The sequence below is a fragment of the Phodopus roborovskii genome, unplaced genomic scaffold, assembly GCF_943737965.1.
Source record: "Phodopus roborovskii unplaced genomic scaffold, PHOROB, whole genome shotgun sequence".
Classification (NCBI taxonomy): Eukaryota; Metazoa; Chordata; class Mammalia; order Rodentia; family Cricetidae; genus Phodopus; species Phodopus roborovskii.
In genome coordinates this window covers 49,701,855-49,773,516 of record NW_026126511.1, presented here as the reverse complement: position 1 = coordinate 49,773,516, position 71,662 = coordinate 49,701,855, and the positions used below count along the sequence as shown (strand labels likewise).

Below are 71,662 nucleotides of genomic sequence, written 5' to 3'. Positions count from 1 at the left end.
TCCAGCCCCAGCCCCGGGTGCCCTCATCTGTCTCCTTCAAGTATTAGGGGGAAGAATTCTTAGGGGGAAGAATTCTTCATCGAACTTTAAGAAAGCAGACATGGAGGGCCTCCTAAATTTGTTCCTGGAGAAAGAAAGATGCTTTCCAGGTTAGGAACTTACCTTGATTTTATTTATTTATTTTCTTTTATTGAGAGAAAATACACTCAGGATCAAAGTTACCATCTTAATGGTTTTAAAGTGGACAGCCCAGTGCCAAGAGCAAGCACGTGTGCACTGAGTCTAGCCATCACCACTATCTACTCCTTGACCTCTTTCACCTCCCAGGCTGAAGCTTGGCACCTCGCAGATACTCACCCTGCATTTACCACTCCTCCGGCTGCAGCCCCTCTATTCTACTTTCGGTGTCTATGCCCTTGGAACAGTGGGCCAGAACCTGGGAAGAGGGTAGGGTGGAGTGCAGGCAGAGAAAGAAGGTCTGGCAGCTGTTAGTGAGTTATGCTTCTCCACAACACACTCTCCCTCATCACTGGTCTGCGATGACCCTGGGCTGGGTCCCTTGCATTCAATGAGTCCAGTGAGTCTGATTCCAGGCTAACCTGGGGAATACTGACTTATTGGCGGCCTTTGCTACCAATAAAAACAGCAACTACCACTCCCCCACTCCCCCAAACCCTCCAAAACAGAACAGACTCAGGAGTTTGCAGGCATTTTGTGATCCTTCAGCTACTGCAGAGGATGTAGTGCAATCACCACCATGCTCAGAGCAGGACACAGAGGCTCAGGGCCGTGAGTTCCTGCCTCAGGCCTTTATGACTAATATGTGGCCATCACCAGATGTGGGCCTCATCCACAAGTCTCATTACAATGGACAGAATGTCTATTGACCCTCCATTTGTGTTGAATTAATGTGGGGTCTTTGGGAAGCAATTAGTCCTTGAGTGTGGAGCCCTATGGAATAGGGTTAATGTCATTAAATAGGGGTCTGGAAAGCACTCTAGTCCTCTTTCCAACAGGTGAGGAAACAGAATGTGCCCAGAAGAGGGCCCTGAGCAGAACCCAGCATGCTGGCACCCCGATGTCTACTGTTTGGTGTGATAAACTTCAGTTGTATGGAAGCCAGTTGGTGGGACTTTGTTATAACGGCCCTAAGGGACAAGGTGCCAATGGACCGTTTCCAGTTGTCAACATGTAAGTGTGAGGACTATAGTTCAGATTCCCAGAAACCAAAGTTATGTTAGGTGGGTATGGCAGCCCCCTGCAATGCCAGCCTCAGAAGCAGAACAGGATCCCAAAGCTTTTTGGCTAGCAAACGTAGCTGCATCAGGGAGCTCTGGGATTAATTGAGAGTTCCCACCTTATGAACAGAGTAGAAAGCAATCCAGGATGGCTCCTGAGGTCAACCTTGGGTCTCCACACACACGTATACAAGTGTATGCATGCACGTGCACACACACACACACACACACACACACACACAGTTGAGGGGATGCACAACAAGGTGTAAGAATGAATGGGACTGGGCTAGCCTCGCTCTGAAATGGCCTTTCATCTTTCATAGTCTCTTCCCCAGCTGATGTCCTACAGGCTGCCTTTCTGGTCCATCCCTTATCATCTTGGAAAAGGGCATATGGATAGGCAGAATCCAGAGTGTTCTCCATTCCAATGCCCTATGATTTGCTAGGCAGGAAGGAGGTATTATTATCTGCTGGCAGAATAAGAAACTAAATGCTCACAGTGGTCCTGTGGAATCCATGGGGGAGGGAATATGGGAAATGCCATGAGTAAGTAGAAAAGCTTCGAGAGAAGAAGCATTAGACAATGTCTCTAATGCACCACACACACACACAGGTCCCTCATAGGGGAGCTGGTTCCTGAGGCAGTGCCTCCATGCTGGGATGCTGCAGACAGGCCCCGGACTCCCAGCTGAGTGCTTCTGGGTCCATGCAAATAGCTGTGGATGCGTAGTGTTTACACAGTCTCCTGTGAGATGAGAGACCTGAGCCTCAAACACCACCCCTCCCAGCTGCAGGGAGAGTGGACAGCTGCCAGCCCCAGTTGACCTATGTGACCCAGAGCTATCACAGGGAGACAGTCTTGCAGTGACCTAGGACCACCCATGGTGCAGACAGCTCAGGGTGGCCAGAGAGCAAAGAAGGAAATTTCATGAATCTTCCTCAAGCCTTGGGCCAGTGCTGGCTCCACAGTAGGTGCAAAACATACACCTGATGCTCTAATGGAGCCTAACTCACATCTCCTGAACCCTTCCACACACCATTCCATTCCCCTGGAGGAGGCACTATTAGGGTCCACACTGGAAAGCTAAAGAAACTGAGGCACAGTTCAGTCGGGTTGAGGAACCTGTCTGAAGTCACTAACTCCCAGGAAGTGGCAGAAGCAGGATTTCCAGGAGCCCACACCTCCCTCCACTGGTTCCTGACAAAGCCCATAGGAATTTCTGCTAGGGCTTTATACCCAAGCCTTCAGCCAAGAACCCATGCTAACACAGGAACTGCCAGAGAGAAGTGGGGAGGCTGAGCATCTTTGGGGTTGGTGGACCGAATACCCATCACCTGCTTCTTCACACACCCATTCTCTAGACGAAGGAACACAGCTGACATGTGAGCACTCATCCAGCCTCCGGTGGGTGATAGTAGCTATAGGCACACCATTATTTCAGGAAGGTTGGTCTCAGCTGCAATGAAACTCCAGGAAGAAAGTCACAGCAACATTAAGGTGACCAAGGTTGTCCCCTGCAGGCCTTGTCGAAGTGCAGATGTCTGGCATTTGTGCTGATGATGTCTCAGACTGCAGAGAAGAGTCCACCACGGGTTTCCTGGCTCTTTATCTCAATCAAATTAGATGAAATCATTTGATGTTGATGTATTCAGTTGTTAGCACTGTCAAAGCTCGGGATCAAGCTCAGGACCACAAACACACAAAACCAATGATCTGCCACTGAGCCTTCTTTCTACCAGTGCCCAGGGAAGTTCCATATGGTCTAGCCCAATATTTGAAAGCATCACATGAATCTAAGAGAATTTGCTGTAACATCTCAACTGGAACCCTCATATCACACTGACCTCAGTCCCTGCCGACTCAGCTCTTGGCAGAATAATCTCCCCAATAGTGGTATTGGGGGAGCAAGGCCTGCAGTCTCTCCACCCACCTTACCAACTGAGCTGGAGAGGAAGAGATACAAAACCAGAAACCAAAAGCCATGTCAGCCTGGTAGTTAATATAACTACTCCCGGCCTCAGTTCCTCTTCTGAGCCCTCTCAAGGGGTGTAGGTCAGAATGACACATGTAAGGTCTCCAGCTTCAGACAGGCCCTCAGTTCATGGGTAAGGTGGAAATGGATTGTGTTCAGCCTAGACTAAGCTGCTGGGAAGATCCACGGCTGGAATATGAAAATTCATTCTAGCCTTTCTCCCCAATCCCACTGCCAGAGGAGATCCAGCAGGCACCCACAACCACTGATGCCCAGAGCTGTGTGAACTGTGGCCTCTCTCCATCCATTTTCTTGGTCTGTTCCATCCTTTCTACCAGCCTGCCTGGAGTTTATGACTATAGACTTCATAAACATGGTCAGATTAGTTGATGGAGAACCTGGGTTAAGATCCTGCTCTAAGATAGATCTGTGTCACCCTCAATTCCTCTTTTAGACCTGCTCCTTTTTCCATAAACATCCTGACTCCTCCATGACTTATTTTCCTGTCCCACTACACACCCAGCCTTCCACTTTCATGGCCTCCAAATAAATCCATCCCTTCATGGCACCTCACTCCCCATAACACATCCATCCATGCCTGTGACACATCCCCTCCCCAGTAGCATGTGTACATTATTTGAGCACTGGATAGGGGTCACTGCATATTCAGCTGCTCTGCAACTGATCCAAGCAAGATACAGCCGTCATTACTGGCATCTGGGAGAATGAAGACAGTAGTGGGATTTTTCCAAATCAGCCTTTCCAGGTCTCTATCATTGTCCCCCACAGCTGGGTAACATAGAGTAAGGGCTTTCTAAGAGGTAGTCCCTCCCTCAGGAGGTGGGAGGAGTAATAAAGTCTCTAAACTAAAAACCAGGGTGCAAAAGTATTAGAATGACAGCTAGATAGCCCAGAGTTTGAATGTCTACAGAAGTGACCTGTGGCATGGAGGACCTAAGGGCCTATGATGAGGTCTGGGACACCATCTTCCCCTCAGAAATGGCAGCAGAAACCAGAGGGAAATATGATTTCAAAACCAAGCATGGACAAAGCTAAATCTCCAAGACTCAGGCGACATCTGCAGACAGGGAATCATGTTGTTTGAACTCCTCAGGTTCTCACCCAGGATTTTTTCCCAAATCCTAGACCCCCGCTCAATTCCCCAAGAGGCCGCCCCACAGGTCCTCCCAGAAGCCATAGTAGCCCTTGGGGTTGTGGGTGGGTAGAACTTGAACTCACACTCTAGCCTCTGTGCTGTCTAACTGAAGATGTTTGTTTTCCAGGAGAGAAAGTGCCTGGTGAAGGGCTAGCAGCTTCACTAGGGCGGGCTTTCAAAGAGTGGGAGCTCCCGAATGAAGGAAGAACACCTTTGACCGGTCTCTGGAAGCTTTGTAAATTTTCACCCCAGGGTGATAACTTTCTCTGACTGACTCTTTTACACCAGCTTGGCAAAACCTATTTCCCCTAGAACAGTAAATATCTAAGAAACTCTGCCTGGGTTTGTCAGAGAGAGAGATGATGCGATCCTTTTAATTTTAAGCCGAGGAAGCAGAGGTGCAGAGATTAGCTGATGACAAGAAGATGATGATTAATGTTGGTGATGATGATGAAAGTGATAATGATGACCGTAGCAGAGATAATGGTGATGGTAGTGATGGTGATGATGAGGGGTTAGAGGTGCTCAATCCCCAACATTATGAGCTCAGTTCGAGATACGGCAACTCCCGGGTTCCTATGAGCTAGCTAGAACGACCTGAAATTTTCCTTATCCCCGCAGGGACTTTTGCTTAGCTTGTCTTGCTGTTGGGACAGTGAGACTGGTAAGTGGCTGGCTTCGTTCAGATAAACCTGGGTACCATGAGGCCCTTCCAGAGCATTGCCCCCATAATGCGCTGCTCTCTCTGCTCTCTCTGCCTCAGAACTCAGGAGGCTCACATTAGCACTTGATGGACTTGTTAATGACATTTTTGTGAGTCCCACTTCTTCTTGAGACCAACTTCACTTCTAAGGAACAGGAAACAGAGTGAGTCACCGGTGGGGTGAGAGGCACAAGAGGAAACCCAGGGCCGGCATTGCTGGGGTCCCCTGGGACCTTGACATCTTGAGGAGAAGTACACAGCCACAGCACCCTGGGGCCCGACGCTGCCACATGTTTTCTGATCATTCAGTCCCTCACTATCTATAAGCAGGTCTTTGTCTGGGAAAGGGGAACTCTGGGATTTACCTGACAGGAATGTATCAAGGTGTTTCTGCTCGTGGTTGGTGTACAGCAGGACACATTTAATGGCTGGTGCGTGGGAAAGACGAGGGACAAAAAGACAGGTAGGTCTGGTGGGTGCCTTCAAACAGGCCCCTCCACACACAAGGACCTCAGCCACCACACCCCTTTGCCTGGGGCTGGTGGTGGGGCTTCCTGGGCCTCCCACCTGATTTCCCTTTCCTGGAGGAATGAAAGAGCAGAATGCTGATAACACAGAGAGGGCGAATGCAGCAGCGGAAATGGGCTGGTGTGGGGCGGAGTCTGGTTGCTGCACAAGGCCTGGTATTGAGCTCCAGGGTGGAACCAACTCCGGTGGGGGTCACATCATCCATTCTCTGCCACCAGGCAAGATTGCAGAGGTCCATCCATCATTGCCTGCAGGCCTGGCCTTTCCCTTCTCCAAACCCATTAGAGTATCCATCCACATGGTAAAAGACCCTGGGAGGCCGGAGGGAGTGAGCTGAAGGTACCCTCTTGGGAAGGGGTGGCCAATGCAACCCCTTCCCAAAGGTCAGGAAATTCTCTTGGGTGGTTATCCTGTGGATAACAAAGACACAATTTATGTGTATAATCAGAGCTGGTGTGATTTCTGCCTCCCGTTCTGCGGCTCACATCTTCCTACCTCTACATGCAGAAGAGCCCATCCATAAGAAAGCAGCTGTCTAACATCCCTGTTGCCTTTCCATGTCTGAACATTAGAGCGCTGCAGGCAAGTCCCGCTTGTTTCTCTTTGAAGAAATGTTTTGCTAAGGGGTAGCTGCTTTCCAGACGTGCAACAACCCCACAAGTGTGTGTGTGTGCATGTGCGTGTGCATTTGTGCGCGTGTGTGTACATGGGTGCGCACATGTGCACAGGCTTCTGAGCCTGATCACAGGGCACTCCCATTACCCTTATGACAATGACGGTCTCCTGCATTCTCTGCAGTGTGTAATGGTGGCACAGATGCCACCTTGCGTCTCCTGGCAGAACGTGATGCACCTGTGTTTAGTTTGCTTTTCCCTTGTGCTGCTGTGCCGGGCACCTTTTCCGTTTCCAGGCTGTTAGGGGCCCTCCCAGGAACTTCTCCACTCTTATCACTTCTTGTCTCCAGGGTGTTTAGGAACAGGAAGCCTCCCCCCAGCCCCCACCCTTGGGTTTTCTTTGCAGTAATCCTTTGTTATACAGGCACTGCAAACATTTTCTTCCCCGATGACATGTTCTTTAACTTTGATCAGAGGTCACTCAGAGTCTCCAGCAGGATTCATGGTCAAGGCATCTGCTTCAGGCTGTTTAATTCATAGTCCTGTGCCCCCCGCCCCCCACCCCACCCCAACCCAACCCCCACCCCCCGGGAAAACTCAGCCTGGAAAATCCTCACAGCCACCTTACAGGGCTGCATGCTGTGGTCCTGAGGACCACAGAGGCCCTTCATACCCAGGCCCCATGGCCTCTACTTAGAGAATGCATTTGCCAGAGGGATGCTAGGGACTGCCTTGTGGAAGTCCACATGGCAAGCAGGCTGGGGCCTGGACTAGTGTCTCCCAGAGTTGGGGGCCGTGCGATTCTTCTTTGTCTCAGCTCTTCATGCACTCTAGCCTGGCCTGAACCCTGCTCCACTGGGCCGTTCAGACTCGATGTGTCTCTGTCTATGAGCTGTGGAAAAGAACAGACTATTAGCTTCCCCACCATTCAGCTGCACAGCACAAACACCATGGAACCCTTCCTATGCCATGGGTTGGGACATAGTGGGAAACAGACACTGCCTAGCTCATGCCAATGACTTCTACTGCGCCTGGCTTGCTTGTTCACACACATCCAAGTGCTGCATGGTATGTGGGGGTGGGGGGGTGGGGGTGGTGTTACAGTGCAAGACCAGGTCAGCAATCCACTGAGGGACATCATCAGCTGTCACGGGGAACCTGGGAGGTGAGTGAGAAACAGCGTAATGAGGGAACGATGCCAATAAGCTAAGAGGGTTCCGTAGTCACTCCCTGTCTGGGTCTCTGGGTTGTTGGTGGATGGTTGTGTGTAGAGCATGCAGCCTGTGCACACACCTGCACATGCCTGTGCCTTGCTGTCACCACCTCCAGAACAGTCTTGTATGTAGTCTCCTGCTCTCTGGAGAGCACAGGGCACAGAGCCCAGCTGGATCTCTGAGAGCCCAGGCCCTAGAGGTTCATGGGAAAAGGCCATTCACAGTCCAGGGCAATGACCAGGAGGCTAATTTTAACCACGAGAGCAGACTGACCTTGGTCCTGGCAAGGGCTTCAACAGAGATGGCCCTAGATGGTACCCTGGCCCTTCTAGAAGGCAGCAGCCTGAGATAGTGTACTCCCCTCACTCTCCTACCTCCCCCATCCCTGTCAGCTGCTGAGAAGCATTCCCTCCACCTCATCAGTCCTCAGGAATAGTCCTTCAAGCCCGAGACTGGCTCCTGTCAGCCTCCATCAGCCTATGCTGCCCACACACGCAGACCTGGTGGTCCAGGGGCCAAGGTGCAAGGTGGACATAAGGGAGAACAGGTTGGGAGTTTGGGGGGAGCTAGAATCTAGCAGGCAAGGTCCCCAAGTGACTCCAGGGAAGATGGTGTATGACCTGGTTTTCCCTTTCAATGTGTCCAAGGGAAGGGAATGTTGCATATATTGATGGTGTGCAGCTGTATGCAGAACCCTGGGCCTGGAGTTTTCCCAACATCACACAAATTCCCCACAAGATGGAGAAGAGAAATACATGTCCAGGGTTCCTGAGCCCCGCTGAGGGAGAGGCAAGGGGTGGCTCCTCCCTAGCTGGTTCTTCCTTGGCTTGTCCACACACAGCAGGGGAGGGAACCACAGTAGGATGAGGGCTGAGTTCAGGAGAATTCTGAGGTGGTCACTGCCCAGGCTCTATCTGGTCCCACTTCTCCCAGGACACTGGGAGCTGAGGAGGCTCTGCCGAGTCAGGGAGAGGCTCGCCCACCTGTCGGGGTCCCAGCAAGGGAGACTGGCAGGAACTTCACCTTCAGAGCCTTGAGGGGAGAAATGCAGCCTACAGCCCTGAGCTGAGAAGTGGCTTGAGAAGAGGATGTGGGAAGCCTAGACACTCTGCCGTTAGTCTGGGGATGTTGTCCTAGTATCCTCATTTGGGAGCACAGTGTCCTTGCTTCATGGAGGGGTGAAGACAGAGGCTCTCCTTGGGAGGGAGTTTTTCTTTAGGGTTAAGTATGACCTCAGAAAGTCGCCGCCTTCTATGACAACTTGATATATGCCTTGTGCACCCATAAGTTTAACTCAACACTGTCCTGGACACTCTCTAGTGATGCTGGGCAGAGTTGTGACTCTGTGAATCATGGGATGGTGACCTCATGAAGAGGGACTTTTTAGGACAGGACAACTGGGACTCCATCCAGCAGCAGAGTCCGCCAGCCAGAGGCCTGCATCTTTCTTCCTTGCTTCCTGTCATTTTCCATGACCCCTCAGTTCCCTTGCTGACCTGGAGTTTGCTTAACCTCTGTAACAATATTTCCTGGGACCTCATTATTCCTGGGGAATATCCCCTGATCCCCATTTGTCACACAAATGTTATCCTTGGTGTCTATGGCTGAGTCCTATAGTGCTAGGCCCTCAGGGGTGCTGGAAGCCGTAGTCTAGGTATCTCTTTTTATATGTTGTCTAGATAAGTGATGATATCTAAGTCCAGACACAGCACGGGAAGGCCCTATAGACTGAGCAGAGCAGTGTTGTCCCAAATGCAGCTCATTTGCAGGAGTAATTGCTCTATCCTGTGCTGGAAAGGAAGTACCTAGTGTGCTCACTACGGAGCAGGACTTCTCAGGGAGCAGCCAGTCTGGTTGGGGAGTTCTATTTCATCACATATTTCCACTCTCTGAAGAACCCAGAGCAAGCCACCTCTGTTACCAAATGGCTGAAGTAACTGGCCAAGCAGATCTCACAATGCCACCCCAGGGCCTCAGGAAAACCCCTCATTCGGCCTCAGTTTCCCAACTGTGAGAGGCTCAAGCTCAATCTGGAATAGATGAGAGGTTCCCAGATAGTGTTTTGGACTGTGTTCTGGTATCTTTTAAAAGGCAACAGTAGAAGACACACAAGCCAGCAAGGACCATATAAAATTGGAGGAAGCTCACTTCACCCCCTCTTGATCCAGCTTCCTAACCCATCACCCTCTCTCTGCAAAGATGGTTGCCTCTTTCTAGCTGCATGGTGAGTCAACAGCCTCTCTGTGCCTCTCTGTGCTCACCTGTAGCATGAGGACCTCCCGGGGTTGTATAAACTGGCAGTTAGTAGTCAATACTGACTGTCTATAGAGCCCCCATTTTCATGGTATGAAGATTCTGAACCGTGTGGGGAGCCAACCTTTCTTAGTGATGCCCCAGACTAGCCAGGTTGTGGGATCTGCCCATGAACTATGTCTGTGGGAGGTCCGGGTGTCCCTCTGGTTTCCTGCTCTGCTTTCTGCACTGTGTCTCTCTCTTTATCACTCCGAGACAAAGCCCTAGACTGAGACACATGTCTTGACTGATAGTGACGATTCTGAGAGGGGATGTGAGCATGTGTGCAGCAGGTCCACCTGAGGACATCTGTGAAAGTCCCTAGGAGGAGGTTCATTAGTGGACCCCAGGACAACGTGGGACCAGCCTATCAAGCAGGCAGGGTCTGAAGAGGTCTAGTTAGGACCTGCACAGTTGGGCCTCCCAGCCAGGCCCACACCACTGCCATGCCTAGTGTCCAGTGGGACAGCAAAGTTCAGAGGCCCCGGGCATCGGAAGACTACCGGGAGCATGTGATACACCCTCCAACATCTGGCGTCCAGGTACCAAAAGCAAGACAACTTGGATTATTACAAGTGATGTATGGCCACGCCCTCGGTACAAGTACTCTGAAAATAAAACAAAGCAGACGGACATAAAACAAGTGCCATGAACCTCAGACACAGGGGATGAAGAGAAATGGTGCGACCTCTGTAACAGCTTATTGGTTCCTCAGAATCAAGCCTCAAATGGCCATTTACTCCAGCCATGGGTCCAGGAGGCACACATTTCATAGCTGGGTTATCACAAAATATGTACCAACAGACAAGGGAGCCAAGATGAAGCGTCATGTCTAAGTGGCACAGTACTGAGCCCCATGAAGGAGTGGGATTCCGACACGTTCTGACCTTGGATTTGCAGTTGGCAGGACAGTGAGAAATGAATGTCTGGGTGCAGCCACTGAGCTTCAGGAGTCCCAGTGAGCCCCACTGAACCTTAGAGTGTTCTCCAGTGCTTCAAACAGCTTTTCAACAGAGTTATGTCCCTACCATTGACACACAAGGCGCTCGGAGGAGGAAGGAACAGAGTCATTTCCTCAGAGTCACACCCCTGGAAAGTGCTGTCCACGCTCCCAGACCCTGGATTTATGTGAAAGGAACCCGGCAAAGTCAAGTAGCAAAGTGTGAAGCCCCAAAGGGAGTTGCATGCCCAAAACAGGGACCTTAGAAAGTGACAGCATGTAGTCACCCAGGGCCTGCAGATCAGAGCCCCCAGGCTGCTCTGTGGCTATAACCCTAATAGAGCAGGCATTCCTGAAACTTCCTCTAACACAGGCTCTGAAATTAGCGCCATGCACAGGTGAACTGTCCTCGAAATCTCACAGCACACATGGTGTGTGTGTGTGTGTGTGTGTGTGTGTGTGTGTGTGTGTGTATGTATGCCCATTTCACAGATGGGGAAACCGAGACTCAGAGGTGTGATGCACTGCACCACATAATCCTGTGACAGGAAGTGCTTGGACTTGAACTCAGGGTTCACCTCATCCCAGCGACCCAGGTCATTTTGTAGGCTGATGTGCCCTGGCTCTCAGAAAACAGATGCCTGTCTCAGGTAATAATGGTCCTTGGGCTCCTAGGCTCAGTGTGTATCCTTCACCAGAGCTCTGGGCATGGGGGCAACCATCATATGACCAGAAGTCTCAGGCACAGGTCCCTTGCCAGTGTCTTACATGGCCACCACCATGGTGGGAGAACAGAGCACTGTACAGCCACCTCCCCTGCCATTAGCACGATGAGTCCTCCCCGGAGCTGATGTTTCCCCCTATTCTTACCTTCTCTGCTTCACCCTGTCTCTTTACATACCCTTCCCGCACTCTCCTGTGTCACCTTATGGTTGGAGTGTGGAAGGCTCTTTGTCCTGGGAAGCTTCATTCAATGTGGGGAAAGGGTGCCTCCTTGTGGAGAAAACTCTTCCTGGATGAAGGACCAAAGCCTCTGCTTTGCCAGAGTGAGCCAGCCTTTGATGCCACCTTTCCACCAGAACCGGGAAGAACCACAGGGCATTCACATGGAGCCTGAATTCCTGGGAAATAATATGTCCCAGCAGTCCGCTCCACTCAGCTGCCCAGATCTGGATCCTGGGCAGTTATTAATGCCCGCTGGAAATATTTAAATATGTACTCACAGGCTGTAGAACAGGCTTATTGAGAATGCTGGCTCTGCATACTTGAGTTTGAATCCCCAGTGACCATGTAAAATGCCAAACATCATTGTGGGTGCCTGTAACCTGGGCATGCAGGGAGGCTTAGGGCAGAGATTCCGGGACATTCCTAGGTTAGGAAGACTATTCTGTATAGTTTGGGCTTGATGGATTGGGGCCCTTGAGCTTCTGCAGAACACAGAGTGCAGCATGTGAACCCTGGTGTAAAGTGTGTCAGTATCAATAAGTGTGCTCACTATTGCAAGATGTTAGTAACTAAAAGGGCCGAGGGTTTATGGTTTATGGAGAATAGACTTTCTGCTTATTTTTCTATAAACTTAAATTCTCTTCCATCCCCATTCTATATAAACAAAACAGGATGTGTGGGACACAGAAAGATAGGTAAGAGAGCTGTCACATTTGGGGGGATTCCCAACCCTATCTCATGGTTTTCTATTGCTGTTCTTCCATGGAGCCCAGGAGTTCTATGGAGCCCAGGAGCCCAGGAGCCCATAGAGCCCATGGAGCCCAGGAGTTCCAGACACAGGGTTTGTATGGTGAGATCGCCATCTGCTGGCAAGGAGAGGCATAGCTGGCTGTGTCCAGTGTCCTTTGTTGGGAGTTAGAGGGTGGCATTCAGAGTGCTCCCACATCCTATATATACCTTGTGTGTCACATCTGATTGCATCACCAGTAAAGACCTGGAAGAAGGTAAAACTCCCATGGGTTTATTATAGAAAAGTCCCAAAGTGCAGGGGCACAGCCAGGCCAGGGCGACCTGGAGGATTGGTGCTGTGGGTCTGGAGCAGCAGATAGGGAGGTGCTTGCTGTTGAGGCTCTGAAGGTCAAAATAGTAGATCTGATGGCCTGCCACCAGCCACCCTCTGTGTTGTGACAGCCTTATACATTGTCCATCACTAACAGTTCAGACTCAGTTCTCAGCACCCTCCCAGGCTTGAGCACAATCTAATGCAATCCTTTTTTTGTTTGTTTGTTTTGTTTTACATGCAAGGAATAGTAGATACAGAGTGGCAAGGTATCTTTCCCAAAGGCACACAGCCAGCGAAGAGTGGATTAAGGCTCTGTCTTGAAAGTCCATTCCCTACCGTGACCTTTGTCTCCTGGTTCCCTCATCTGAAAAGTAGGCATGCCATCTCATCCTAACTTTGCAGCCTGTCTGGTCTGGAAGAAGAGCCAGGTATTAACACATTAACCAGAAGTAAGCATCCAGCAGGAGGCTCAGGCAGGGAGCCCTGCAGAGCCATGGGTGGCTAAGGCTGCAGCTCATACTGGCCCTCTGTGGCTGTGTAGAAGTCCTCCAGCACGGACTGCAAAAACTCAAAGGTGGGTCTCTCCTCGGGACGGCCTCGCCAGCACTCAGTGATGATGTCATGGTACAACTCCGGTGGACATGTCTCCGGGCATGGCATGCGATAGCCATGCTCTAGGCTGCGGATGACCTCAGGGTTGCTCATTCCTGCAGAAGGGTGGACAGGGTGCTTCAGGACAGATGGTACTCCAGGGGTGCAGTCATTGGCCCGGGGGAGGGGCAGTAGACCAGTATATGGGAGGAAGCAGGCTCTGACACACTATGGCCAGTCTAACTCTGGAAGGTCACATAAATGTTTTGTTTTTTAGACAGGGTTTTCTCATATGGCCCAGGTTAACCTTGAACTCAATAGCTATCTGTCTCAGCCTCCCAAGTGCTAGGATCACAAGCTTGGGCCATTACATTCATTCTTGGGGCCATCTAATTATTTTTCCCCTAATCTCTCTCTCTCTCTCTCTCTCTCTCTCTCTCTCTCTCTCTCTCTCTCTCTCTGTGTGTGTGTGTGTGTGTGTGTGTGTGTGTGTGTGTGTGAGTGAGTGAGTGAGAACAGAACAATGGGCAGAGGGCAGAGGATAGCTTCCAATGTCTATCATCGCTTTCATTCTTGTTTGACACAGGGTCTCTTCATGTTAGTTGCCACCGCACACTGCAGGCGAAGTGGCCTTTGAGCTTCTGGGACCTCTCCTATCTCCCCGGCATCTCACTGTAGGGGTGCCAGGATTGCAGACCTGCTCTGCAGTATCCAGTGTTACCCTTGGGTTCTGGGAAGCCAGGATCAGGTCCTCTCTGCTTGCCTATCAAGAGCTTCACACACACACACACACACACACACACACACACACACACACTGGAGCCATCTCTTCAGCCTTGGTGGCTGGAGAGACATGGTGACATATTTAAGGCTGTCTTTTGCTTTACACTGTTTGGGGAAGAGCTGGGAAGGAGCTGTGGGATTTCCAGGGATCATCGGCAGTTTCTCCTGGATGTGACCTAGGTAAGTGTTCACTGGAGGGGGATGCTGTGGAAAACACCCACCCACAGTTGCTGCCTGGACTCTCCTGATATGGGCCTGAGTCCAGGCAGGTTCTCACTTCAGGACAGGACTTTGGAGATCCCACCCTGAGGAGTGAGGTGAAGCTGAGAATCTTGTCCTCAGCCTACAACCTGTCCCCTAGCATTCACCATGCTTGCTCTTGGGGATCCATATGAGCTCTGTGGGAGACAAGGATGAAGCCCCATGGCCCTGAGCAATGCCAGAAAGGAGACAGAAACCCACACCAAAATGCAAGTCTGGGCCTTGGTCCCTGTGACATGACCCTGCCCTGACCAGTACATGGTACCTACAGGTACTAAGCCTGTGGCTTCGCCATCAGAATGTTCCAGGAGGATGGTGAGAAGTCCAGGTACAAAACCTACCTGGGTAGGGAACACGGCCATATGTGATAATCTCCATCAGCAGGACTCCAAAGGACCAGACATCAGCCTTGATGGTGAACACCCCGAAGTGGATGGCCTCTGGGGCAGTCCACTTGATGGGGAACTTGGCTCCTGCCAGGAAAGCATTAGTTCCAGAGACTGCCAACTCTCCACCCTCACCTCACAGCAGCCCCAGCTGTTGTGGGATATTTGTACACTGTGTGAAAATGTGTTGTTGTGATTGGTGCAGTAAAGAGCTAAATGGCCAATAGTTAGGCAGAAGGTATAGGCGGGACTCCCAGGAAGAGAGAGGGAGTAGGGGGAAATGATCAAGGTGAAGAGGAGACTCCAACAAGAGTTGGACATATAGAATGAAAGGAAGGTAAAAAGCTACATGGTAAAATGTGCATTAATTAAAGCAGGTCAGTTTAAGTTATAAGAGATAGTGGGACAAGCCTAAGCTAGGGCTGAGCTTTCATAGTTAATACATCTCTGTGTCATCATTTGTGAGCTGGCATCCCGAAGAAAAATTTGATCACACCCAGCCCCTTCCTATTTTTCCCCCTGGGAGTCTTGCAGGATATGAATACACAAGGACATAGTAAAACATAGTTGCTTGCCACTATCCTAGCAATCCGTAAAAACAGTGTTAACCCTTTGGGTTACCAACACATGCTTCCATCTAGTTTTTTGTTTGGGTTTTGGAGATAGGGTCTTGTGCAGTTCAGGCTGGGTTGAAACTTGATAGTAGCCAAGGATAACCTCGAACTCCTGATCCTCCTTCTGAGAGCGCCGCCATGCCCTGTTTATGCTATGCTGGACACAATACCAAGGGCTTTGTACTATGACTCCAGTCCTGTGCATTTCCATCTGGGAGGGAAGGGTCCTTTCCTATCTCACATGGCCTTGTTTAGTGGTGGGGACCATGGCATGGGTGAGCCATTTTAACTGGTCTATGCTTCTGTCAGTGCTTTCCTGGAAAGGAAAACCTGACATGCAGATGCACCTCTGAGGGTCACTGGGGTCTCCAGGCTGGGAGGGATAGTTCTGCATCCCAAGGTCATTGTGAGTGAAGAGTCCCAAGGTGCTCCTCTGTCTGAGGTGCTTCTCTGCCCGCCCCCTTCCAGCCAGAGAAAGAAGTGCTAAACTAGCTGGGAAAGCGCCAGCATCGAGGCAAACACAAGGTGGTGGGTCTCCCTGCTCATATCCAGCACCTAGGAGTCATTCAAGGGGCCCCAGGGCATTGAGAAGGTCAAAGCCTTCCCGTGGGTCGGGGGGAAAGTCTGCTCACCCTCTTGGGCAGTGTATTCACTGTCGATGATCCTGGCCAAGCCGAAGTCAGCGATTTTGCAGCACAAGGTCTCAGACACCAGGATGTTGGCTGCCCGCAGGTCACGGTGGATGGAATTCATGCGCTCTATGTAAGCCATGCCTTCTGCGATCTGAGGGGGACAGGCCACACAGTGAAGGGCAGAAAGAATGGAGCCCGCCAGCCTCACATCCCCCAGGTGATGAGGAACAAGGCTGGGTGGGGAGCAGGGAGAGAGAGCACCCATCCCTCCCCAGGAGATCAGCCCAGAGCCAGGGCGGCAGAGAAGATGTCATCAAACAGGCAGGCCGACATCCCCACCCCTGTCCTCCCTTTCCAGGCACTGTCCCCAAGGTCCTGCAGGCCAGGAATAGCAGAAGCAGCCTGGGGCTGTGAGAGAGGGAGAAGAAGGATGAACAGTGTGTACAGGGATAGCAGAGGAGGACAGGTCTGCTCCCTTAGCCCATGCCTCTCTCAGAGGAGCCAACCATGCCTTGGAATCACTAATGTCCAACAGGCTCTGCCACGTCTTTGTGGGAGGGTTAGGGAACTTGACAATTCATCTCTTGGACACAAAGTTAGGGTTAATGTTGAGTGAGCTGATTGTGGCCAAGGTCCTGAACCTGCACCTACCCCAGGTGAGCGCTTGGGGGGCCTGTGAGAGTAGAACCCAGGGGAATGGAGGTTCTCATAGAGGAGGAGGAGCCAGGTCTGTCCCAAGCATCTGCGCCGGCCCATTAAGGCTTTAGTCCCTCACTGATGAAGGACCAAGTAACCTCAGCTCTCATCTCTGCAGGCTGTCAGCCTCTGAACAGATCCTACTTGCCCAGGAGCTCAGGCGCATACACTCACAACCTCTCTCCTACTGAGTCACACCCCAGCCCCTGGTCCCTCGTCTTCCTTTTCCACACGCCCTGCTTCATGCGGGAGTCCCTCGTGAACTCATTTACTCCCTCATGAAGCCACTGAGTCAGTATGCATTGGCTAGTGTGAGGCTGTGTGGACTGGGAAGCCAGAGACTAAACAGCTTCTATCTAGCCAGCACTGGCGGTGCTCACATTGTTAACTAACACTGACTGATTGGCTTGAAAAGAAGACTCCATGAACATAGAAGACAGCAGTCCAATCTGCCTCTGTGGAAGAGATGCTACAGGAGAGGGGAGCCAGGGCTCTCTGGTAGCTCTCTTCTCTGGTGTTGAACCCAAGGACACCATAAGGCTCATTCATCCATTGATGAGTAACAAACAGCCCAAGAGCAGAGTCAGTAACTCCTCTTGTTCAGGAAACCCTTGGCAGACATGACCTCTGCCAAGGGCAAGTCCTAGGCATGGAATAGGAATGAATCTCAGACACGAAGAGTCCAGGGCAGTCTGCACAGAGTAGGTGGGGATGACAGGGCGCTGAGCAGGCACTGTCCTTTTGGCTGCAGAGCCACATGGGGAGGGCCCAGGTTTTCCTTGGGGACAGTGGGGTTAAAGAGAATGGACAAGGAGAGACAAGGAAAAGGAATGGCAGGCTACCAACCATCAAGTGCCTGCCTCAAAGCCGGTGGCCAGGGCTCACTCTCTGCACCATCCTGCCATTGCCTCGGTAGGTCTCTGCTACCCCAGTGGAAAAAAGACACCGTGACCCCAGTTCCTGAGTTTGATACCAGCTGCAGATAACATGGGACAGCGTAGGAAGTTAAAGTGGGCAAGCGGCAAGCGGGTTAAAGTGTGGGCACGAAGGATCCCCCTCATAGCTCTGTATATGTTGACAGTGTGTCTCATAGGCTGACCACAGACCACAGCCTTCTTGCTGAGAGTTCCAGTTTTAACAGCTGTACTCAGAGACGCCAGATGTGTTTTCCTGCCCGTTAGGCCCCTCAGCTAGAATCCCCAAGGGAGGGAGATACCAACAGCCCCCATTTTGATTCTGCCCTCGCCTCATGGAAGCTGAAGAGTTCTATTCAAGGACTCAGAAAGAACCAAAGACCAGTCCAGGACAGCTGAGGTCTGGAATTCCCTGTTCTGGGACAGGATGGAAGAACACAGTCACAGCAAAGTATACATGCCTACCTACTAAGCAGAATTCTTGCCTATCTCCTGGCTTTTCAACACCAGTTGTCATCTCTACCTTCCTAATATCCCATCATGGCTGCCCAGAATTGGAACTACATTTCCCAGACTCCCTTGTAGCCAAGTGGGTCATTGAAGCAAGTGGAGTAGGGAGAACATGCAAGAGCAAATGTAATGGGAATATCCCTAGAGGGAAGAAGGTGGGATTTTATCCCCATCTCCTTCTTGCTGGCTAAGAAGAGGTGGGGCTGGGTGGTAAAGCCAGCAGCCACCTGGCGTAGAAGACACCCGTGGGCAGAGCCTCCCATCTGTCCACCTCTAGGTGCTTATACATTTAGTACTTTAGGCTTTCTGACCTTCACAGACCAGCCCACATGTGACCAACATGGCTTCTCACCAGGGAATTCAGTATAGTCAGAAATCTCAGACGGGGTATCATCCCTCCAGGCTGCCTCTGCTTCATAGCTCACCCACCTGGGCTGACATGTCAATCAGCCTTGGAAGGGACAATCTGCTGCCTTCATCTGTCTTCAGAAAATCCAGCAAACATCCTAGGAAAAGAGAGACAGTAACTGCACAGTGGCTGGACCTGCTGTCCACGGAGGGTCTGCCTATGGCTGAGGAGCCTCATACTTCATGGAAACAACCACCCCTAGACTTCCAAAAGTTAGTTCTCAGTCAACTTCAGGGCCTGTCTGGGGTCTCTTGGGTCAGCAGAGCTGGAGGTGGATACCAGCTCTGGGCCGAAGGTCCTTTCCAAGCATGATGCTTCTATGTGTGTTCTTCCTTGATGGAGACTTTCCCTGAGGGAAGCATTATCAAGAAGACACCAGAAGGGGGAGCTGGGGCAGGTAAAGAATGTGGCTCCTCCCCTGCCTGGTAGGTGGTCTTGAAAACTCAGCCAGGAGTCAGGCACCCAGCATAGTCTGTGATGCCAGCTCCCTTGGAGACAATTATTATAATTAGCATGGTCACACTGAGGATCCACAGGAAGCAAGGTGATATCAGGGCCATAGGTGGGTGGAGATCCCTTAAGTAGAAGTTAGAGACAGGTTTGATCCCTGGCCAACTGTCCCCTGGGGAGATAGAGCAGAAGCTGTGGTGTTGGGGTGCATACAGAGGCTGCCAGGGCCCCATTTTCCTGTCACCCCTACAGTGAAATGCCCACAGGCTTGCCAAAGTTCCTGTAGCTGGGGACAGGTGAGACTGGGTTATTAGATCCACCTTTGGTTGCCCAGCTGACAGCTCTTCCTACTTTGCAAGGCTCTGGCCATCATAGTGGGGGTTAAAGTATGATGTGTGTGCTGCAGAAACAAAAACCAGGTTCTAGAAGCAGGGTGTGCTCTGGGTGTGGAGAACACACTCCAGAAGCAAAATCCATGCTCTCGGCTGAGCTTCCCCTCAGCTGAGAACACAGCTCTGTGAAAATGATTCTACCTTGTTTCTCAGCCTCCCCTCTCATAAGATAAAGCTTACAGATCCCCCCTAGAAACCCCCCAGAGCAGACAAATCCATTGCCATGTTCCACTCTTGTTTCTGCCCTCTAAGCCCTGTCCTGCAGAGAGAGGGAGGCCCCACCTCTGGCCATGTACTCAGTGACAATGTAGATGGGCTCTCTGGTGACCACAGCGTAGAGACGGACCAGCCTCTCATGCTGCAGGGTTTTCATCAAGTTGGCCTCGCCCAGGAAAGCTTCTGGAGACATAGTTCCCTCCTTCAGAGTCTTGATGGCCACCTTCACGTTGTTTTTATAATAACCTGATGGGACAGGGGAGTGAAGGAGCCATTCAGACGTTGAAGAAAGCCCTTCACCACAGGTTCAAGCCCTACTCCATGTGGGCCCAAGGTCCAAGCTCGGACACGCAGTCCCTGAGGGAGATGATGGGAGTGCATGTCTCGTGTAAGATGCCAGCCTGTTTTTCAAACCCCATGATGGATTCTCTGGCTGGGGTAGGATTCATGTAGTCTGAGGACTGGGACAACACCCAGTAAATGGTATAAAGGCAATGGCTGGGGCTTGTTCTTCCCAGGGTACTGAGCCTTGTGAGGGCCAGGTCTGCAGCTCCAGCTTGAGACATCTCAGTTCTGGGTGTGAAACTCTGGGAGGCGTCAGAACGGGGCTTTGAAGTTGTGCCCCAGAGACATGGACCAGAGAAGAATATGACAAAGCCTTGTGGTATGCTGGGAGACTGCTGTTAGTAGCTGTGGGCAGCAGCTATGATGGAATGGTGTGGGCACTGGAACCTGAGCTCCCACACTCACACACCAGCAGGTGTGACTTCTGCACAGACCCTGGAGCTCCTGCCTCCTGGCTCTTGGCTCCCAACACCTCATGGATGGCTTCTGTCTGGAGAATTGGAGTTAAAGAGGACCTAGTAAATGGTTGGGTACACATAAATCAGCCACAAAGCCAGTATCCAGCTGAGAACGAGAGAGGAACTGGCTTAACCTTAGAGAGAACTGGATTCGATTCTCTTCTAATAAGGACAGAGCAATGATGTGAGCCCCTTGGCATCTGGGCCTTATTATCTGTGAAGGTACATAGCTATGCCTCTGTCCCTCAAGGCATCTCAGGGAAGGGGTGTGCTGTCCATATAGAGCTGTCTGCCTCTATGGCCACTCCAGGCTCAGAATACAGTAGAGAGAGGGAACCCAGGATGTCACAACTCACCCATCCAGACTTCTCCAAACTGCCCAGACCCAAGTTTTCGGACCAGCTTGAGAGACTGCCTAGGAATTTCCCATTCATCCTGTGCCCAAGGATTCTTCGGGGCTGGGCTCACACAGGGCAGGGTCAACTTCTGGCACAAGCCATCCCCTTTCTCTGTATCAGGGAAGAAAAGAGAAGCTAGAGGCCATCAGAGCAGACTTCCCTTAGGCACCACACTGTCCCCAACTGGGTCCCTTGTCTCCTCCTTCTCATTGTGGCTGGCAGGATATGGTGTCTGGAACCTGCATTCTCTGAGATTTCAGGTCCTTGCTACTTTTCAAGTAACCCCATGTCAAGCATTAGGCTGAAACTTGGCGATTCCTTTAGTCTGGATTGGTGGACCCCCACCCAAGTTGATGCATGTAGTTTGGGATCATACAATAGAGAACTCAAGAGTTCCTCTGGGACCCTCCTGCCCCAACACCTCTTACTGGAGTAGTGCTGCACCAGGGCCTGGAGGGTGGGGAAGGTGATCCGAGGGGAGATGTAATAGCCACCGCCGTCCAGTGAGCGGATCTTATAGTGTTTGACCATCTCCCCCTGGGTGGTGACATCCTTCACAGACAGGGAAAAGGCACCTAGAGGGTTAATAGACACATGAGAAGTGAGCCAGGAATGTAAGTCCAGGACTAGGGGTGAGGATCCTGTGATCTGAAAAAGCTACCCCCAATTCGGTACTCTGTTCTCAGCCTTTCAGCACGAATTCCCTTTCCCGATTGGCTGTCTGACCCAGACTTTCCTTCAAGTTCCCTAACTGCCAGGGAATGAGGAACTCTGAGGCAGACAGGACCACTTCTCAGCTGTACATGGGCCCTCAATTGGAGTGCCCGAGATACTGAGAAATGGAGGGTTGCCAGGGGATTTGGAGCTTTACTGTCTTTGACTTGAGGACTGGTGACTTCCCCAGAGAAATGGCCAGTCAGGGCCTCCAATTCCATACCCTTCCCAGAAGCATAGCAAGCTATTCCCCAGAGGTCTTTCCAAATTCGTACTGTGTTTTATAGTCTGTGTTGACATTTTCATATAGATAAGGAAGCAGGTGGTCACGGTTCAGAGAAAGGAAGGATCTTCAGCTAAGAAACTTCTGTCCTCGAGCCTTTATAAAATGCCCTTGTTCAGCCCTGTGGCTGCCACAGAATCTCCCATTTTAAAACCCTTTATTGGTGAGGTATTTATTGGTAATGAATGGAGGCCACTCAGACAGCAGCAGGCTTGGGGGTGCGGGGACCCCACCCTCCCTGTTTACACGTCTGTGAAGAGCAGTCCCACTCTCTGCCACAAGGGGTCAGACCTGGACACCTCATTGCATGAGGATCTTGATATTCTATGGGACTGATGGTTTCCGGTGCTTTTCAGTCTCAAGCCTTTCCCCTGCTTGGGTCTTTCTTGGCCATTTTGTCCCTCACAACCTACTTGTGACAGAATGCTAAGAGGTTGCACTCCTGTCCAACACTCCTTGAGGTTGCTACAGCCCTAGCCCTCACACCTTAGCCCTCCATCGGATACTGTAGGCTTACCCCCTCCACCCTGCTCGTTGCAACCATGACTCGGTCTCTAAGGCTCCAGAACAGGTACTATTGAGTTCATCATCTTCACCCCGGCGGCGCAGTGAGGTCAAGAGCTTTTTCTAACTGGGATGCTGCACATGTGCAGGCACCTGGCTCTACGCCAAAGCATTCCTTTCTTTTCCTTCACTAGATGCAGCTCCTGAGGCTTGAAGGCCTCCAAGGTCCTGCCTAGCTTATGGCAACTGGGTATTCTTACAGAACACCCCAATACTGTCAGCTCCATGTCCATGGGACCTCTTGTCTTTGGGAAATGTCTGGGCTGCCTGGGGCCTATGGGGAAGTATGGGTTTGTTTTTGTTTTTGTTTTTGTTTTTCCCAAAGCAGGGTTTCTCTGTGTTGCCCTGGCTGTCCTGAAAATCACTCTATAGAACAGCTAGCTTCAAACTCAGAGATCTGTCTGCCTCTGAGTGTTGGGATTAAAGCTATGCACCATTACACCTGGCTTAGTATGGGTGCTTAAACATTTATTTTTATTGTATGTATATGTGTGTTTTGCTTGTTTGTATGTTTGTGTACCAGGTGTGTACAGGGCTCAGAGGCCAGAAGAAGGTGTAAAATTCTCTGGGATTGGAGTTATAGACATTTGTAAACTGCCACGAGGATGCTGGGAATTGAACCTGGCTCCTCCGGAAGAGCAGCCAGTGCTCATAACCACTGAGCCATCTCTATAACTCCACTATTTCTTTTAAGAAGTATTATTTTTACTCTTTTGACACTTTTGACATTGTATAATGAGTCATGGTCCTTTTCGCTCACCATCACCTTCTCTCATCTCCTACTTCCCCCACTGAATCCTTCCCTTACAGATTCCTTAACACTGAATAGTCCATCTACCTTTCAGCAAGACATTAGTGGGTCCTCACGTAGAAACCAATAACCAGTGGCTTGAGAAGCTGAGGGACATCTCAAGGGTCACATGGGACTTCTTGCTTGGCTTGCAAAGGAAGGGTGTGGCTTTGCAATGCAGGGTAGGATTCTGCTTCGGAATTATGAGGAGCATGGGGAATCCCACAGTGTTGAATGAAAATAGCAGCAGTGGGAAGGCACTGTAGAAGGCTAAGGTTAATCAAGGAAAAGAAGAAAGGACTCCAGGCAGGACAGTCACCTTGCAGGGAGGAGGCCAGGGAAGGAGTGAGGGGCTTTTCTACATCTAGAATGTTTTGTCTTCTGGCTTTGGTTACATGGTGCTGTGCATAATTTATAATCACTCATAGTTTTTGCATGCATTCTATGTGCTTCCTATTTTATAATAAGAGCGGCATTAAGGAGCTGGGGTGCAGTTCAGTAGAGGGCTGGACTAGTGCTTAAGGTCCTGAGTTTGATTCCCAGAACAACAAAAACACATGAGGCCTTGTCTTCAAAACAAAACAAAAGACTTTTGAAAGAAGTGCCAATTGGATGTGGTGGCATATGCCTGTCATCTAAGCTCCGAGCAGAGGTTAAGGGGAGCCCGTTCTACATAGCAAGACTCTGTCTAAGAATATAATAAATAAACAAGGAGAGGGGTGGGGGAGAATGTTATTTAGAAAGTGGCAGACAGGAGGGTGGGAAGGAGAAACCAGCTGCTGCTGGTGTCAGCAGCTGAGTCAGTAAGACAGATTTGAATCCCCGAATTGTGTGTTGGCGCTGGGTTTGTTTTTTGTTGCTGTTTGTTTGTTTTTCAAGACTGGGCTTCTCTGCATAACAGTTCTTGCTGTCCTGGAATTCATTTTGTAGACCAGGTTGGCCTCCAACGCACAGAGATCCACCTGCGTCTGCTTCCTGGGTGCTGGGATTAAAGGCGTGCGCCACCGCACCCCTAATCCATCAGTCATTGCTCCATCTACACCTGGACACAGGCCACTTCTCAACTTCCTAAGACCTGCCAGCCTCTGCCTGAGACACCTGGTAAAGATTCGTTGAGCTTCTTGACTCTTTATTTTTTAAAAAATATTATTATTTATTTATTTATTTTACGTACCAACCACAGTTCCTCCCCTTTCCCCTGCTCCTCCCCCTCCCCCCTTGACTCTTTGATTCCAAAATGTGGCTGGGGACAGAACGCTATATGGTACTTGACTAGTTTAGGACTACCATGGCACAGGGCTTTCCCCTATCCCTGCCATCCAGGTCCCAGAGGTGTCAGTCTTGGGGCCAGAAAACAGCAGGTATGGGCAGCCTCAAAGGCACCTCCCAGGCAGGGACACAGGACAGAAGCCATCAGGATTCCTGCCCACTCCAGACTGAGGCCACAGGGTGGGCTTCCCAGGATCACACACAGCAAGTCGGATGCTGAAGCCACTAGACTCACCTTTATTGCTCTCACTCTCTCTGATGAGGAAGGCACCAGCCTTGTTCATCGGAGCCAGCAGCTGCCTCTCAGCATCCTTCCGGCTGATGGTCCTGAAGAGCCATCTGGAAAACAGCAAGAGTGGGTGAGCCTCAAAGTTGGTGACACCCCCTCCCCGGCCCCGAGTCAATCCTGAGATGTTCCTCACATCTCGTTCGGTTAGATGCCCCAAAGTTCCTGCAACCCCATTCCATCCCATCTCCCATCGGCTTCTAGGCTCATATTTTCCCTGAATGAAATGAGAACGTGGGTTAGGTGATCTCTATTAGTGTCAGGCTGCAAAAAATCACACCCGATCCACTACCCTCCCCCTGCACCAGATGTTGTCATGAGGTTGTCATTTTCTTGCCGTTTGAGTGAATAACAGCACTATTACCAGAGGCTTTCTGGATTCCTTCCAAGTTCCCCATCTTCAGTAAAGGACTTTTGATACTTGTTGTGGTCAGATGTAGAATACTTCCTACAAGTTCATGTTTGATTATGTGGTCCCCAGCTAGTGGGGCCATTTTGGGAGGTTGTGGAGCCTTTGCGATATAAGGTCTAATTGGAGGCCATGGTGGCAACACTTGAAGCAACAAGCCAGCTCAGCTTTAAGCCCTGCTCGAGATCCAGCTTCTTCCTGAGATGTAAGAGGACCCCACTTGTACATTCCTATCACCAAGAACTCTACTATGTCTTTCCTATCACGATGGACTGTACTCTCTCAAATCATGAGCCAAAACGAATTCTTCCTTAACTTGTATTTTTTTTTAGATAGTGACAATAGACATAACTAATAGAACATAGTTTTGGAGAAAGACCTAGGGCTCACAGTGTGTGTGAAGAAAAGGAGGCAGTGTCACCACCATGCGGTGGTGCATGCCCGTGTCTCTGCACCATGTGAGGGAGTAGGTGAGTGGCCCAGGTGGACCTTCCTAGTGTAGGAAAGCTGTCAAAGAGAAGGCTGAAGAAGCCCTCTGGCCACTGTCCCTGGAGGTGGTGGGAGCAGTTGTAGGACATAGGAGCTACCTATGGATTCTGGAGGGGACCAGACACTGGGGTTAGTCTCACCCAGAGAAGCCAGGAAGCAGGTGGCCTTTATTTCAAACAGACTCCCTTGCCATCCATCAGAGTGTTAGAAGGGATCCAGAGCCTCCGATTCCCAACCCTACATCAACAGTCACTATTAACTCACTTCCTGGCCCCGCCATACTCAGAGTGGCTAGAGCTGCCCTGACAGCAGGGTTTGAGCACCTACTTTTCTACTTCCAGGGTGTCCAATGGGGCCACAAAGTTGCTGGGCACATAGCCTTCTCTTCCAGTGGTGAGTGACCTGGCCAACCACCAGTCTCCAGTGCTAGTAGAAAGAGGGGGAGACAGAAAAATGACAGAGGCTCACCCAGATGTCTGGGCAGCTCTCAGCACCCTACAACAGATCCCATTCTGGTAGGAGACAGGATGGCAGAGACGGACAGACAGCCTGGTGGTCAGGAGGTGCTATGTGAGTGACCCATCCACTGTGCAGAGCATGTGACAGACAGAAGGGGTCATGGCACAGAGTAAGAAGAGAAGATTTGTCCAGATAGCCCGACTGGCCCAAGGACCATGTCCTCTACTGAGCAGCTCCCGTCTTAATGGATGGGACATGTCCAAAACTTATGGAATGAGTTGGGACTGGTTAAGAAAACAAATCCAGGAGGGCCACTGACAAAGGAGGAACTGAAAACCCATTGTAGGGTCAAAGGTCAGGTCCAGCTCAAACCCACTGCAAGACTTTAGGAACAAAATCAGACCTTGGGGTTCCGTGGTGTAGGCTTAAAGGGTGGAGAAAGGGGGAGGGGGAGAAGACAAGCAGACACTGGAGGGTGTCCTGAGAAAGAACACAGGAAATAAGTCAAAAATGGAGTTAGTATGTGGGGTCCAGAGAGGCTTCTTGTTCGAGTTAACAACAGAGGAGAAGGCTGATGCAGAAATGACCTGGCCAGAAAGATTTGGTGGGGGGCTGGGGGCAAGGACAGTGGTTCAAGCTTAAGAAGATGCTGGGTGATGGGACAGGGGCATAGCAATAGAGAAGGCCCTCAAGGAGTGTCCCAGGGGTGTGGTGGGTGAACGAGGGAGGCAGACAGTGGGGGAGGGGCCCTTTCCTGACAGGAACAGCATTCTACAAGTTTACCTCTTCAACACCTGGAGTTTCTCTCCCTTCAGCACCTGCAGGTCCCTGTCACTCACCGCCGCATAGTCAAACAGGGCCACCACAAAATGCTCCTCTGAAAAGAACAAGGAAAAGCTGGCTACCCCTGGGGTCCACCACAGGGGTGGAGGTCTGGAGAACTGTGTGGTGCGAGCCTTCTTCCGGCGGAATGGTGACACAGGAGCCACGTGAGGCTACTCTTTGGACAGTGGAGGAGGAGTTCTCAGGAAGTGACACCCAGACACACGTCCACTCCAGGAGTAGGCTGGCCCTCACCGCCTAGCTCATTTTCCTCTCCGAGCCAAAGCCTGAACAAAGAGTTGAGAGGGCAGCTACGTGGAGGCAGCTATTGCCAGCCCTCACAGGACTGTAGGACCATGTCTGGGAGCCAACCCTGGGTGCAGCTTTCCTCTGAAGCATCCTCTCAGCATCCTTCCTCAGCCCCTAGCCCAGAAGTCATGTGACCACTCTAGCTCTGCCCTCTCAATGGTGTTTGTTCCCAGTGGCTCCCAGCACCTGTCCTTCCTGGCTCTCCCTTTCTTGGAGGACTGTTGACATGCTGGAGGTCCTGAAGCAGCCGAAGGCTTGGGAACATGGTGGACCACTTTTCAAATGATCACTGTTTGGCACCAGGGATCCCTGAGTACCTGGCAGAATCTCTTGGAGACTTACAACTTGCAGATGACCTAACACTGTCATAGGTGAGTGGTATGGCCTGAGGCTGGGACCTGCCCTTGGTGAGAGGAGGTTTGGCATGAATGACAGGGGTCAAACTTGTGCCAAAGGCTGTCAGCTATTTCCTTACCCTGACCCTCCATTCTAAAGATGAGACACCCCCTGCTAGAAAGTGAAAGATCACCTATCTGCTGGGAAAGATGGTGTCCTTAGCCAGGTAAGGGACGCCAGATGACAGCACTGACCATTTCCAGCAGTTTGCCCATAATGGTAATAAGCTTATCTCTCCCAAGACAAGAGAGGGATGTTCCCCACCGTGACACCTTCCCCTGTTCTGTATTCCAGGGGAAGAGTGCTGCAGGCTCCACATTTCCTGTGAGTGAGTGAAGGGATGGCTGGTGTGGATGGGGGATGGGAGATGCTATGGAGGCCAGTTCTGAATGAGGCCCAATCCAGGGAGCCCTCATGAGTCCTGACCCAAGAGGAAGCTCATTGATTATGTGACCACCATAGAGCAGGATGGAGTCTGGGATGAAGGACTTTCCAGTGGAGACTGGACATAGGTGGAAAGAGGGAGGCAAGAAGTTGTCCTCCACATGGACCAGACCTCTTGCCGAGAGGGAAGGCCACAGCATCAGTCCTGCTGCCCTTTGGAGTCTGGAGCTACAGTCTCCAAGCCAGGCCTTGACAGTGCCAGATCTGCTCCTGTAACTCCTTCCTTTGCCTCCTTTATAGCATGCAGAGTGCTTTTTAAGCTCCCAGCTTCCCCTACTCCTGTCCAGCCCTACAGGGCTCATCCCAGCTGCTCTGGTTCTAACACAAGATTCTTACCTTGATCTGGGTGCTGGTTAGGAGACGGAGGGGCGAGGTGGTTGAAGACAACCTTGGGCAGAAGTACACTGAGTTAGTGAGCAGTCTGTAGGGAAGACAGACTAGAGGGCTTAGGAGAACCAGTTGGCTAGATTACCTGTAGGGACCCACTCTGAAGAAGGAGGGTGGCTATCATACAGGGATACTTAGATAAATTCTGTATACACTATCAACTCCTTGGAGCACCATTGTCACCCCAGGCCATCTGTCATCCTTGCTTTGACCACACATGGAGATGCTGCAGCTTCAAAGGCCAAAAAGCCCTGTCACCTTGGTCAAAATTCTGGCTCTACCATTAATGAAGAAGTTGCAGACAGGTATTTACTGATACATAAAAAATATCTTAAAACTGTGTTTCCCTAACACTCAATCAATACTCACTGGTGTCTATCCAAGCGTAGACCCCTGCACATTTGTGCCAGGACACAGCACAAGTCACACATAGAGCCTTTTTCATTACGGGAATAGCCCTTACAGCCCGTGGCAGAACAATGAAATAATGAGCTATATCTACCAGGTACTGGCGTGGTTAAATCTCACAGACACCATGCTGGACCACGGACTTTATCTTCCTGAAATGGAAGCCTGAATAAACTCTTCTTGGAGCTGCCCCAGTCACAGTGTTTTGATTACGGCAACAGAGATGTAGCTAAGGTAGGTACAATAAGACCAGCTGCCTCAGAGCCCTGCTGCTGTGACTTGGCTATGACGACTGTAACCTAGAGCCATGAACTAAGTGGTTGAAGGAAGGGCCTTGGGGAAGGAGCTCAGGAGAGATGATTCTAAGTATCTTTGGCAAGTGCAATTGTAAGGAACTGTCATCTTTCTGAAGTTAGTGTGCATTACACAGCCTTTAAAAGTTAGGTTCTAAGCTGGGCGTTGGTGGTGCACACCTTTAATCCCAGCACTTGGGAGGCGGAGGCAGAAGGATCTCTGTGAATTCGAGGCCAGCTGGTCTACAGAGCGAGTTCCAGGACAGCCTCCAAAGCAATACAGAGAAACCCTGTCTTGAAAAACCAAGAAAAAAAAAGTTAGGTTCTGGGCTTTTACTGGTTAGTATGTCACTTCAGGGAAATAACTTGACCTGTCTAAGTTTGAAGTTGTCCATATTCATTCATTCATTTGTCCGTTCATTCATTCAATGTCTCACTCTGTGCACTTGGATACAGTAACACTTGGACACATCTAGAAGAGAAGCCAGGGTTCATCTATAAAAGGGGACCAGCAGTCTCTGCTCCCATCAGGTCTCTGCTAGAATCTTAGTAATGTCCACAGTGATAGACAGGGCAGAACATCATACCAGGCATGGTTCCAGGTGCCCCCCAAACTAGTAGACTTCTGACCAAGCAGGAAATGAAATTAAACAGTCGTCTAGACACCAAAGGGGCTGGTTCAGGGAGCACCTCATGCCTTAGACTCTCTCCTGGAAGAAGTTGATCACTTACCAGGGGTGGCAGGGACGGGGGAGCCTTGCTCTGGGTGTGGCCTTTCACAGGGCTCCATCCTTTTCCCTTCTCACCACTGACCTGCTTCTTACTGCTCAGGAGCCCCATCCTGTAGGAGAGCACAAGCCAGATAGTGACGAGAGACCCCAAGCCCCTGGGTCCCTGCACCCAACCTCCTTTTGGTTAGAAATGTGTGACAACACAGCTCTCCACAACAGAGCATGGGAGAAGAGGCTGAAAGAGCTAAGCTGGTGTTCATCTTTTTCTCAGTGACCCAGAGAGGGAAAATTACTGTTTAGGACACAGACATCACCTGGCATGGGTCCCAGTTTCTCAGGGATGGGAGCCCGGGCAGGGGAGTCATCTTGATCCTACGGGAGCCTGACCCCATGTCTGGTGGTCTGGGTTTTAGTCTTATTTTGCCAAGGGTCACTATGTCATTGGAAAGTCTCCCTTCTTCCCTGGGCCCATGGGCTCCTCTGCCAAATGGTGAGATTTTATTTGGTTTAATAGGTTGCTCTTAAGCTGGAGTTTTTGTGAGAGATGCCATATGCAGAGGACAAACTGACAGCTAGGACAGCAGGCACTGAGGGCTAACCATAGTTGCCCAGTAACATTGAAATTTTTGTGTAGAGGTGAGATCATGGTCAAGTTTGTTCTTTAGTGAAGAATCTTAGCAGATGTAGAAAAGACCCAAATCCAGGCAGCAAAATGTATACATAATGTTTTCTTTCTTATTTTGATTATTGATGGGGTAAGGATGCAGATTTGAAAAAAAAATAGTAAGAAAATGAAGATGTGAAGGGAAAAAAATCCAGAAAATTTTAAGACTGTGTATGTGTGGCTGTTAATGCAAAGCAATGCTTCACAGAAGATATTTCTAGAATGTTAATAGTGTTTACTTCAGGTGGTAAGGCTTTGTATGACTTTTGTTTTCTCTCATATAATTTCCTATATTCTCTGAGCACTTCTATAGTGTCTATAAGTGTCTGCTCTTGCAGAAGAAAAAGAGTTAACACCTTAATAATTTGCCTAGCAAAAGTGGCACTTAGGGCCTGAGAAAGAATAGTTTTTGAATAGAAAGCAAGTGGCTGGATCTCAAGCCTTGCCATCTCTCAGGCTCAATGACAAGTCAATGGGCACCAGGTTCTAGAACTTTCTCTGCACTTGCCCCTGTTCCGATGACCACATTGTTGCTTTCCTCCATCTAGTCAGCCACCAAATCTGAACTTTCTAGGACAACGTGTCCACTTAACCAGCAAAATTGAATATTTAAAAGACCTTGACAGGAAGTCCAGCGCATGACCCACTACTTACATTCCATGGACAGCTGACTTTCCAGAGCTTCAGGGAATACACAGGATCTCAATGAAGACTAACTACATACTAGTCAGAAGGCTGTGTGACAACTTTCTTTGTGACTGGGTTCGGGCTAACCCTGCAGTTTCAGGGTGGTTGGAGACAGGAAGTGTGTAAGTCCACCCAGGCAGAGAGAGCACATGTAATCCTCGTGTTTCAGGAGTTGACTTCATCCAGGGAATGGCCTCCCTTCCAAGAAAAGATGAGAGGAGGGTGTGAGTCTATACAGGTGTGTGTGTGTGTGTGTGTGTGTGTGTGTGTGTGTGTGTGTGTGTGTATCCTTTGTGGGTTACCCAAAAGAGGACAGGAGACTTTTTTGCTTAGAAACTTACTTGACCCCCATGCAGACACACAAGAGCCAGGAGGTCGCTGCTTGCCCCTGGGGAGCAAAGCCTGAAACCCAGCTTCAGCCCAACGGGATGTGGTGAAGGCAACAGTTAAAATCAGAGAACACACCCCTTATTTACACCTGTGGTGTGTCATGGTTGAAAAGCATTCAACACCTCCAGTTTTGATGTTTGTGATAGCATCAGTGGCCTGGCTGCAATAGTCCTTGCATCTGAAGCAAGAGACCTAAGGAGGCTTTAAGAGGCATGGAAGGTGGCAGAACAGCATCTCTGACACTGTGGCTGCCCACACAGGAAACAGTGGACAGGTGACCCTGCCAGGACAGTTCAAGTTCAGGTCCCAGTTTTCTCCTCTGCAAGGGACACCACCTGCCTACAAAACTCTCAAAGTCACTTCTTTCTCCCCGTTATTCCAGCAACAGTGGCCAGGGGTTGAGTGACCAGAGCTCACAACAGCCTGCCCACTGGCTTTGTGAACATGGGCAAACCATTCCAATTCTCTGGGTCTATCTCCTTGTTGATGGATACATATGAGTTCATTGCTTGTACCGCAGACAAAGCCTTCTGAAGAATGTGTGCTCAAATGTGGCTGAGAAAGTTAAATAATTGACCTCTCATCTGGGACAGGGTCCAAGAGCTCTCTTTCAGCAGAATTACACGGAAGAACGAAGTTCTCAATTCTATCTGGTCCATTTGGCTTGTTTCAGCAATCTATTTCCAGCTGGTCACAAATATATTTTAATTATGCTTTCCTGTGACAGTTGGTTATGTCTACTTGTGTAAAATAAGGGGAAAGGGCACCACAACTATTGAAACAATTGTGTGAATACTGCTGCCTGGGCAAGAGCAGTTAGTTGTTCTGACACTGCTGGCTATGGGCTAAGCAGCAGCAGCACCAGGTCGGTGTGGCTGCTCCAGTCTAGGCTCAGGGCCCAGAAGATGGTTGGGCAAATTTATGCATAAAGAGCAGATACGTAGGTTTAAAATTAAAGGCCAACAACGTATATGTATATACAATTAACAAATGCTGTCCGGTGAATCCCTACCCCCAGCAAGATGAAGACAAGGAAGAAACACCAAAGAAACATTTTGTTCTTGTTTTGTTTCTTTTATGTTTTGGATTAACACAAATGATGGCCTGTTTTCAGATGCAGATGAGCTGGTGAAAGGCCTGTGGGAGTCATGGTTCTTTCCCTCCTGGGGCTTTGCAATTTCCAAGGTGGTGCTGAGACTTATTGGATTGTCTGTCTTTTCTTTGGGGGCCAAAGATTGGTATAAAAAACCTGAAGGTTTGGTAGTGGATTGGAAGATGGTGGCCAGTGGGAGCCCCTTAGATCCAGCAAAGCACAGACAAACAAATATATTTTTTAGAGAGCTGAACACTTCTGATAGTTCCAAGTCATCTCCCATCAAGGGATTAACCATATGTACTGGTTAATTTTATGTCAACTTGACACAAGCTAAAGTCATCTGAAAGGAGGGAACCTCAATTAAGAAAATGCCTCCATGAGATTAGGCTGTAGGCAAGCCTGCAGGGCATTTTCTTGTTTAGCGGTTGATGGGGAAGGCCCAGCCCATTAAGGGTGGTGCCACCTCCAGGAGGGTGGTCCTGGGTTCTATAAGAGAGCAGGCTGAGCAAGCCATGGGGAGCAAGCAGGTAAGCAGCACCCCTCCATGGTCTCTGCATCAGGTTCCTGCCCTGTTTGAGTTCCTGTCCTGACTTCCCTATGATTAAAAATGATGGAGAAGTATAAATGGAATAAACCCTTTCCTCCCCAACTTGCTTTTTGGCCATGGTGTTTCATCACAACAATAGAAACCCTAACTAAGACACTGTACCTGACCCTGCTTAGCTCCCAAGTAGTTTATTTTTCCAACATGAGCCATGGGGCTTGATAGCAACGTGTGGTTTTTTACCATCTGGCTGTGTGAGTGAAGACCTCTGGGCATGTGTGACTTCCTATAAAGGGACGACATTACACATGACTGAGGCACCCTGTTGCCGTTTCAATTTTATAAAACCCAAATCATTTCTGCTGTGGAAATCCTCCCACCCCACCCCCCTACTGTGGTAAATCTGCTAGAGAAGATTTTCTGATGATAAACAGTTTGAGGGTTCTGAGCAGAACTTTAGGAGGGAAGCTGACCTTCTCATGAGGCTGCTCGGAATACAAGACATGCCTATGTATGCATCACCTATGTGTCACTCTGAAGCCTTGGAGAAGCCCAACACACATTTCATGATTATATGCATAAATAAAATTCCTTTATTTGAATCAAAATTCGTCTTGGAGGGAAATCACATGCAAATTTGTATTTTAAAAACCCCCCATTAGTGATCATGGAAACATGTTTGTGATCTGTTCTTGTACCAACATAGCTTCCTGTTTATCTTGCATTAACCACACAAGGGTCATAATCTACTCCTCAGTATTTAGTTTTTTTGTAGCTTTTAACAATTCAATGAAATGTTAAACCTCAAGCTCATTCTTAATGGAGCTCATTCTTTGTATGGTGAAGGATTCTGGGATCCCAACAGTCTGCCTCAAAAATGGGATTGGGCTCCAGGATTTGCATTTTAAGATCAGCTATCCGACTGACCTTACTTCACATAGATGATCATATTTCCCTTTGCTTCCAGAGTATGCATTTTAATAGGGACGGGTAGACTGGCAACCCTTTGAGTTAGCCGCAAACAATGCCAATTGTCCTCTATCAGTGAAATGCCTCTTTTCTGTCTTCTGAACAAATATTTCTTACATAGTGCTGTGCTTCCTGCATAGTTTGTTGACAGGGGAAACAATCTCCCTTTCTGTACTCACTCTGTGGTACTTTCCTGCTTGCAGAATGTTTTCCCTCATACCTCTCCTCTTACCCTTCTCGGCTGCTCACCTTTCTCTGTAATCACCATGAAAAGGACTGAAAAAACAAGATAGATACAGACGATATGGATGGAGTTTGAATCTGTGATCTGGAGCATAAATCAAAAAGAAATCAAGCAAAAACTAATCTAGAAGACCAGACAGGCAGCAATGGTGTCTACGCTCACCAGTCTGATTCAACATTGTCTGAGAGTGCTCGCAATCAGACAAGAAAGGAAAAGAAAGATCGTCTTTATTCATGGGCAATTTGGTTCTCTGTTTAAAGAAATCTCAGAGAATAACCCAAGAATTTTAATATCTGGAGAGATGGCTCAATGGATGAAAGCATTTACCAAGATGAACTGACTCAGTAACAAGAACATGATGGAAGGAGAGAACAGACTCTTGCAAGTTGTCCCCTGACTCCCACATGAGTGCTATGGTACCTGTGTGTGTGTGTGAACGCGCACATGTGTGCACTTGTGCATGTATACACATTAAATAAATGTCAGTAAACAAATACATAGATGTAAAAGTCTAAAAAATTCTCCTGAATCTAATACATATGTATTTTCTTATGTACTTGCAATGAACAATCTAAATTGAAATTACAAAAGAGCGCTCTCTACATTAACACCAAAATATTGATGTGAGTATAAATCTAATGAAATGTGCACTGGTGTATATGAAGGAATCTGCACATCTCTGACAACACATCTAAGGACGGGAGCTCTATTCAGTTCACGACTACCAAGGATCAATCTCTAACTATGGCTTCTTGAGCACAGATGGAGTGCAACAAGGATCCCAGCCAGCAAGTTATTTTGTGTCTGTTAACAAGGTGATCCTCAAATTTCTCTAGAGAGACTGGATCAGAAGAGCCAACATTACCTAAAGGAAAAGAAACAAGTTGAAGGCCCATCCTATCTCAAGACCCAAAGTGGCATTATGAAGAATGGACCCCCAGGCCTGTGAACAGCATTGAGAGTCTTACAAATACAGTCTGCTGCTTTTTGACAAATGACCAAGGAAATTCACCAGACCAAAGGGTGTTCTCTTTAGTAGATGTGTGGGAGCATTTATACCACATGACAAAGGGAAAAAAACTCACTGCACATGGACAGAGAACATCTCTTACAAAAGTAACTTAAACCAGGCCATGAAACTAATTATAAAATGCAAAACTATAAAACTTCTAGAAGACAACATGGGAGAAATTAGGGGACCTTATGTTTGGTAATATCTTTAAAATGTTTTAAATTACATTTATTATTTATGTTGGCTGTATGTGTGTGTGTGTGTGTGTGTGTGTGTCTGTGTGTGTGCATGTACTTGTGTATGTACATATGTACCTATGTGCATGTGAACATGTGCACATCTGTGTGTTTGTATGTATGCATGTGCATGCATATGCCTGTGTGTGTGTGAGTGTACATGTGTGTATGAATGCATGTGCCTCTATGTGTGTTCTGTATATGTGCACGCACCCAAGGCATATGTGTGGAGGTCAGAGGACAACCTGTGGGAGTCAGTTCTCTCCTTCCACTATGTGGATCCCAGGGGTAGAACTCAGACCATCAGTGAGCACTTTTACCTACTGAGCCACCTCTACTGGCTTGTTAATGTCTGTTTAAAAGCAAGTTTTTAAAATTAGAATGTTTAGTGTACAAAATAGTGAGTTTCACTGTGGCATCTTCATTCATGCATATCACGTTCTTATATTTACCTCCCACTGACATTGCCTATTTATTTGTTTATCTTATTCGTGGTGAGACAGGCTCTTATGAAACTCAATCAGGAGTAGAACTCCTGACTGTCTTGCCTCCACTTCTCAAGTTCTGGGATTTACAATCATGTGCTGTACAATCTTGCTTAGCGACGTCATTTTAGATGGAACACTGACAGCACAATCCATAAAATAAGAAATATGGTGTTGGACTTCCAGTTATCAAAGAGAAATGAAAGACAATGACTACAGAGAGCCTTGCACAAGAGCAGTCATAGCAGCATTATGCATGTTAGCTTTCAGTGAAAACAGCAAGGCTATCCATTAACCATAAATGGATAAAAGTTTTAGGTGTAATGAGCACTGACATCTCCAAAAACATAGTGAGTCTTAAGAGCATTATGCTGTGAGACAGAGTCTGAATATACAAAAAAATACTATATTCTCCTCCATGTATGAAGTACTGGATGTGGAAGATCCGTGGATGGGGGCAGTGAGAGGGACTGAGTGGAAAAGAGCTAAGGGAAACTTCTGGGGGTGATGGAAGCATTATGTGGGGGAAGGTTCCACAGTGTGTTCATCTTTACATCTTTGTTTTATTTATTTATTTTTTTGGAGACAGAATCTCACTCAGTATCCCAATATCCTAGGCAACAACTCTCCTGCCTTAGCCTTCTAAGTCCTGGGATTATAGACGTGAGCTCACATGCCTGACTAAGGAGTTTATTTTTCACTAGAAGTCATAACTGTACACCTAAGTGTGCTCATTTGTCTCCATGAAGACATCCAAAATCATACCAAAAAGCTAGGGGCAGTTTTCCTTGTATACATGCACCCAGAAGAAAAAGAAAATTGCAAAGAGATATAGCAAGAAAGATTGGGAGTGTGTGTGCAGGACTGGGACCGGGACAGTGTGAGATGGGAGGGATACTGGCAGTGGAGTGAATCCTGAATACAGAAAGGGAAACAAAAGATGCTTTATTAGCGCTCAACACTTGGGCGATTGCCCATCAGATGGCAAATGTTACTGATCCTGCATCATGAAGCCTTTGTGTGTGTCTAACTATTCTACTTGATAGCATAAAAGCATTACTGAGTCATATTATTGTAATAGTTGTTTTCCAGTTTATTTTAGTAGTAATTTACTGAGGAGGCAAAAAGCTAATAAGAGCACAGAACATAACGTGAGTGTTGTAAGACCTCATATTTATGTATATTGAATTTATTAACATAAGAAATTACATTATAAATATTATACTAAACATATAATAACAGCATAGTTAAAAATAAGATGAGCAGCTCAAAATGTAAACCGTGGAGGCAGATGGGATTGGAATTTGATAAGTTAAGGCATCAGCATTTAAATGTGTTACTTTAAACCATAAAATCAATCCCCGAGTATAAGCAGTAACTGATGAAAATGGAAGAATCCAGAAGGGAGAGCTTGGGTGATGTCAGGCATGTAAAGAGACAGCAGGACAGAGGCCTCCATGCCTTTCTGGATGGCTACCACTAAGGCGTTGAAATTCACACTGATTTGTTTATTCTGTGTGTGTTCAAGTATAGGATTATAGAGGCCAAAGGATTTACCCTCCCTGTCATTCCTAAGGAGCTACCCACTTTGGGTGGAGTGGGTCCACTTACCAATCAGGCAAGGATGACTGGCCAGCAAGCCCCAGGGACCCACCTGCCTGTCTTCCCAGGCCTAGGATTAAAAGCATTGCCACACCTAACTGATTTGCATGGTTCTGGGGATCAAACTCAGCTCCTCATGTTTACACAGCATTTCATGGACTAAGCAATTTTTACAGACTAAGCAATCTCCCCAGCCCCTCAGACCCACCGCAGTTCCAATAGTAGCAAAAGCGCGTTTAAAAACACATGTATCATGGATTGCTTCAGAGAGGGAACCCTAAAGGGTGGCTGGGAGGCACATTTTTAATTTTCAGCTGACATCTTTGGGGCTATCCAAAATGTTAAAAACAAGCAAACAAACAAACCATATTCATGGATAGCATATACAATCACAACATGTAGCTAAGTAACAAATGCACAGGTAAAAATTAGCAAGTAAGAGAGATGTGAATTAGAAAGGTAAAACATCCAGAATATACTACTGTTAAGCAAACTGAATTCCCAGGTGGTGTTTATTACACAATGGGGATGTGTAAAAGGAAAAAAAGAGGGCAGTCTGAAGATGTAAATGAAAATATACGGAAATCTACAGAGTAAAATCAAACTGCTAACATAGGAAGATTTCAGGCCTCTGCCAGGGCTGTTAAACCCTGCGTAAACACCTTTTACAGAGAGAAGCAAAACAAAGAAAAACAGGTAATCACTCAATTTTTAAAACAGAGTGTGTGTTCTGAACCAAATCTAAGAAAGTCAGAGGGACAGGAGGGAGGGAGGTGACTGCCTGCCCCTGGCTAGTTCCATCTTGCAGAATGAGACCTATTATGAATCAAATCAATGTCCTTTCTCTTTTACACAGTGATTTGTTTTTACCACAGGAAATTCAGAAAATAACATGGGAGATAAAAATTATCCCCAACACCGTCTTTCAGAGACAGCCATTGTGAATACGCCGGCATGTAATTTTCCAAGACCATTTTATTTTAAAAAGCAAAAATAGGATCATTATCTACATCCTGTTTTGCGACCTGCTTTTGAAAGAACACATCACAGTTGTCTTTCCCTGCTGCTATCTGCTTTGTCTTCCCTAGTGCTCATTGTCTATCAAGCGTCTTATTAGAACTTCTATTGCTCACCAGCTTACTTCGATGCCTTTTGCACTTCAGACATCTATTAAAACATCCTGGATCAAGGTCATAATTATAACTAAATCCTTGCACTGATTTTTGTCAAGGTTAAATACCCATGTGTGGAATTTCAGGGGCACAAGCATCATGTCCTCCAACAAGTCACCAGCTGGCCCCTAGCGGCAGTGTAGGGGCTTGAATCCCTCTGCTTGACTTCTGCTCACACTGTGTCCTTCACAAGTTTGTTTATTAAAAAGTATTTTTTACCTTTCAATTTCACTTTTTTTGTTAAGCTGGTAATATATGCAGAAAATCTGAAAATCTGGGGATTATACACATTAAAAACAAACAAACAAACAAACAAACAAACAAAAAACCCTACCCCAGCAGCAGACCAGGGAGGGATGTGGCTCCTGTGATATTCTTGTCTAGCTGTGGTGGTTCTTGTCTAGTGGTGGTGGTTCTTGTCTAGCAAAGCCTTGAGTTCCACTGCCATCACCACACAAAGCCAATAGTTCAGGCTCATGATCCTGTCAGTTGGAAGGTCAGTCAGGATAATCAGAAATTCAAAGCCATCCTCTGCTACATTCAGAGTCTAAGGTCAACTTGAGCTACATGAAACCTAGTCTCAAAAACCAGAAGTAACCCCCCCAAAACCCTAAAACTGAGATCACAGTAAATAAAAATAGCTATACCAATGGAAAACTGTTATAAATAGTTACCATAACATTACCAGGGCTTTTACAGAGACAAGCATACTTATAATAATTTGGTTATTTCCATGAACACTACACTGTGAATTGTATTTACAAGTAAATGTAATTTATTTATATTTAAGTAATTAAAAGTTAGGTAACTAGATAAAATATAATCTATAAGTAAGTAAATATAGCTTTGACAGATTAATAACTGCCACTCTACATATTTACCATTAATTCATATAACCACTACTGGCCAAATAAGTTATTTTCAATTTTTTAGTAATTATAAATATAGCTACTTTAAACAAACTTGTAAAATATATATTGACTTTTTTGTGCATTTAGGAGAATTGCAATTACAATAAATTGGTTATGTGTGTGTGTGTGTGTGTGTGTGTGTGTGTGTGTGTGTGTGTGTGTGATATATACCATGGTCTGTGTGTGGAGGTCAGAGGACACCTTGTAGGAGTTGGATCTCTGCTTTTACCATGTGGGTCCCAGGGATCAAACTCAGATCATGCTTGTCAACAAGCTCCTTTACCCATTTGTCATCTTATCTGACCTTGTGAATTTTCAAAGCTCTGAATCTGTAAATTAGGCACATTTTTTTAAGTTTCTGATCTGTGATGGTGAGACTGATTTATACTCTCAGCACTGAAGAAAAAGTTTTTTTTCACTCCCTCATCAATGGAAAAAAAATAAAGGTGGGAGGAAGCCAGCCTTGCTTACTTGATAAATGAAAAGTGATAAATAAAACAACTGTAAGTTATATCTATTAAAAATATATTATATTTATTAACCATAGCTTCTTATGCTATGGTTTGGTCTCCTCATAATATGCCAGAGATTTTTATATAGGACACATATACTTAATGTACACATCATTGTGTCTTATGTTGTAAACATTTTCTCAGTTTTGTTTTTGTACTTTCCCTTTGTTCGTGGTCCACTACACAGAGGCTTATTATTGTGTCTACTCAGTTTATTGATCTTATACAGAAACACATAAGTGTTGAAACTGGCTCACCATTAATGGTAAATCTAAAAGGTTTTAATTTCATTTGTTATTATTGTGTATGAGCAGGCATTTGGAGATCTGAGGACGACTTTGTGGAGTTGGTTCTCTCCCTTTACTATGTGGGTCCTGAATTCAGGGTGCTGGGCCTGCAGTGCAAGCATCTCTACCTGCTGGTTCCTCTCACAGGCCACAGAGATTTTAATTAGGATAACTATAGCACAGAGGTGAGCCTTCTCCCCACAGCCTTCAAAAGCCAACTGGGTTTTCTATCAGTATTCCAATAGAAACTTTGCAAGATGTTTCTAAAACTTGCTGGATGAGAAAAGTGCTCAAGAATAGAAAAATAAATTAATTAATTAAAAAAAAAACAGAAAATAAAACATAAGATGGCAAAGAAGCCATAGTAAAAGCTGCTGTGACTATGAAATGACAAAGGAGCACACATGTACATACAGGGAGAGACATGGACAGACAGACATACACACACACACACACACAGACATACACATGCACCACACACACAGAAGCACACTAGACACCAGGCAGACACTGTAGATCGCCAGAAAGAAAGCCACTCGGCGGATAGTGCTGTGACATCTGATTTTTTCCATCAAAATGTGAAACTCTTCTTTCCCCTCATGATGGTGCCTTAGTAGCAAATCTACATTGATGAAAGATTTAACAATTAAAAGCAGACTCAAAACTGTTAGAGGGGAGAATAGGAAGCTAAATAAAGATAATTATTGAATTAGAAAGTCAAGTGTTACATAAGAAAAGTTTTAAATACCCCATCTTTCATGACCACACATATTCTCAAGTCAGTTCCTGGAGGCCTCACGTTCCCTGCACAGAACCACACACAGAAACTACCCCTCCACAGAAACCACGCAACTCCTTCTTACCGGTACTTCAATCCTTATTCTTTCTAATTTGTTTTTAAAAGTAATTTAAGAATAATTTTTAGAAAAATTCTGCATTAATTATATTAGCATTACATTTATGATCATACATTTTTTGAAGAAGTGGCACAATTTGAATATTTATTTATGTGTATATGTCGTGTACATGTGCACACATACCCCAGCACATATGTGTGATCTGTGGGTGTCCATTCTCTCCTTCCATCATGTGGGGTTCAGGGATTGAACTCTGGTAATCAGGCTTGACCACAATTGCCTTTACTCAGTGAGCCATCTTCCTGGCCCAACCTTTCTCTGGGTCACAAGAACCCTGTGCAGGATGTCTCTGCAATCATTTCTCCTTTTGACTTGTTGATGACACAAATTAAAGGGCTTCTCTTTTTCATTATGGGGTGGATCCTGGTGTATGTGTTTGTGTTTGTGTGTGTGTGTGTGTGTGTGTGTGTGCTTGCACACTGGAGTGTGCATGTGTGTACACATAGACACTAATAACAAATACCAAGAAATATTCCCTTCTAAATCAATAGGGTAAGTTATATAGACCCTCTCCCTGTCTCTCAATTTTACATAGGTCCTTACTATGTAGGACACAATGGCTTCAAACTCACAATCCATCTGTCTCAACTTTCTGAGTGCTGGGATTACAGGCATGACCTCCCCATGCCTGGTTTGATAGTTAATTTCTTATACACAACTCAAAATTTCATATGAAACAATATGCACTTAGTACAAAGAAGAATGCTAACACCGGAAATTATACAGAAAAACATCACAATGATTTTAATATCCAGAGGCAGCCTCTTGATTAGTTGAACTTCACTTATTCTTCTTTGGGGAAATGAGCAAGTTTTTAAATGGAATATGGATTAAACAGAGTCTGAGACAGGAGAGCCCATGTCCTGACATTACAGTTTGCAAGGTTTGCAAACTATAGCCCGTTTTCCAGTGTCCTTATCTCTCAAGTCTCCTTCACTGCCTGGTAAAGTGGAGGAGACAATGATTACAGTTCACAGTGTCCCACAGGAGACTACCTGATGGAGCTGAGTCTGACACAGCCTCTGCCTGAGCACTGACTGACACTTCGCCCGTGAGACTTTTTTTTAATAATTCAATATTTTATCATAAGCTTCTTTCTTAACTTTCAGACTTGAGCATGCTTTTACAACTCACCTTACTATGCATGTGTATATGTGTATGAGTATTTGTGTGTGTGAACTTAGCTTCATCTGACACATGCATGTGAGTTGGTTATTATATCTTCCGGTACTTCAGGATTTCTAGGTTCTCAGAAGGAAAACCAGTTTGGACCATTTTTGAAAACTGTTTCAGGATCCCTGACCCAAGCCACCAAATTGTTTGCTAGAAAGGCTGTGATGGCGCCAGCTGCCTCCTATGATGGCAGCATGGTCTCTACTACCCAGGATCATCCTGGAGATGCTCTGATCCCCAGGAGGATCTCATCATCTTCAACAAGTGCTTTCCAGATCCGGGATGCAGGTGAGTGCTGGGGCCACAGAGAGCTCATGTTCAGAATTACACAGGAGGAGAGCTAAGAGAAGACAGTAGCAAACAAACAAATCGTTGAGCAGGAATTTCCAGCAGAGGCCAGTGCTGTGAACAAAGTTTATCAATCATACCAGAGGGGCTGGACTGTTCAGATAAAACCTCCTCCAAGGTTGGGTGAAAGTCATTATGCTTGGGTATGAATGGCAAGGAGGTATTGCTGGGGGAGGGGGTAACAAAAAGCAAAGCCAGAGTGTGCTCAGCATCACCCAGGAGGATAAAGTAATACACTGGAATGCAAAGATACAGGGATGGCAAAGGAAACAGGCACAAGCCTAGCAGGAGCTGGGATTCCTTGCTAATACCGGGACAACCCACTGCGTTCTTTTAAGAGCCAACTTACCTTTTGCAAAGATCACTGCAGCTGCTGTGTGGAGAAGAGATTAGGGATGAGAGATGAAGGCAGGGGTTCTAGGCAGGAGGAGAAGCAAGAGGCTGGGACATGGGTGCTGTCAGCAGATATGAGGGCATGGATGGAAACAGTGAGATGCCACGGACATCTACAATGTGTAATGACCTTCATTGGAGGGGTCTGCAGCGGGAAGAGCCACCTCAACCCTTCCAAAGAAGATTAGGATCTATGCTCAGAAGCAGAGTCCCATCTCCAGCAAGCATCTAACACCCCAACCACATTATGTAAACTCATGAAAGCAAATGTCCGTGGGGGCAGCTCATATACAAGCCATGTCTGAAGTGCAATTGAGGCAACATCTGATCCCTGCAGGAGAGTAAGCTTAAAGAATCTGTGCCTCGTGGATAAAGGTGGCTAGTGCCCCTGTGAGACTGGACTGAGCACTGAGGTCACCTGGGACCCAGGGCCCAATTCTATGCTGGATTTATGCAGCGATGGTTGTTGCCTGAGTAGTCCCTCCTGCCAGCTTCAGTTTCTGCATCTGCTGAGGAAGCCTTAGGGTGCTTCATTCATTCCTCCATGCAGTGACTACATCATAGGGCCTGCCCAGCCCAAATTACCCTCTGATGACTCCTGAAGCCCTGACCTGCTTCAGACAGCAGAGGCACTTCCTTCTCTGACTTGACTCAAGTCCATCTGATTGGGGGGTTGTGCCATAGGGCTATCTGCGTGCAGTGGGCCAGAAGTCCTCATTGCAGGACTAAGGCTGGCAGGGCCTCCCAGACGGCTACTTGGCTATGTTCAAAAACCCCAATTTGGCTAGGAAGTCTGTGTGGTCTTCAGAAGTATGGTGCCTGTTTGTCATGGCCCAGGTGGTCATTCCTTACATCCTGGAGGCTGCTATATGCCACAACACTCGTGAGGGAGAAAGGACCAGAGAAAGGGCTTCGTGTGTGTGTGTGTGTGTGTGTGTGTGTGTGTGTGTGTGTGTGTGTGTGTGCATGTGCGTGTGTGCACATGTGTGCACATGTGTGCATGTCTATGGAGGCCAGAGGTTCACATGCGTGTCATTCCTCAGGAACTGTCTGCTTCTGTTTCTTGAGACAGGATTTCTCACTGGCTGGGGCTCATTGATTCAGCTTGACTGACTGGCAGACTATAGGGATTTACCTGTCTCTGCCTCCTTGGTGCTGGCATAGGAAGAATGTAGCATCAAACTTGGCTTTTAAAACATGGGTTCTGGGGGTCAAACTTAGGCTATCATGCTTCTTCAACAAGCACTTCACTATCCGGGCTATCTCTTCAACCTACTTCTGAGTTTTCTAGAAGATGGCTCAGACCAAAAATGGCCTGAACTACACCTTTGACCTACTCTGCTAGGTCACCACCCTGCTAGGTCCAGATCTTTCCCAGTGTTGTACCACCTTAGATAGCCACTCCATCTTCCTCCTTATAGCTACACACAACCAATTTTTATTGGTACCATCACCAACATGGTGGCATAATTGGACATGTCTTGTGGCCTCCATTCCTGATATTTTATTTGATCCGACTGTCTTCTCCCTCACTGAGACACCTGCAGGGTCCCCTCTGGTTTCTCTGCTCCTTCCTATGTCCTCTAATCAGGCCTTCCCAACGGGATCAAGTTATCCACTCTATACGGACTTGACTCTGCCCAAGGCAGCCCCTAGCTTGACTGCCCCATTTTACAACCAAGAAAACAGACTAGACAGATTGGCAAGGTCTGCCAGAGGTCCTTTAACTGGATGAGGGGTGGGAGAGGGCAAACACAGCCTTCCATCCTTCCAGGGTGACCTTCAGAACCTGAGACCTCCATATTCTCTGTCCAGTGTTATGACTGTACAGTTACAGAGGGACGTGAGAGCCTCTTTCATGAGCACACAGCTGTATTTCTCATTTTTACCTCAAGGACAGATTGTGGCTCTCATTTTGGATGTGTTTCAGTGAGCTGGAATGGCCACCTTACTCAGCCTCGGATGGCAAAGGGTCAACGTAATGAGGGACAGAGAACCTGAGAGTTTGCACAGACTCCATTCATTTATAAACAGTTGCCACGTAAGTTGTTGCCCGAGAGGCTGAAGTAAAACAGTCTTTGTAGCAGAAAGAGAAAGTGTGATTCTTAGCAGAGCCTTCTTCTTGCCCAACAGAGCATGATGCTAGACTTGCTGTGATTCAGAAAAGCCCTCAAAAATTTTCTCACTAGAGGCAGGGCAGTGAGCTGGAGTCTCTGCAAGGCAGACTTCTCCTGTTAAAGTGAACCCCAATACCCAAGGAGGAAAGGCAGCAGGAAGCTTTGCTGACCACATTCTCCTCCACATAGTGCCCAATCAGAGTCCAGAATTTTAGGCTTGTTGATAGACATACTTAAATGGCATTCAATTGAATGTTTCTCCCCTGTGGGTGCCAAAAACATGCTACATTGCTCTTTCTGACCATTCTGAAGGCTCTGTGGGATGGTGAGACCTCCCTGGATCACCTGGTATGAGTCACTACATCTTGGGGCTTTGTCTCTTCATCAGTGTGATAGGGGCTTTAACAAGTGGTCCCCAAGTAGCACCAGCCCCACAGTTAGCAGTCCTATAAGTCTTAGGCGGGTTTATGGAGGTGCTGAGGTGCAGTATAGTGTAAGGGGAATCTAGACTGTGCTCAGACCTGTTGAGACACAAGGTAAAACAATCCTGTACTACCAAAGTTTAGGAGTCCTATTCCTGGACTAACAACAGTGTGATCACCAGCCTCCTCCTGGAACAATGAGGGCCATATTGAAGGCGAGCCTGGAAACTTGGCATGTGCTACCAAGACTCAACACCAGAGAACACACAGGTACATGGTGTGGAAGAGAAGGATGGGGCATGAGCATAGAATGACAAGAGTAAATACTTTATCAAGCATGTAGCATTCAAGAGAATCTTGGTCTAGCCTTTGTTGCTTACGTGATTTTTCTTAAAGACAATCATATTATGTTGCCCCAAACACCTTAAAGGTGGATTTGGACTCACATATCCTAAGATAAAGCAAAGAACCAGCCTCCCATTGAGCCCAAGAGAAAGCTAGCTTCTGCTTTTTACCTTTGCCATGGGTGCTAGGAACACAGTACACACAGCACACCTTTCACTTTTTTGAATGGATGAGTGAATCAAAAAAAAAAAAAAAAAAAAAAAAAAAAAAAAAACCAAGCATCAAAAACAGACACTTTTTTACCTCCCAAACACCCTACTGCCACAGAGAGTGTATACTTTAATTCACAAAGATACAAAGATGTTCATCTCAGCTGGCACCTGTCTGTACACTGGCTGGGGTCATTCGCTATTCCTTGAGACTGACACATTGCTTCAGTGTTGTTCTATACCACCACACCACAGGCAGCCAAGATGCAAGTACAACCTGCTACCTTGACAACAGGACTGCTTGCTGTATTTCAAGAAGTCTTTTCCCTTCAATAAGGACAGCCGGATTTCAGTAGTGGCAACTGGGGAACTTAGCAGAGACTTTTGAAGGGGCAAGAAGGGACACTGGGTACCACATTCACACACACTTTAAGGAGACCCAGGATCCAGGACATGATTGTTGAGGAAGGAGGTCAGACACAATTAAAAAGTCACGGAGTTTGAAGGTTCGAATACCTTTTTGGGTGGAAAAAAAAAGTCTCTTGGCCACAGAGTGGGACAGGAGAGTTTGTTATTAATAAAAAACAGCTACTCGAAAAGGAAGGAACTGACTGTTGCATCAGGAAGCCAACAGACTAGCAGGATGACATCTTCCACTGGTGCATTTGGTCTCTTGCATTTCAAAAGGCCTCTTCAGCCTTTGCTAAAAACATTGAAGGTGGGTATATACAGCTTACAGTGGGAAGAGGCATCATCCACTGTTGGCAAGCTGTTCTGACTCCCAGGGGGAGGGGTATGTGAATATGAAGCTGCTGGAATCCACTAGTCTAGAAACAACAAAATGTTTCCCTTAACTAAGAACCACACATATGGGGCTGTGAATGTAGTTGAGTCGCTAGAATGCTTGTGTAATATACACAAAGCTCTGGGTTTGATCCTCAGTGCCTCATAAACTGGATACAGTGGCACACATCTGTAATCCCAGCACTCAGGAGCTGGAGGATCAGGAGTTCAAGGACATCCTTAGCCTCTTAGCAAGTTTTAGGCCAGCCTGAGCTACCTGAGACTTTGTCTCCAAAAAATATTTCGGGATTCACAGTCTCCTTAGTGACTATGATGATTGAAAATATTGTCCCCAGAAAATATGGTTACCATAAACATGCGAGCTTCAAAAAGTGACTGCTTTTTATTTTTGAAATATAATAAGAGAGCTTACTTTTATTACCATTAAAAATATTAAAACATGCCGGGTGTTGGTGGCGCATGCCTTTAGTCCCAGGACTGAAGAGGCAGAGGCAGGTGGATCTCTGTGAGTTCAAAGTCAGCCTTGTCAACAGTGCTAGTTCCAGAGCAGACTCCAAAGCAATACAGAGGAACCCTGTTCAAAAAACAAACAAATTTAAAACTAGAAATTTAGAGCTGTGTGTGGTGGTGCAGTCCTTTAGTCCCAGCACTTGGGGAGGCAGGGGCAGCAGATCTCTGAGTTTGAGGCCAGCCTGATCTATAGAGTAAGTTAGAGAGAGTTCCAGGGCAGCCAGGGCTACACAGAGAAGCCCTGTCTCAAATAGCAAAAAAAAAAAAAAAAAAAAAAAAAAAAAAAAAAAAAAAAAAAAAAAAAACTTGCTGCTCTTGCAGAGAACTTGAGTTCAGTTCCCAGCATCTACATGGCAGCTCACAACTTTCTGTAACCCCAGCTCTGGTCTGATGCCCTCTTCTAGCCTCCAAGGGCATGCACGTGGCATACACCCCACACCACACCACACCTGAGAGAGAGAGATTGTATATGCTAAATTTGGCACCCACTTTCAGGAAGCTCTTTCTTGGCAAAGCCTACAACAGATTCACAGACTTCTGATTAAGAACAAACTAGCCCAAAGCTCTGGGGATTGTTTCCTTATGAGTCACTTCATTTCCCAGGCAGGAAAGTCTGTTCTCTGGCCAAAGACCACATCACAGCACTGGCCAGCAAATACGGTTGTCAAGAAGCCAGATGACAGAGGATAAAGCTCTCAGCCACCATCGTCACCACTTACAAAGCGGCTGGATGCCAACCCCGTTCTGCCCCCCAAATAAGCATCTTGTGTTCCCAATTAATTGCCATCTCTTGGAGGGATTAGAAAAAGACAGCTTTCGGTTACATGATGCAGCTCAGAATAGCTTTGCCCATGTGCTGTTTTGTTTTTGAATCACAGCTCTCTGTGTAATCATTAAAAAAGAATCAAAGCAAACTAGACACCCAATATTTATGCAGCCTTGAGGATGACCATTGTGCCATAGAGTCATGAGAAGATGCTTAGGTTTTGATGGAAAGAGAAGGGAAAAGCGGAACCAAAGCGATGTCTCCCACACATCAGTGACAAACTGTGCCCAGGATAAAACAAAGGCAAGCAGGTCTCAGGACCGAAGTCAGCAGAGCCAGCCCAAGCTTGGTTCATGTCTGTTTTCAGCATTACCTTTGGGGTTACATAACTTTTACAGATTTGAAGTCAGGAGACAAATGATACATCTGTGTTAAATTAGCCTACCCTCCCAGTGGCTCTCCCTCCCTGGTTCCAGCAGCCCACTCCTTCTGTGGCTTCCCTTGTGACTGGCTTTGGGGGTGTAAGGCCAGGGCAGGGCTAGCAGAACCTCCAGCCTCAGACAACCACAAACCCCAAGCCTGGCATTAGAAAGAGCAGGGAAGACACCATCAGCGTTTCCAGCATCCATCCTGTTTCCCTTCAGACCCCTCTGAGTTTGACTGTCTTCTGCAAACGGGGGTGTGGGAAGGGGGCTCCGTGCTTAAATTCATGGGGTTTGTGGAACAGACATGTTGTGTTTTTTCTCATGCCCTCAGAGATTGATGTTCACATTCACATCACCTACAAACAGACTGACATTTGGGAGTCAGATGTAAATGGCTTGTCTGTGGTGACTAATTAGTGGTGAAAAACATTACAGCCCCTCAGCTGCCAAGACCCTGGCCTAGCCCAGCTTCCGCCTGGCATCTGCGGTCCTCACAACATCCCCATGAGAGCATGAAGTCAGCTACTCCCACGGCAGTTACCGCGAAGACTGTGGATAGGTTCCTACTGCAGAATCTGAGGGAAAACAGCTCCAGCATAAAAAGTCTTCAAAAACTGATTAGGGATCAAGGTCCGATCCGAGTGAACTGCCTACAGGTCTGCCCTCAGAGCCCGCTGAACTCCTCTGGTGGGGCTCCCAAGAGATTCTCTTTCATGACCAGCCCTTCTTCAGGCTAGGGGAAGCGAGCAAGAGCCTAAGGGTCCCCCCTGCTCTCTGACCCCGACACACAAATGACCTGGCTTTCTTTTCTGAAGGATGGTGGCGACAGTTTCACAGTCTGATCATGTGGACTCCTGTTGGAGTGAATGATTGACATGCAAGGCTGACTTTCATAACCACTCTTACTTCTGTGCTCCTCAGGCCTGACACAGTGTAACGACTATGGGGTGACAGAGGGTTGCAGAGCTGAGAGCCAAAGAGGAAGAGGAATGTGGTGAGAACTTAACCCCAAAGGTGGCAGGATAGTAGGAGGGACCAGTGCAGGGAAAGACCGAGCCAGGGGTCTAGACGAACAAGAGAAGGTTACCACACTAACAGCCTACGGGGCATAGAAGCAGGCTTAACGGGACCATATCTCCAGGCAAGCAGGCGCCAGTGTCTTCTGGGGGTAGGAGCTCCCTTGGCCAGAGGTTGTAGGTCACAGCTTGTGGTCTGCCACAAGCATAGCTCAGAGCTCATCACATTCCAGCCCCTGAGCTCTCCATCTCTGTGTACAGGTCACGCTGCCGCCTGTCCTCAGTCTTCAGCTCCATAACCACCTACCCCACTCCTTCTCCCCAACTCCATCCTCCCCAACTCCATCCTCCCCAACTCCATCCTCCCCAACTCCCATCTCCCCAACTCCCATCCCCCAACTCCCATCCCCCAACTCCCATCCCCCAACTCCCATCCCCCAACTCCCATCCCCCAACTCCATCCTCCCCAACTCCCATCTCCCCAACTCCCATCCCCCAACTCCCATCCCCCAACTCCCATCCCCCAACTCCCATCCCCCAACTCCCATCCCCCAACTCCCATCCCCCAACTCCCATCCCCCAACTCCCATCCCCCAACTCCCATCCCCCCAACTCCCATCCCCCAACTCCCATCCCCCAACTCCCATCCCCCAACTCCCATCTCCCCAACTCCCATCCCCCAACTCCCATCCCCCAACTCCCATCCCCCAACTCCCATCCCCCAACTCCCATCCCCCAACTCCATCCTCCCCAACTCCCATCTCCCCAACTCCCATCCCCCAACTCCCATCCCCCAACTCCCATCCCCCAACTCCCATCCCCCAACTCCCATCCCCCAACTCCCATCCCCCAACTCCCATCCCCCAACTCCCATCCCCCAACTCCCATCCCCCCAACTCCCATCCCCCAACTCCCATCCCCCAACTCCCATCCCCCCAACTCCCATCCCCCAACTCCCATCCCCCAACTCCCATCCCCCAACTCCCATCCCCCAACTCCCATCCCCCAACTCCCATCCCCCAACTCCCATCCCCCAACTCCCATCCCCCAACTCCCATCCCCCAACTCCCATCCCCCCCACCCTCACCTTCTTGCCTTGCTTTGGTGCTAATGTTCGAACTAGTGTTAGTTCAGATTAATCCACAGGACAGCCTGGGTGTACATCTCAACCCTATTCCTTCCCAGCTCTGAGCCTCTGGGCAGGTTCCCGATACTAAGACAGTGCTGTTTGGGCACCAGCTGAGACCAGAGCTTCCTGGTAGATTTATAGGTGCCTGAGACCTAATCACTCTTCACTGTTTGACCTGAGTGAATGCCGTACCTACAGAGCCATCAAGGTCTGATGTAGGATTTGGGAGGTAGCTTATCCCTACCCCCATCCCAAAGCTGACAGTTGGAAACCCCTCAGAAAGAGGAAGGCACCCGGCCAAGGCACCAGACCAGGGCTCCAGTCTACAAGTGCAGTCTCAAAGACAAATAAGCCCAGCAGGGCATTGTCCATGCCCAGCACTCTATACCTTTCTGGCTTTTCCTCCAGTCTTAACCCCAGGTCACCATTTTGTCCTGTCCATATTATCAGCATCCTGTGTTTGGCCCCTGCTATCGTCAACATGGACTTGGAAATCCCCCACCCCCACCTTCAGGTCAGCTTCTAGAAAGTGCACAGCTGCCTCTAATGTGAGCCTTGTACTCCAGTGGGGCCAGTGGGCCTCTCACCTTTAGAGTCCCCTTACCCTAAACCTTTGCCCAGCTTCTGACATTGGAACATGACTTTGTCATCTATAAAATTCATGCTCCAGAACTGTGAAATGAAGTTACAAAAAAATAATTAATAAATCACAAACCCCACTTCAGAATGCTTTAATTACATCTATGATTTTGTGTTGGGGCCGCATTCATAGCTGGCCACAGGCTGAGCATGCCGGCGTTAGAACAATGATTTACTCTAAAACTCCCACCTGAGGCAAGGTGGTGCCTTTATCTGCAGCCAGGGCACCCACATCTGCCCTTCTCAGTGACAGTAACAGGTCATGCACTCAACAATATCTATAAGCACCCATCTGTATCTCGACACCCTCACAGGGCCCAGATAGATGCCACCAATCTAGGATGGATCCCATGGGCAAAACCGGTGTTAGGCAGGAGCATCAGACATTCTATTATCTGTCTGTCTATCTAGCTATCATCTATCCACCTTTCCATCTAATCTCTCTATCTCTATTTTGAGATAGAGTATCACTATACATGCTTGGCTGGCTTGGAATTCTCTAACCATGAGCTCACAGAAATCTGCCTTCCTCTGCCTCCTGCATGCTGGTATTAAGATGTGGGCTGCCATGTCTGACTGCTTTCATTTTTTAAAAATCCTACCCATCCTCCAGCTCTGGCCATCTTCTCAGTCACCCTCCTCCACAGTCTGCTCATCTCCTCCACCCTGTCATACCCCCATTCCAAGCCTGCACATGAGAATGGGATTGCCAGGCCTGGGCTCCAGAGAGCAAGTGTCTCTGCCCATATCGGCTGTGAATGACACTCGTCTCCCTTCCAACAGGCCAGAAATCCACCCAGCCTCCTGCCTCCTACTGGCAGGACAAAGATCTCTGCAGAGGAGGTCTTCCTACAACACAACCGGTGCAAGACAGCTAGGAACAGTCTCCCTCTGACCCAGAAACAAGTAGCAGGGCTGCACCCTGCCCACAGGAATTAAGCAGAAGTCATCCATTCCCAGACTACGTCAGCAGCCCAAACCTTGCTGCTTAAGGGAAGCCTATGAAAACCCTAGGGCTCTCTATGCAAGAGAGCGTGCACTGTATCATAGATAACAACAGCTCCTAGAGGCCTCTCTCCTCATTCCTCATAGGCCTTTTCCTTCACCATTTGTCAGCAGGCTCTAGTCAACAGCTACAGGCTCAGAGCACTCAATGTCTCTAGTAAATACATCAGGAACCCTGGGCTTGAAGGTCAGAAATGATTTAACCCAGGAAGCACGGAACATCCAAAGCCCTGTGGATACCACTGTGGATTTGTGGACGTAAGCATCCCTGTAGTTGTTGTGACTAGATGCACGTGCCTTTCGCCTGCTGGTCCTGGGGCAGCATCCCAGGTGTCAGGTGTACAGAAGCCAACAAGGTGGGGATGGCAAGGTCTCCCAAGAACTTCTTGCCACAGGGCTGGGGAATTAGCATCCTTTGGTGATGGAGGGCTGGGAGCCCCTGTGTCACCTTGACATTGCAGCAGAACCTGTGTTCCATGTTGGAGTTCTGTTTAGCACCCAGATCTCTGCTTGGAGGGGCTGTGGCTACTATTTGACATGGCCAGAAGCAGAATGCAGAGCAATTAGGCCACTGTCTCACTTTCCTTCAGCTGGCCATGTCCCTGTTCAGACCTCTGTACCACAACACCTCAAGGGAGGTAGAATGTGCCAGAATTTAGGGATGCCCCTTCTGAATGTGTTGCTTCAGAGCCCACAGTACAGGCTACGGAGAACATCGTGGATAACAGTGACAACTGGAGTTTGGCCCTTCCTCCTCCGCCTCTCTTCCTCATATCCTAACCTTCCATCACACTCAGCATTTCAGTGTTGCTTCTTTCACTCAAAAATAATGGTTTGCAAGCCCGGTGGCTCAGGCCTGGGGTTCCAGCCACTAAGGAGACTGAGGCTGGAGGACTGCAAGTTCCATGCCTGTCCGGGCTACAGAGCAAGGTAAAGGACAGTCTGGACACCCAGTTAGACTCTGTCTCAGAATGAAAGAGTGAAATGAAAACACTTAGCTCAGGGGCACACTTCTCTAGCAAGCCTGAGATCTTAGGTTCAATCCCAAGTCAGAGAAAGAACAGGGGAGAGGAGAGAAGGGAAGGGAAGGGAAAGGAAGGGAAGGGAATGAGAGGGGAGGGGAGGGAAGGGAAGGAGGTTCTCCATGAGAAGGTAGGAGGGGACTCCTGGATAACATAGCACAGCACAGCACAACATAGCATAACATAAACCATGCTGGTGGGAAACATCCTGAAGCTAGGTTGTAACCACTGCTCTCTGTTTTGATTTTCATCTTGTGCTGTGATTCACATCTAAGCATCATCTTCCTGAAGCGTTATCAGCCTTTTTTCTTCCTCCCCAGATTCTGGGGGCATTGCTAATCTGGCAGAGGCATCACTTTTGAGGAAAAGCTGGGCTGCCCTGTCCTACAGCTCCACTCCACACACCTGAACCTTAGCAGCAGGCCCCTGATGCTGGTGGCAGCCTCTGGTTCCCATGCTCCATCCCACAGACCATAGTTCACTCAGAGCGAAATGTTTTCAAACACAAACCACAGTTGAGGGGCCAGTCATGGACTCCTGAGGGATAGTGGAGCCCAAACAATGACTGGGGTGCCTCTGTTTGGCTGACAGGCTTCCCGTGCAGGTCTACAGTTGGGCTTGGGAAGCTGAGCGCAACCCCACAGCCCCTGACAACAGGGAGGGCTCAAAAATGTAAATCCAACCAAAAATAACAGACAGATGAAAAATGCAACAAGGAGCAGGAAACACAACGTGGTCCTGAAATAGATGGAGGATCAGAGAGAGTGGCAGAGGCCTCCCTCCTGTGTTCCAGAAAGTTCAAAGACAAGTTTCCCCAAGAGTATTCGTCATGTGACCACTTCTGCTCTGAGGCAAGATGAGCACGGCTCTTTTAATTTAGTTTTGAACTTTTTAGTTTGAAAAATATTCAAGGATTATGGAAAAAATGATGGTCACCAGAACCAAGACACTAACACTGGTACAGTGGCACCGGATTCGGATCTGTAACTTTGCTGCCTATGTTTTTGTGACCCTGTCAGTCTTGATTAATACAGTGGAGAATGAATGCCCTTGGTTTACACCTCTATAGTCTTTTCTACGACTGGGCTATGTTGCAGGTTTGGGGAAGGAAGTGCATGGTGACAGGAATTCACAGCAACAACACGACTAATCTCTGGTGCAGCGAATCTGGGTAACTTGGCTAAGCTGCGGTCTGCAAAGTCATCCTATACAGCTACTGTTTCTGCCTCCCCTACTCTGGGCCTTGTCCCCCTCAGGGTCGGGGGAACCAGCCCTCCCTCCTGCAGACATGTCAAGAGAATTCCCGGACAGTTCCAGCTCATGGTAACACAGGTTCTTTGTTGGAGTGGGCCAGTGAGTACGAAATGACCAATTACAAAGTGAATAGAGAAGCTTAGAAAGGCTTTAAAATTGTGTGTGCACATGTATGGGTATTGTTCCTCAGGAGATAACCACCTTTGTTTGTAGTTTGTTTAGACAGGATCCTCACTGAAGTAAAGGTCATGAAGTAGGAGAAACTAGCTGGCCAATGAGCCTGTCTCCACCTTCCCAGGACTGAAATTACAAACTCGTGACGACATGCCCGAGTTTGCGCATGTATGCCAAGGGTCAAGCTGTCCTTATGCTTTCAAACAAGCACTTTACTGATGGAGCTATTTCCATAGCCCAAGACCACTAAAAACAAATTCTTTCAAGAAAGCCTGGCGTGGTGGCACAGGCTTTTAATCCCACCACTCTGGAGGCAGAGGTAGGCAGATCTCTGAGTTCAAAGCCAGCATGGCCTACAAAGTGAGTTCCAGGACAGGCGGGGCTATGCAGAGAAACCTGCTTGAAAAACCAAAAGCCAAACAAAACAAAAATATCCTCTCAAAGCATGCTATCAACTACTTACTCTTTCCTCAGTTTGCCTTTACTAACAAAACATTATCTTGGCCAAAAAGATCATTATAAAATCAGTTCTGTCATATTGCCCTCTGAATATCTGAAAAGCTGGACGATGTCATTCAAAAATAAAGAGACAGCAACAAGCGACATTGACCTTGAGCCAGATGGTGCACATGCTACTGCCAGCTTCACTGGACTCTGTGTAGCAGTTCCAGCTGCCTTCCGTTCTAGGAGGCTGGGGAACTTGCCTCTACCCCCACACCTGGTCTGCATGTGGGAGGAGGTCACACCCACCTCCTCCCACAGCTCGGGCCCTCTGTGGGACTTTCACTACCCTTTCCGTCTTGGCGCCTCAGACACATGATCTACTCTGAATGGATGAACTTATCCATAGCCATAGCATAGAGCACGCGGATTCCATGTATAACACCCACAGCAGCGACCCTGCCCACTCGTTCATCCTGGAGGCCTCAGAGCACTGTTCACACCACATAGAGAAATGAACTGCTCAGAACGCAGCTGACAGACGTACCTTTCAGGGCTTCAACAGCTTCTCATCATGGCTCTTCAGATCCCAGGGTGCTTCTGAGTGAGGAAACTTCTAGCAGTAACCAGAAATCTCTGGACCCAGTTAAGAAAAATCAATCCCATCCCCAGAGGGATTCTTCTCATCTCAGTAATCTTTGGTCGCTCACAGCTTCCTGCCAGCAGCACACAGAGGTGTGTGTTTCCCCCCTGTTGTGGTCAGGCCTCCATCAGCTGCCCCCGAGAAGCAGCTCAATGTGAGCGCCACCCTCCAGCCAAGTCTACTGGGGACTTCTGGCTCCTCAGACCCAGAGATGCTTCTGAGTAAGTTCCCTGGACACCCAGCCTTCAGCCATGCTGGTCATGATGTCCCTCCACCGCCCCAAAGTTTTCTCATGGGTTTTGGTTTCACCACGTGGCTGGTGCTTTCCCTCAGATGGTACGGCAGGGTTAACACACCCCCCGGCTAACTCTAGGAAGTATTTTTCAGTGGCCACCTGTGGAAACTAGGGAGGTGTCCTCTCAGTCCTTTGCTTTTTAAATGATGCTAATATTAGTGAGATCACAGGATGCTATGCCCATTCAATGGCAGAATGGGTGTGACTAAAGTGTATGGAACTGATGCTCAGTAAATATAAATGGCCCACATTTGATAGTGCTGCAGCCAGTGTGTGATTCTGGTCTCAAAGGCTCTTCAAATGACCATGCTACTTGGCAATGGAACTCAGAGAAGAGAGAGTGAGGTGATGGGAAGGATCCTAACACCACGGTTGGGCATATCCTTCCCCACATCAGGCAAGGGGCAAATGGGACCAAGAGGGTTGCTGAAAGGACCTGCTGGCCCAGCAGTTATCATGGGTCACTGATCACCCGTGCATCCAGGCATCGAAGGGAACCGGTGGTCTGGGAGCTTTGATGAAGTGTGACATCAGCCTGCCAGTTTCTACACCACAGCCCATGTTTCCTTCCTGGGAGCTTCCTTCCTGGGAGTTCCAGGCTAAGACAGTGTTCACTGCAAGTCCTTATAGGAAAGAGCTAACAAATGTTCTTTGCAGCAGGATTGAAGTGCTTGGGTTCTAAGCACTGTTACTTGTCCCCAAAGGTTGGGGGGGGGGGCGCTGGCTTCAGGTCTGAATGTTCCTATCACAGTATTTAGGACAGAGTAAACAGCTGGAGTGTTCAGCTGCAGCAGCACATGTGTATGGAAAACCAGAGGGACATCTCAGAACGTATTCCTCAGGTGTTTTGTTTTGATTTTGCAAGGTTACTCATTGGCTTAAAACTTGACAAACAGGGTAAGAAGGCTGGCCACTGCACCCCAGGAATCCTCCTGTCTCCACTTTCTTCAGGCAGGAATCACAACCACTCAGCAGCTTTTGTTTTAAAGTAGGTTCTAAGGACCAGGCTTGGATTATTCATGGTGCAAAAAAGCACTTTACCAACTGAACAGAGAATGTTTGGACAGCTTTTGTGCACTTGAACCTGAGGTTAGGAAGAATACACTGTTCATCCACCCAGAGACAGAGCGGGAGAGTTCACTGAGATTCCAATTTGCTGGCTGTAGATTATGGCCTTTGTCTTAGTTTAGCCTGAGAAAAACTCACCCTGTGTTTGCCACAGAGATTGGACTCTGGCTCTCTCTCTCTCCCCCCCCCCTCTCTCTCTCTCTCTCTCTCTCTCTCTCTCTCTCTCTCTCTCTCTCTCTCTCTCTCTCTCTCTCTCTCATGGATTCCAGCAGCCACTCAGAAAAGAACAAGGAAATGATGCTGGTGTTGGCTTCAGATGTCTGAGCAGAAGTGAAAACTGACTTCAGCCATTTTTGTCCTCACAAAGTCACAGGGCCTCTAAGAACATGGGTGGGAAAGAGATGATGGTAAAGGATGCGGGGTTAGACGGGTATCCTTTGTCAGACATTGTAGGAAGTCAGGGAGCCTCAAAGAGGTCTTTTCGGGGCAGGGCTGAGACCAGACCCTACTGACTCTCCCAGCTCTGTGTTCAGCCTGACAGCCTCCCTCTGTCACTTTCCCCCATTTATTTTTATGAATTTGAGGTGACTTATGCAAAACTCAGGGCTCTCTTTCCATGACTCTACACCAACCTCCTGGTAAACTCGAAAGATGTGAGCAATAGAACAGTTGAGTGGAAAAAAATTAAGATAATCTAACCCAAGAGCCACCTCCAAGTGTGTGAGACCTTGGGTAGTTCCCTTTTAATGGCAACAAGTATACTATTAGAAAAAATTGTCAACAAAACAAATATAAAGAACAACCATTCAGCTCCCTGGAAAATGACCCATTATTAAGAACTTCTATTGTGCCAGGATGACCATTACTCTGTGGCCTTATTGAACTGCCCACCCTGCAATGTGCTATCTTGGATAAGGAAATCATAGATTTGCTAGTACCTGTGGTGGGCTTGGTCCAAAGGCCGATGGAAACTGGTGGCTGTAACAGGTAGAGGAAGAAGATTTGGCTTGGGGGGTAGAGAAGAATTTCTGAAGTTTATGGGTTCAAGGTCATATGTTCAGTCAGACAAGAAGTGGGAAAGACTAGTTTTCCCAGCTTAAGTTTCTAGCTTTGGCCCAGGGTAGAAACTCAGCCAGAACTGGAAGATCCTTCAGGCAAGGTGGCTATGATGAAGTCCAGATAATAAAATCTCTACACACATCCAGTGGATTGCTAACACAAGCATAAGTGCAGTGGGGGGGGGGGAGACCCAAGAGACTACAGCCAAAAGTGAGCTCAAAAGGGAGATGAGGGGGTTGCTGTACAGCTGTTTCTCCATCCACACTCAGCTTGGGCAGCTCTTCTCCTCTCCTGTGACCACTGTTTTGTTTTCTTGATTGTCCTGGTGAGAATATGCATGCTTCTGCCATTGCTCAGTAAACTGTATATATATCTATAAAGGCTCAAAAATGTTTACAATTTCCCATCTGATGCTCTAGCTGGTTTTGAGGGTAGGCTATCAAGGCCTTCAACTATTACTATATTGGTATCCATTTCCTTCTCCAGTTCTACACATATTTCCTTTATACATTTAGATGCTCTGATCTTAGATCAGATATGGCCATATTCCTTACATCTCCCGGGCATTATATATAAAACTTCATTTTATCTAAAGCCCATTTCATTTAACAAACAGCTACTCTGCTTTCTCTTGATTACCTCTTGCCTGGGATATTTTTTCCAATTTTGTTCCTTCATTCCAGCCTATAAATAACCCTTCAGTTTGAAGTATTTAATGGTCATGTTTGGTCCTTTGACTATGTCATCTCAGTCTCCTAGGCTGCTAAGTTTTTACTAAGAAGTGTGCTTATAGTGTCACAAGGCTACTGTATGTGATTCCTTCCTGTCCAGAAGGGACAGTGAGAGCTTCACTTCTAAGGGAGTACAGTGGGGTAGGCTCTGGGCAGCCCTATCAACTTGGGGTTAACGTAAGTCTTCAGTAGCAAAAGCTGTGAGTGATCATGACAATAGCAAGGGTGCTAGGGATTCCCAGGGGATCCCAGGACATTCTTCTTTAAACATGGGAGAAAGTCATGGCCAAGGAGAAGCCTCTTGGCACTGAGCTGCTTTACTGACCTGGGACTGGGACAATGCACCCAGAATGCTTTTCATGCTCTGCTTGCAGCCAGTCTCAAGTTACATGCTCCACTGTGGGCTCACAGCCTCCTAACTGCACTCCAGAGCTCTCTGGAACCTATTTTCATCTGTGGTTGTTATGAAATCACTGTTTTTGTGGATAAACAAAGGGTGGGGGCACCCAGGCTGCCATCTTGCTGACATCATCTCACCTCTATTTCATTTCTTAAATGTTAGCTTGGCCAACTAAGTGGATTTTCAATACTTCTCAAGCCACTGGCTCCATGGAGCAAAGACTCTATGGCTATGTGGAATTTCTGGAAAAATACAGGTGGTTGCAGGCCATGGCAGCAGGCATGCACGCAGGGTAAAGCTGGGGTCCCAGTTTACAAACTGGTCAGCTGTGACAGTCCCACTGTGTCCCCCAACTATCTGAACCTCAATTTCCCTATCTTTAACATTAAGACAACAAAACCCAGGTCTTGGGGTTCTTGTGACAATGGGTCTTTTAAGTAGCTGGTCCCTAATGTTCATTACTTCTTTTAAATATCACAAGCCCTGACACATGGGACCTAATGGGCTTCTGGTAGCTAATAGCTTGGAACTTGCCTAGCCTGCTTGAAGCACATTTCCTTGCCTTAAAATGTGGATGATGTTAACATCGATCTTCTAAGGTTTCCAGGTCCCTAGCATGATGTCCCCTCAATGTATGTTAGAGGTGACTCACACCTGTGCCCCATCTCTCTGTGACTGCTTTCTTGCAGAGTTCCACCAGCCTGCTCATTTCCAGCTGCCACTAGTCACAAAGCTGAGGCTTTCCTGGCCATGACAACTGTCTGTACTCACATAGAAACTCCAACTGAGTAGTAAAGGTCCTCCCACTTTACCTCAAGTCTTCCCAGGGAATTTTCCTGGGTGTATACTACTCTAGACCCCAGGCTCCATCACCAACCTCACTTGGAAGGACTAGCCTATATCCTGAAGGACAATCACAGCATCTGAACAGTGTGAGTCCTCTCCACTCCTTCCTCTAGGCAGCAAATCCCACGAGTCCCTCTCCAGCAGGATGTGTGCAGACCCTCTTCTGCCCATCTTCATGGCTAGGTTGGGGCACTGGCAGCCTAGACAGTCATCTCTGACCAATTCTCAAGCTCTTCTCCTCTCCTGTGACCACTGTTTTGTTTTCTTGATTGTCCTTGTTAGTCCCTAGAAGGACTTGTAAAGAGACTTTGCTCATTGGCTTGTTTGATTGCTGTTGCCTGACTACACACGCTAGGATAAAGGGTAAGACCCATGAGAAGGGATAGACTGTCTTTCCTGCCACCGTACCTGTAGTAGCCTCCAGCAGTCACAATTGTCAAGTGACTGAAGGAGTTGTCATATCTGGGTTAAGGAAGGCTTCAAGTCAAAAGCCAGGAAGCAGTTTCAAGAGACTGAATTCCAGGCTTTCCATCTGCAGGCCACTCTTCTTTTCTCTCCAGCATGTGCTTCTTGGAAAACCCTTTCCAGACCTCCATTCCACAATCCCACTAATGATGGCTTTTAGAGCAGCGGTGCTGGGTGCTTCCAAGTCCTGAAGGCTGAGCAGCCTGCCACAAACTAAGCTTTCTTAGTAACTCAAAGGTCAGAAGCCTTTACAGTTCAGGCACTGCAAGCCCCCTGAGACCCTAGAGGATGTCCTGGCTGCAGGGTGGTCTTACAGGCCTTGGTGCCCAGGAGGTCTTCCCATGGCAGCTGTAGATGGTGGTGGTGAGTAAGGTCACTCCACATGACACCAAACACATACAGGAACAGGCTGGATCAGGGATTGGGCTGGGCAAGCACAGTGGTTTCAGGAGTTAGCATGGTGGGTTCTCTCTAGGGAAGAAGACACCACTTCTTCCTTAGGGCAGGACTCCAGGATGGCTCAGCAGCAGCTGGTACCCTCTGACTACTTGCTTGGCCTGGGGATCCTTCCAAATCTGTCAGAATACTTCGTCTTCACTTCTTATTCCTGGGCTGAGTTGTTGCTTTGTTTCCTAACAAACATTCCTGCCCAACACACCAAAGAACACATGTAAAAAGGATAGAGTTGAGGGAACAAGTCAAAGTGGGGGGGGATAAGAGTGAAAAGATTAACAAGTGTGGAAGAGCAACAAGCAACAGCCTCCTGGAAAGCTTCTCTGCTTGCCCAGGGAACATTCCTGGCTCTGGATCTTTTAGAGCCGAGTGTGGAGCACACACAGGCTGAGAAATAAGCGTCTGGAAGCAGATCAGCACCTTCAGAGACCTGGTTCTCCCGAGCTTGGGACAATAAGATCATCCACCCGTGTTCCCAAGTACCTAGTGGGTGTTCCTTGCTGGAGACACAGTAGGCATAGCCTTTCCAATCCCAAAGGCAAGGCTGAGGAACAAGGCTCCTTGGCCATTTCCTAGCACACAGTAACTACATGCATGTGGTGTGTGTGTGTGTAAGAGCAGACAAGAGAAGGTGTGGCCCTGTGTAAAGACCTTTTTTCTGCTTTGAGAACTTGGTGAGGCAGACTGTGGACAAATCACTTTAACCCTGAGATTCAGTTTTCCCATCTATGGAAAGCAAACAAAATTGCCATCATGCTTAGCAAAATGTGTAGTGTTGTTGATAGGTTATTAAGTTAATAGTTAAAATAATGTGGTGCTGACTACTTTAGACACAGCCAGATTGATATAACTGAATAGAATGATCCTCACTTATACTAAAATAAGTTAAAATGCTGGAATTTTAAACTAGCGCAGAAAGGAAAAACAACTCTGAAAAGGATGTTGAGGAACTTGCACATTTGTACAAAAACAATAAAGTGTATATTGAGCTTTTGTGGAATATTACTTTAAGATGTGTTACATTTGTTTATGCTGTGGAGCATTTGCTTTAATGATGCAAAGATGTGTTGTATTCCTTTTTGCTGCATTTAACTCTGTAAAGTTGTGTTACTTTCCTGTCTAAAACACCTGTTTAGACTAATAAAGAGCTGAAGAGCAAATAGCTTGGCAATAGGAAGGACAGTGGGACTGTCAGTCAGAGAGAATAAAGAGGAGGAGGAATCTGGGAAGAAGAGATCAAGGCAGAACAAGAAAATGAGAGGAGAGAAGACACTAGGGGCGAGCTACCCTGCTACATAGCCAGCCGCGGAGTAAGGGGGGAAAAGGCATACAGAAATAAAGGTAAAGCCCAGAGGCAGAAGATAGATGGGATAATTAGTTAAGAAAAACTGTCTAGAAACAAGCCCAAGCTAAGGCTTGGCTTTCATGAGTAAGACTGTGTGATTTATTTGGGAGCTGGGTGGTGAGCCCCAAAGAACTAAAGAACAATAGAGCCAGACAGTAAAACAAAACAAAACAAACAAACAAACAAAAAAACCCAAAAAACAAAAAACAAAACAAAAAACAAAAAAACAAAACAACTACCTTGATTTTCATTGGTAACCAGAGAAATGAAAACATCATTGGGGTTCCATCATTTCCTTCCTAAACAGACAATCAGGAGTCAACTTGGTCAACAAGTTAGTGCAATGGTCCTACTGTCAGCTGTGTGGTTAGTTATATCCCTGCAGGGACCATCCTATTGTGCTGGAGAAGTGCGGGGAGGCTGGATGAGATCACAGCGAGGAGGCTGGAACACCTGGAATATCCATCAGGAAGGGAAGGTCAGACCTGTGCACAGCTGCAGCAAATTCCCACAGCAGAGAGAGAGACACTGGAATAATGTTTGTATGGTCAACAGCAGGATCTTTGGCTTTGATGCAGAAAAGAATTTCTGGAAGAGCCAGTGAGAAGCAGCTTTGGAATTTATTTAAAAAATAGAAAAGTGCCCAGGGAAAGAACGGGTACAGGGTTCTCAAAGAAGAATCTCAATTGTCTCAGCATTAGCCACAATGTATCTTTACAAGTGGCTCTCAAGATACACCTCAAAGGGGTTGCTGAGAAAATTCTCAAGTCTCTCTCTCTCCCTCTCTCCCTTTCCCCCTCTCTCTCCCTCCCTCCCTCCCTCCCTCCCTCCCTCTCTCTCTCTCTCTCTCTCTCTCTCTCTCTCTCTCTCTCTCTCTCTCTCTCTGTGTGTGTGTGTGTGTGTCTACACATGATTGCAGATGCCCATGTAGGCCAGAAGAGGGATTGAAGTTCCTTGGAGATATAGTTACATATGTTATGAGTCACACAGAACCAAACTCTGATCCTCTGGAAGAGCAACAAGCCCTTTTAACTGCTGAGTCATTTTCCCAAGCCTTTAAAGACTTTATTCTAATTTTAATTATATGTGTGTAAGGGGAGGAGTTGGAGGATGTATGCATGAATACAGGTGCCCACATAGAGGCCAGAGGCATTAGATTCCTTTGGAGATGAAACCACAGACAGTTGTGAGCTACTGGATGTGAGCTCTAGGAATTGAACTCAGGTCTCCTGGAAAAAAACAGTATGTGCTCTTAAACATGGAGCCATCTCTCCAGCCTATAGCATGCTTTATAAAGCAGTGTTCATTAGGCAAATATATTAAAAAATATGACACAGCTCACTATGTATGGTAGGAAAGTGAATGTTATTTTTGGGGCAGGGACACCTGGCTTCATTTAAAAATTTTTCCCACACCTGCCTACACACTGAAGTCCCCCAGTTAGAGCTAGTAGAAAATGAATGTTCTAGAAGAGTCTGGAAAACCAGGGATGAGGGGACAAAGGACTCTAGGGGTTCCAGGCATGATGCCAAACAGGAATGGCTGAGGATGTTTCCTTCAGAGAGGGACCACAGGGAAGGACGTAGCCTCATCCCGAGCCATTTTTCCTGCCTGCAGCTAGTTCTTCTCCTCGGTCACATTCTGCTGCCTGCTCACCCAGCTGTGAGGACAGCCAGCCCTGCCCCTTCAGTTCCCAGGGCAGGCACCCTTCCTCTCTTGCCTGCCTTGGGAAACAGGCTCTGTGGAGACAGAGGCTGAGCCTAGAGTTTGCACATTGTGGGGTTTTCTTTATTTCTGAGTTAGGCTGTCTGTCTTTGGGCCCTTGGTTGCTCTAAATCCAGCTTTCCATGGAACTGAGAACCCCCACTTTGTCTTCAGAAATCCCTCCCTTCCCATACCACTATATCTTTCCTGCTAACCCTGGCCTCACCCCACACTTCAGCCCAAAGCAGTTGTTCCCACACAAACTCATGGAGACAGTGACTCAGGCCAAGTCAGGGTTTCTGTGCCAGAGAGTACCTCAAGTCTCCTTCCCTCAGGCAAAAGTACTGGCCTACAAGGGATGATGTCAGGTCCAGGAAATAAGTGCACTCACCCTGTGTTTCCTTCCTCAGCCTGGTTCAGTTCACAGGGTTCCAGAAGCAGGGTGCAAAGAGCTCCTCAGCCTAAGCCAGGAGGAACAGGGAGACAGTTGTGTTTTCCAAATTGTAACTACAGAGCAGAAACACCCATTAGCCCCTTGCCTGAGTCTGAGCTTAAAGCCAGGAAAGAATACATGAGAGGGACAAGTCAATACGGCCAGGGATGCAGGCTGCTGCACACTGGGAGCTGGAGGGTACAGTGAGGGGCATGGGCAGCTTCCATGCCAGGCTGAGGCCAGAAGCACTGGCCAGGAGGCAATTCTCTAGCCTTAGTTTCTCCTTCTATAGCTGTGTCACAGTTTACCCCTTCCTGATCTCCTGAAAATGGAGACAATGTGATCCACAGTTCCCTTTCAGCCCTTAGAAAAGAGGTGAACTCATAAAGGCCCGTTATGGAGAGGGGAGACACCTGCCTCTGGCTTGCTATAGTCAATTCAGGGGTGGGAGCATCCAGCTTCCATTCCACAGCAGAGGTGAGCAAGATAGACAGTCCAGGAAGCTCCTCACTGTTTCCCTGGACCTCTCTTCTCACCCCATTTCATTCCTAGCATAAAAGACAAAAGGCCCAATTTACCCTCTACCCACCTTATTGGTAAACACTCTTCCAGAACACTCTTGAATCAGTGGGTCAGCCCATCTCCCCAGCCCTACTCTCTTAAACATCATCAATAAAGTTTACTGTTCCACCCCACCCCTACCCATGTAAAAAGGCTGGAGGCTCCCTAAGCCCCTCCCCTTCTTCTGGGGGGGTCTGTGAGGGGAGATGCTCAGTGTTGGGGGCTCAGTTGGGACAATGACTCTGTGGTGGTTTGGAAGAACCAAGCAGAATGGCACTATTCGGAGGTGTGGCCTTGTTGGAGGAAGCGTGCCACTGTGGGGGCGGGTTTTGAGGTCTCTTTTGCTCAAGTTTCCCTCCATGTAACAGCCAGTTGACTTCCTGGTTCCTGGAGCTCCAGCACCACATCTGCCCGTGTGCTGCCCTGCTTCCCGTTATGATCACGATGGACTGAACCTCTGAAACGATAAGCAAGCCATCCCAGTTAGATGTTTTCTTTACAAGGGTTGCTGAGGTCATGATGTATCTTCACAGCAGTAAGAAGCCTAACTTAGACTCCTCAGCAGCTGAGGGCCTCTCATCACTCTCATGTTCTTGCTGGGATGGATGGTCCAAGACTTCTTACCAAGATCCACCACCCTGTTGCTATAGCCAATTCATTATCATACTGGGAAATGAGTTTTTACAAAGTTGCCATTGAAAACAATGCCAGCATCAAAGGTGAAAGAATGGGCACCACATTTAAAGTTGCAGGAGACAACCTACTCCTCCGTATAGCCCAGGATGCCCTTTAGAGGGACCTCCAATTCCTGCTTCAGCTCCTTGATGTCACCATACTTGGCAGCTTTCTCCACAGTGGACACACTTGGGGTATGAACAGAGATGGCCATGCCTGGGAGCTTCCTGTTCAGCTCTGGAATGACCTTGCCCACAGCCTTGGCAGCACCAGTGGATGCAGGGATGATGTTCTGGGCAGTCTCGCACCCATCATGCCATAGCTTCCCAGAGGGGCCATTCACAGTCTTCTCGGTGGGAGTGATGACATGGACTATGGACATGAGGCATTCTACAATACTAAAGTTGTCATGGATGACCTTGGCTGGAGGGCTAAGCAGTTGTACAGGGAACATTGTTGAGAATCTTAAGTGAATTGTCATACTTCTTATGGATCACAAACATGGGTACATCAGCAGAAGGGGCAGAGATGTTGGCTCTCTTCACCCTACCCTTCTCCAAGGTGGTGAAGACACCAGTCTCCACAACATACTGGGCACCAGCATCACCCCCTCTGATGTTTGTGGGATCTTACTTCTGGAAGATAGTGATGGCCTTCCCATTGATGACAAGCTTCCTATTCTTGGCCTTGACTGTGCCATTGAACTCAACTGTGAGTAGAGTCACACTAAAACATATAGACCATGTAATTGAGGTCAATAAAGGGATAAGTAATGACAGCAATGTCCCCTTCTCCAGAGTTGAAGGAGGCTGTGGTAACCAGGTGCCCATTTCAGCCAAATCTGTTCATTCTGACCTTCATCATCGTGTCTCAGGCATGAGGCTAGTACTTCATGAGAAGACATGGATGTTTCTGGAATAGAGGGGAGCAGAGAGCCCTCCATGCCTTCTTTAATGGAGGAAAATAGAGATAAGTGATAATAATACATACTATTCATGCATCGGTTCACCTACACAGCAGCTTTCACATTCCAACCCTGTGCTGGACTCCAAGAACATTCCAGAAACACAAGTGAATACACCACCATCCCAAACTCACAGAACTTGAAATATCCCAAGAAGGCAGATGACAGATGAATGACCATACGGATATGTCACGGTATCCTGGGTGATAGGGAAAACAGGTCCTCCAGGGGCAGCAATTAGTGTGTGTGTGTGTGTGTGTGTGTGTGTGTGTGTAGAATAGAGAATGTATGCATGCATTCTAGTATCTGCAAATAGTAACATTTGACTAGAGTTGTAAAGTCCAGTCACACAGTTGTCTATAGATACATTCACGTGAGTATGTTTGGTTGTGAGTGGGACGTATAAATGAGGACAAGAACTGTACTTTTGTTATTTTAAGGTGTGTGTGTGTGTGTGTGTGTGTGTGATTGTGCAAGAGAGTTAGATACCTACAGAAGTCATAAGAGGGCATCAGGTCCCCAAAGGTTGTAAGTCTCCCTCCATCAGTGGTAGGAATTCAAAACTCTGCAAGAGCAGCACACACTCTTAATGGTTCAGCCACATTTCCAGCCCAAGAACATGTGTTTTAATCGTAGCCACTGCCTGTTTTCGTTTGTTTGTTGTGTGTGTGTTTATGTTTGTTGTTTGTCCTAGTGTAATTTTTCAGACTGAGCTCTCATAGACTTGAGTGCTTAACATGGTTGGGCTCTGGGGCTGGGGTGGCTGCTTGGGGAGCATAGGGGCTGTGAGGAGCGTTTACCATCACACCGAGGCACTGCAAGCATTGTTTTTTCACCCTTGAAAGGCTTCAAAGACAACCCAGCCCTTCCATGCCATGAGTACGTTTGTATATGGGTGCAGAAATGCCCACAGAAGTGTCTAGGGAAACTGAGGTCAGGATGGGGGAGAATAGTGAGGTCTTACAGGGCAGGCACTGTAGAAGGGGGGGGGCTTCCCCATTTCTTTCTTTCCTTCTCTTCCTCACTTTCTCCGGCCCCTTCCAGAAGGACCATCTTTAAGAAAGGCTGACTTTGCGCTGAACTGGAACAGTAGCTGGAGGTGTCTCTGGATGGCCCTTGCTCAAGTAATAATGGCTCTTTGTGCTTCTTAGTTTTTATGTAGTCTCCAGTATGATAAGCAAGCCCATCCCTGTGTGTCTGGCTCCCTTGATCCCACTTTTATGACTTCAGGTCTCTGTGAAGGAGAAACAAAGGCAGGCGCCTTACTTTACTGTGAGTCAGTGAAATGGCAGTTGACCCTTGCTAGGCTATCTGCTGCTGCATTCTTAGCCAGGAAAAGCACCATGCTCTACACCCCAAAACTGGCATGTCTTTTGGCACCTCATTCTATACTGTTCTGTCTTTCTAGTGTCAGATCCAAACAGGCCAACCTGAGGCCTGGACAAAGAAGATTGCTGAGACATTCTCCACTCTGTCAGCTAGGGGAGTATTTGCTTGTTAGACATTAACCTAGACTGAGAAAAGGCCACACCCCTCCTCAGGTGGCCTTCCTGGCAGACAAGATAAAGAACACTATTAGTGTGTCCCTGTGTCCAGCCAACCGATACACCAGACATTTATAAGCACTGATTCTAATTCTCACACCCTGTGATTAACGGAAGATGGGCAGCCTTAGTGTTTAGATGTAGAAACTGAGGCATAAAGGCTGACAGGTTTGCCCAAAGTAGCCCATTTGTAAGAGGCAGGTACAGAGGCAAAGCGGGGTAGTTATCTCCACAGGCAGGACCAGAACCCCTAGGACACCATGCCCAAAACTCAGGGTGGAAGATGAAGATGCACAGAACCCTTCCCCCAGTCTCCTTCCTGCTCTACATGATACGGGCAAACACTCCACATCTCTTACCATCTGGTCTCCACTCAGTTCCGAATCCCCTGCTGATGTCTGGATTTTCTTGGTGACAGAATGATTAGGTTGATCCATCATATTAGGCAACAATTTCTCCCCTCACCCACCTCAAACCCATTATTAGGGATTGGCTGATGAAATCAACTCATCAGGCCTGTACCTGCCAGCACTAATGAGCTGCTGGCTCTGTGTAAGGAAGGCAATGGAGCTGAGCAATCACTGCCATCCCTACCCCCCAACCCCCTGGCCTGGCTTGCATGGCTCTGGATTTCTTCCTGCTTGTGTAGATCATCTGACTGTGAATTTAAAGCACTGTGCTGGACAAGCCATGTTTGGGTTTGAATGTGATTTGATTTGGTCTCCAGTTGGTGGTGCTGGGAAGATTGGCTACATGGATGGCTTATGGAGCTAGGCCACTATGAACAAGCTTTGAGAATAATAACCTATTGCTGCTGTGATGACCAGCCTTCAGCAGCTCAGGGATTGAGGGGGATCCACGCAGTCAGTAAACTAATCCCTCAACTTGCCTTTTCTGTCTGGGTGAGTAAAACTTAATTCTCTGGGGCCAGCAAGGGAAGTTAAACTTAACTCTCTGGGGTCAGTAAAAAAGGTAAACACACACACACACACACACACACACACACACACACACACTTCCAGCATGTCAGGATCTCACCTAGTGTACCTTCAGCAGGTCAGAAAAACTAAAGAGGAGATCCAGAGGAGGTGAACTACTGGACAAACAGATACACAAGGACTTTTGTGAGAGCCAAAGCTTAGTTCTTCATTATTCTTCCCATTACTTGTTCTACTCTGTTCTTTTTCTGTTTTATTCTTCTACCCTGATGTTTCTCATCTGTCTTTCTCTTGATGTCTTCCCTCTAACTTTCCTTCTACATCTTTCCTGGTGTTTTCCTTCTTTTGTGTCTATTTTATCCTCAGCAAAATCATTCTATATACTCCAGAAAAATCTCATAAACCCCAGTAAAATCTTTCAAGCAATATAAAAATTACAATATGGTTACATTCTATTTTTTAATGAATTATTACAATAAATATAAGTGAAAAAATTAGCATGTTTTCCTTATCCCTTACATGATTGAACATTTTGCATATTACAGGTGAAAAAAGTTGTTCCAAGAGCCCATACATTCATACCCAAGCAACTTGTTATGGATTAACAGAGTGTAAGCAAGCAGGGTATTTTTCTCAGCCAGTCCTTTTGCTGGCAGGCTGCATTTTGCAGTTTTTAAAAAAATAGGACCAACTACTTTCTCATTTATCTCAAAAGGTAATCTTATAAGAAATCTTAAAAGAATCTCAAATTTAAACTTTTATATATGAAAAAATAATCATTTAGCTCTACTTTAAGTCCTCAAGGTGTATAACAACTCAACAGTTTTTTATATCAGGAAGCTGAAGTCAGAAATGTGTATAAGAAATTAATTATCACCTTTCATCACCAACCCATCCTAGCAAGAAAGATAGCCAGCCAGCAACAGCTAGGCTGCCATTGTTCTTGTTTCTTGACCTCAACGAGTCCCTCAATCAACTATGTTCCTTTCTAAACTTTAAATTGTTACCCAAGATTTACTATCTCAAAGCCATTGACAAAAACATCTTAACCTAACTTAACTGACAATCTACATCTCTAAATTCTTTCTGAGGGTGGTGGTTGAATCATTAATCTCCTGCAGCAATTCTCAGAAAAAGTCCATCATTATTATTGTAAGTATCAGTAATACTGCCCAGTGAGGGGCTAGAAGCCCTGGAGAGTTTCATACATCCCATAGATTATGAGAGATGTGTGACCATGAAGGCAATGATCAAAGCTATGCTTAAGAGCAGTATAAGGTCTTCTGGACGCATAGTTCTTGGGCTTTGCCTCTCCAGTGCTCACTCGGGTGTGGCTTTGCTAGTCATTAGCTGTGTTTCATGGGTTCCAGTGCTGCCCATTGGTCTCCTTGCATGGCCACCCACAATAACCCAACTCCATTTCATGTCTAAGTCCATGACTTCCTTGTTTCCGCCACTCCAGAAGTCAGTGCTGTAAGCTCTTGTTACCACCTCTGACTGGCCCACTCTTAGCCAGTCTACCATGATGGACTATAATTCTCTGAACCATGAATTCAGATAAATACCTTCCTCCCTGAAGTTCTGTTGGGATTTGGTCACTGAGATGAAGATAGTAACTACCACATGCAAGCTTCCCTACCCTTACCTCCCCACCTTGTTTGGTAGTGTCTCAAATCAAATGCTCATATGGGCCTCACCACACTATTTCTCTTCATCAGTCTTCCTGGGACTCTTGTTGGTCCAGATTTGCACTGTCCATCAAAAGCATCCTGCTGTGTGGGTTTTCAGCACCACCTCCTGCCACTTGGATCTTAGGCAGTGGATGCTGAGTATCACAGACCTGG

At 47.6% G+C, this 71,662-nt stretch overlaps 1 protein-coding gene and 1 pseudogene across 1 annotated transcript; both read right to left on the bottom strand.

The window, feature by feature from the left end:
• Positions 1-12,609: 12,609 nt before the first annotated feature.
• On the bottom strand, positions 12,610-56,673 carry Blk (BLK proto-oncogene, Src family tyrosine kinase). The gene is made up of 13 exons (XM_051195514.1): positions 56,242-56,673; positions 29,776-29,884; positions 28,292-28,343; positions 26,768-26,861; positions 25,853-25,951; positions 24,577-24,680; positions 21,150-21,296; positions 20,680-20,832; positions 19,587-19,766; positions 18,483-18,559; positions 15,934-16,084; positions 14,643-14,774; positions 12,610-13,373 (listed from the first exon to the last, which is right to left on the bottom strand). Exons 2-13 carry the CDS (start codon positions 29,881-29,883, stop codon positions 13,168-13,170), a joined length of 1,503 nt encoding a protein of 500 aa, XP_051051471.1. The 5' UTR covers position 29,884; positions 56,242-56,673; the 3' UTR covers positions 12,610-13,167.
• A 9,685-nt stretch (positions 56,674-66,358) lies between these two features.
• On the bottom strand, positions 66,359-67,236 carry LOC127230051 (glyceraldehyde-3-phosphate dehydrogenase-like; annotated as a pseudogene).
• Positions 67,237-71,662: the final 4,426 nt, after the last annotated feature.

Coding starts and splice junctions, on each gene's coding strand:
- Blk (XM_051195514.1), bottom strand. CDS start 29,883: ATGGGGCTCCTGAGCAGTAAGAAGCAGGTCAGTGGTGAGAAGGGAAAA. Junction 18,560..19,586: donor CACTGAGTACATGGCCAGAG/GTGGGGCCTCCC, acceptor CTCTTTTCCTAG/GATGTTTGCTGGATTTTCTG. Junction 13,374..14,642: donor TGGCCGTGTTCCCTACCCAG/GTAGGTTTTGTA, acceptor ACCCTTCTGCAG/GAATGAGCAACCCTGAGGTC.